This window comes from Anastrepha obliqua, chromosome 3 (genome assembly GCF_027943255.1).
Source record: "Anastrepha obliqua isolate idAnaObli1 chromosome 3, idAnaObli1_1.0, whole genome shotgun sequence".
In the NCBI taxonomy this organism is placed as follows: domain Eukaryota; kingdom Metazoa; phylum Arthropoda; class Insecta; order Diptera; family Tephritidae; genus Anastrepha; species Anastrepha obliqua.
In genome coordinates, this window is record NC_072894.1 from 78871454 (window position 1) to 78931741 (window position 60288).

A 60288-nucleotide genomic window follows, 5' to 3' on the forward strand; every position below is an offset into this window, starting at 1 on the left:
AGACTAACTTAGTTGTGTTTTGCAACACTGTTCAGTTTTGTCTTACATTCACGACTAACTTCGAAGCCTCTTCATCGCAGCAAAGGTGGCTAGGAGATGTGGAAGCTGATCTTAGGAAAATGCGTGCAATGTTGGAGGGAAGTGGCTGTAAATCGAGATCGATGGCAAGACGCTGTGAAGGAAGCAGTGGTTCACCAAGGACTGTGACAAAGAAGAAGAATTACCGGTTTTTTTTTGTTTTGCTTAGATTTCATAAATACTTATTTGTGTATTTATTCACAATACCTTATACTTTTACTTCCATTTTTTTTTACATTTGTTCGCCTTTTCATTCTAATTCTTGCCGTATCTACGTAAAGACTTAATAAAAGTCGCTCAAACTTGGTACACGTCTTGGTCCCTCTCTCATTTAGATCGCACTATAATATTGAAACCGGATAAAAACGTTGGGCATTTATTATACTTATATGTTAAGACCAAATTCGCATCCGTCCGTCTGATGTGAGAAGCTATAACACTCATTGTTAATGAGTTTGTGTGATTCCAAACATAAACAGCCAGCCAACAGCCTAAAATGTGCACAGGTATATAAAGTACGGTACGTACCGAATATTGCACTGATTTATTATACAATATTTTTCTCGGTGCAACCCATTGCTTGCTTTGTTTCTTATACTAAACAACTTCTAAATATCTTCTGACTTCTTAACCACCAATAGGCGCTGTTGCTTATATTCCTTGACATTTTGGGTGTTTTGTTTCATTTTTGTTGAATATCGAAACCGGTTTACCGCACCGCAAATCGCGCTCACTCTTTCTCAGCATCACTCAGTTTGTTTACTAACTCTAGCGCAAGTATAATAGAACATTTTGCAAGTATAACAGAAGTAAGCAACTTTTAGCAATTGTTCGTTCAATGCTACTCATTTAGACTATCACGAAAGACAAAAAAAAGCGAACGGGTTGACTTACAAATGTTTTCAAAAGAGTTTTTAATTAAAAGTTGCGTATACGCCATGATGACAGTTTTGCAGTTGTTACCTCCCCTCATCCCATTTTATTTTTAAGGCAAGTATTTTACCTGCTGGAGTAGAAAATTTGTTCCTTATTAAATGCTGAGTATAGTGTGGAGAAAGGGCAAAACTCAAATTTTTGTTTATATCTATCTGATACCTCCGAAATTGTGACTTGCAATAAGAAATTACTAATGGCAAATATGCGTGCACTATACAAAACAAGCGGCAGGCTAATCACCAACCCTGTCAGAAATCAAATAGATTAACGAAACCAACGCAAGGCTCCCGAGAGGAGTGAACAAGGAAACAAAAAAAATACTAAACAAAATCTAAAAAAATAATTAAATGAAGTTGACAGGAGTGTTCATTAAAACACTTTAATGCCTTCGTAAGTGAACCACTTCTTAAAGAATCTGTCGAAGGTTGTGTGAAAATTCCATAACACAGTTTGCTTCAGTTTAGGTGTAAACGATCTGGTAAATTTAAGAGGCAAAAAATGCAATCTTTCCTAATTTAAATCATTAATATTGCAGCTGATAAACGAAATTTGCTCAAATTCATATGTTGTAGGTGCATTCACAGCACGCGTAAACATGTAAATATGTACAATAAGCGAGCCGTAAAATTAACTGCTTAGGCGAATATCTCTATTGTATTTTGCATTGAAAGCAGCATTGTTTTACTGTATAACAACAACAACAACAAAACAATTACCTTTAATTTCCTACTATCAATACTTAACTTCAATTTTTTTCTATTAGAAATTCCACCGTACTCATTACTACGAGTACATACATACATACATACATACGAGTATATGGTATTTCCATGGCGCCGTCAAAGCAAAGTACATTTATGCATTTTTATTTCGTTTTTTTTTTCTTTTCTGGTTTTGTTGCTAGTGTACTCGTTACTGCCAAGTTGTTTTTATTTTTTTCCTTTCAATTGACACGAGCGCCAAATCTACGTTTTATTTTATTTTCTTGCACCCGAATGATGGTGAGTTTGTTGAAAATCTATACCTAGGCAAAATAAAAATAAAAACCTACATGTGCGATTTTCCTAATAGTAAGAGCACATTTAATACTCTCATTTTAGTACTCACTTCACAACGGCATTCTCTGATGTTCGAGTTCTAAAATATTCAAGTGGATTCGAGAGTAAATCATATGGTTAGAAAGTTACCTACAAACTTCAAAAGGCAGTGGTGCAATTTTAAAAGATAAAATAAAATAAAATAATAAAAAAATATTATAAAAAATAAAAATAAATAAAACAAGAAAAAAAAGTTAAAATAATTTAAAATTAAAATTACATTTAATTAAATTTGTGTAAATCAAATATTTACATTCAATTAATTATGAAAAACAAAATGAAAAAAACTTTAAAAAGTAAAAATGTATGTAAAACGAAAAAAAAAAATTAAATTAAATCAAATAATCTAAAATTCAATTTAAATTGAATTAAATTTAAGTAAAACAAATAAATTAAAATGAAAAACGAAAGAGAAGGAGATAAAACTCAAAATTTAATTTAAGTAACAAATATTTAAATTATTTATTATAAAAAATATTTAATTATAATAATGAGATAAATAATTAAATATTTATAACTCAATAAAATAAAAATAAATTAAATTAAATAAAAGAACAGAAAATGAAGCCAAATGAAATAAAATAAGTCAAAGTGAATCAATAAAATAAAAAGAAAAAGACAGAAAGAGAGGAAAAAAGTAAATTATAACTATAATAACAAAAAAAATGTATAAAATTCAAAAGTGAATTGAAATAAAATACATTAGAATAAAAAAAAATAAATAAAATCGAAGTAAATTCAACTTTAAATGAAATTAGAAAATGTATTGAATTAAAATGTTATACATTTAAATTAATGAAAATAAATAGAAAAAATAAATTAATTTGAAGTAAAATAAAATACAATAAAATAAGTAAAAGTAAAATACATGAAGTCGACGTAAATTAAAATAAAAAAGAAAAGTAACTTATAACAATAATAAAAAAAGGAACAAAATGAAATTAAAATTTCATATTCAACCATTTTTTTTTTTTTTTTTTTTTTTTTTTTTTTTTATTTTTATTATGACAATGTTGAAGAATATGAGCAATGTCTGTTGAGTTTCACAAATATGAAGCGTTTCCACTTGAATGGAATTTGAGTTTACACTCATCTGCTTTTTTAACATGTGTTGTCTGCATTTTTATGTAAAGACGTTCATTATTATTATAATTTAATTTATTACATTACTTATATATTTACTTTTTTATATTTTCGTTTGTTTAAATCTCTTTTAGTTTTACAGTAGTTGTACCTCTGCCTTAGAATACGGCAATACGACTATTACTGTTAACATAACATTTTGTGTTAAATCAGCGGCGTACAATTGATTTCGCTCTGTAATAGATTTAACGAGCTTTAATATAACATTTGCTTGGAAATTCTGGCATTCAAAGGCACAACATTTTATATTTTCCTTTTTGTTTTTGCGTTTATGTACTTATGCATTCTTTTTAACGAAGAGCACAAGGTAGTTTCCCCATAAAGGACATCTGAAGGCAACGCTATTTCCCCTGTAACCAAATCCTAAAATACATAAATAATATTAAACCTATAAACGACAGATATTAGAAGGTATAAACATAGAATTCGTACCCACTCTCCTAAATTATCTGTCGGCCAATTGTTATGATTTGAATCACAACGTGTGTATCCATTCAGCATACGAGTATGTAGCTCCTAACCTTGCTTAGGTAAATATGTACTGGAAGTGAAAACAGTTAAAATTACACCATCTCTTCGCTTTGATTGAATATTTTCGTGATATTTCAAAACCTTTGGCCGTTTCGATATAAACTCTTAAATACAACATTTTTTTAAATGGAGCCGGCTACCCGGCATTTGGTTTTTTTGCCACCTGTCAATGGGGGGTTTTTGTTTTATATAAAATACTTGTATAACGTTACGTGCTTATTTTCAAATTTTTAATTAACTAAAGCTACAACAAAAATCGCAAACAAATTTTAACGTCATGAAACCAGTTAATAAGCTAAAACAAAAGTTAGTTATAATTAAATGCTAAAATTAATAGACTTTCGTCACTTAAACAATAATAATGCACGGGTCGAAAAAAATGGTAACACTCGTTCGGTTTTGTACGCTGATTGATGTTCATTTTGTTATTCCACATCGTAACACTTGTTCGTTAACATGTAAATACTTCATGGCATACAATCACTTCTACATATTTATTTGTGCACAGTGCTCCACAAAAGTGAAGGCACAAAAGCTACAATTCGGAACTTGTTATGGCTTTTGCATTAATTTGGCGACATTTCATATTTTTACGAAAATATTTTTCTTTAATACTGCGGAAATTAGTTCGGGCAGATGACCACTAAAAAAAATATATATATGATATATAATTAAAACTAAACTCATACTAATAAAAATGGTTGTTGGGAATTAATCAAAATTTCATCGATGCATTTTCGATTGAACAAAATTATATCAAAATGCCATTGAATCAATGAGTCATATAAAATACAAAATCTGATAGAATTATAATAAGCAAACAGAAGGAGGCGATCACAGTTTAATCAAAAATCTTGTGGATAAATATGAAGTCCACACAGTAGTAATGCTCTCATAAGTGTTTTGAAACTGAAGTATTCGAGTTTTCACATGGAAACATTTGTGAGTATTTTTTAAGTCATGCACAAGATTTTAATACCTAATAAATAAAATATACAATTTTCTTAAACATCTAGGACAACGGTAATATGATTAAATCAATTGCACCAAAAATACCATGAAATATGTAAGTATTTCAATGTTGAGATAATAATACAGATCACCTTGACTACTTGGGCTCCTGCTGGGTTACGTAAGGTTATATCAATAGGCCAAGAGTAGTCTCACGAAATTCGAATGTGCCCAAAAGCAATATAATTTCATTTATCGAAAGCTGTATCCGATAAAATTGCGAATGCTTTGGCGATGGACGCCTCCAAGCCTTGTAGCTTATTTTTACCTAATTCAAGTCACGCCTATCGCTTGTGATTCTCAATTTGAGTGCTTGTTAGTAGACCTACTATTCTGTGATTTACATATGGCCCATGCAACTCCAGAGCATTAGCCCTTTTTTCCTCGCCTTGTATTTTATGGGTATGTAGGCAGTTCATGTTATCGGTTAATTACCTGTCAAAGGGCAGACATTTCCATAATTATGACGTCCAAGAAAGCACTTCCTTTGGTTATCTCGTTAAACCTTTCGTTACCTTCTTTGCTATTGTGTACCGTAACTCAATTTAGAAATACAATACGAAACATAACACATTTTTCTACGGTGCCTTTGTATTCTACTTCAAAAATTTACAGTTACAGTTTTGAGTCATCTTATATTAGTTGGTATGTTAGAAATTTTGTTAATATATCTATATTATATGCTAATATTTCAATGGAAATTCTGAACATACCTAGAACCTGATGTTTTTAGTTAAAACCGGTTTTTCTAACTCCTCATCTGCATATCAACATAAATTTTAATTGTGTTTTATTGGAAAAAAGAGAGATCTAAATGAATGAATATTAACTCTGGTCATAAAAAATGCTGCATATTTCTTTTGTAGAATTTTGTTTTAAAAAATTGTAGGAAAGAAAGAATAATTATCACTCGGATTAAAAACATATCTGAAATTATTCTTAGGTTAGATTACTTTATGTTACAATGGCAGAGAAATAGTCAAAGCCTACGTAGGAACTAGGTTCCGCTTTGAAGAGCTTTATTTGAAAATTATCGAAATTAGATTCGAGTGCTCTCCAACGAGTATAGTAGAATAGCAGACTCATAACAACCCTCATCGGGGGCCTTGTGTACTATATTACAGATTTATACGCAGGGCTTGCCTGATTTTTGTATCCAATGAGCAAGCATTTGAAGAATCCATATTCTCCTTCAAATCATCAAAATGAAATTCGTAAGTTTTGATACCTCTTAGATGCCGGTTTTTAGCACACCTTCCCCATCTGTCTAGGGGATTATGGAGGAACTTGTTCAGTACAGTAAACACTATCCCATAAGCCATCAGTTTGCTTAAATCGTCGGTAAAACTTAATGGATATAATTAATTGCAAAGCTTCTCATCAGGCGTTTTTCTCAAACTGACTCATAATAAATCCCTCTTACCAATAAAATAAATTATTGTGCCTTTAGTTTTTTGGAGTACTTAAAGAATTTTTATTTATACCCACATACATACAAATACAATATATAAAAGTGTACCTACCTGTTCTCTAATTTGTACGAAACTACTTCCTTGGCTAGCAACACTGACATGAAAATAGATTAGTTCAAACCGTTTAAGACACTGTTGATTTGCCTCAATTTACAATTTCATTTCATTTATTTTTTTACGTTATTTACAATGCTTATTGTTTTGTTTTTTACCTGAACTTCTATATATTTGTGTTGTTTGTATTTTTTTTCCTCGTGTGTTTCGTTTCAATTACTCCCAACTGTTTGCATCTATTTATGTCATCCATCCCCCACCCCCTCAGTCTTCTTACCCGACTGCCCACTAGCCAATCTTTTTAGTACTCGTTTTCTCTCGTATACGCTCATGAGCACGGTAAAAATATTTGCTCTCATTCGCATATTCTCATTTCGTTCGCTCCATTGTCTCTTGTATGTCTGAGCACTCGTTATTGGCGGTATTCCTGCTCAATCATATGCTTATGTATATGCCGCCAAATACTCAGGCGCCGTATTTAGTTAGTCAGCAAACGTGAAACCTCCAAGTATGATTTTTTAAAGCAAACGACACCAACAAAAAACAAAAAAGGGAAGAAAACGAATCGAGCGAAAGTAATAGTTGTTTTTTATTGTGATTAAACTAGAAAGAAACAAACACATAAAATTACTACAAGATTATTAATCATGCAAGTTTGAAAAGAAGAATGTGGCTGAAAAAACCAGTTTAGCAGTGGCATTAGCACTTGTGTGAGCTTGTGTTAATCAGCTGATTTTTTCGCTACTCGCAATGGTTAGTAGAACTCTATGCAGTGTAAAATTTGTTTGTGGTTTTTGCTCGATTTGGCCATCAACTCATTTCACGCGTGGCTAAAAATTGATTTCTCATTGAATTCAAGTTATTTTACTACTTTGTGCTGCCTGCGTGAAATTATCCAAAATCATAAAATAATTAAACACATACATACGCGTTCATATATCTATGCTATGTGCCTTCGAATGCAATATATTGTTCGCAAACTTTGCAAGTGGGATTTTTTCTACAATCGTGGCTACCATATTGCGTTTCGGTTACAAAAGAAAATAAGTATAAAATAAAACAAAACAAATAAAAACAAGAAAAAGTGTGGAATTACTAGAAACAGCAACTAGAGTGAGCAAGCAAAGGCAGTGATTAGCAAAATAAAACTAATTTTTTTTAATAATTTTCAGCAAATATTGCAGTTGTGATAAATACCGACAAGAAAATAATAAACAAGTGTATGAGTATAATATACATAACAGTACATGTATGTATGTAGCAGTGTTTGTAGAAGGAATATGAAAAATTGGAGTGGTCTTTTCAAGCCGCTTTACAAGTTTGGCATATTGTTTTAAAAAACATATTTATCAATAAAAATTGTGTGCAAAATGTAATTATAACAGTAAATGCATATATACTTAACCTACTGCGCTATTGATTTTTAAAGGTACGATTTTTTTCGACTGTTTTAAGTGAAATAAAAATATGTGTGCGTTAGCAGTTACATACATATACACATACATACATATGTGCGTGTGAATGATTGAGTTTTTATTGGTTGATATCAATATGGTATACTGCATACTTGTACATATGTGTGTACTTCATCTGATGTATCGGTTTAATAAGTGCGGACATACAAATTTTGTATTGAAATACAAGCGCGCCCTTAATGTTTTTTTAATATCTAACAATGCTAAAACGTCATTCAAGGTTTACATTTTTACGTTTGAAAATCACTAAAAATTACTAGTTGAACTGTAAGTCGGTAGTTCCGAATGTGCTTACTCCAATTTTCGGATGTAATAATCGGCCCACTCTATTGGCTGCGTGTGTTACAGGGTATAACTTCGTATAAATATATTCACTATTGAATGCTCCTGAACCAATGAGATAACACATCGGTCGATGTACCGAAAATATGACAACATCAGTTCAAAATTTCCCCAATCATGGCACAATTTGTCGAATTTTGTGTAACCTTTTTGTACCTTAATCTCGTGCAAAGTGTTGTATCTTATATTATAGATTTTCGAGTTATAGAATAATTGGAGGCATGAAGATCTGTTATGACCTCTACTCAACACAATGTCTAATTTAAACCCAGTTCCCCCAGTAAACCTATGATAGAGCTGTGTTGGGCTGAGCGTATGTGCCGTATCAAGGCGAAATATCTACTTTTTTCGATGTATTGGATCTTTGCTTGCCAAGACGTATTGGATCTTTGATTGCAAAACCCCGTTTTGGACCTTATCCCTAGCCCTAGCTGCGCCGTTCTCCGTTTGTCTTTAGGGAGGTTTATGAGTTGCCTAAATCTTGTTGTTGTTGTTGCAGCAGTAACTTTGCCCTATCAGTGTAGTGTAAATCACCGGTCGCCTTCGTCTAGCTCATCTAACGGTAGGCCCAGGAAACTTGCTGTTTCGACAGGTTGGGTCCAGAGGAAGAGGGGTCTTTGATGAGTGGGTTTGATGGGGCATGTGAAATGGTGGTTAGTGTCGTGCGGGATGCCTTCACATGCCGGCCATATGTTTAGTATGTTGGGCTCCATTCTGGATAGGTAGGAGTTTAACCTGCTACAGTATCCAGAACGTAATTGTGCCAAGGTTATGCGGGACTCACGGGGAAGTTGGAACTCTTCATCTGCCCTGTCTAGTGTACCGTACCTAGATACCTAAATCTCTTTTGTATTGTATCCTCCCTAAGAGGACGTAGTAGCCTTACTTAGGCATATAGTTTGGTGCCAGCTTATATTTCTTAGTCTTAGCTCTTCGCTTCTAATCTCTACTTTAATAATATGTAGTCAAAGAATTCTCGGCTTCTCTTAGTACCAAGCCCATGCATCAGCCGCATATTCGCATATCCGGAACGTAATTGTGCCTCTTAACCCTGTTTAAAAGGGTATCCTCTTAAAAAGTTATGTTACGACCCAGTTGAAACCGGCTTATACTTCCATGCAGATGCATGCAGTGGCATCAGGCAAATATGAGGTGTGGTTGGCAGTTGAAAATTGATTTTAAGTACCAGAATAGATAGAATTTGTTGTGTGTCGGTTGTTGAATTATCGTATTTATTAGCCACAAACTCTAATTTATTCTGCATGATATTTTCATTAAAGACGACGACCATCCAGATTTTGTAGCAGGTTAGATTCATATCCACTCAGAATCGATCGGTATGTGTTGTTGCCCTGTAAAACGCTAACAACCTATTCACGTTCTTCCATAGACCTACCCATTTGACACCCTTTTCGCTTTGGAGATAGGGTGACAGCATGCCTCCTGGGTCTAACGTTAAAGCTTTGTAAACCATTACAACAACCACAACTACCAAACTTCAAAATGCCGATATAGAATTGTATATTAATCATTTTAGCCCGGCGATATGCGTGCTTCAGAGTGTCATTGCATCAAGAGTCATTGCTTCAAGAGTGTCATAATTTTAGACATGACGAAAAGCACTTTTGAATGGTGCGTCGGTATCAATTAATATTAATTATCTTATTAGATAAAAACACGTATTTATTTTTTCTTAGGGTGGCATAGTCAATTCAAAACTTTGAAGCTGTTTTTCTCGATATTTTGGTTTTTGGGGAATATGTTACTTTTACAGGAAATTATTGATATGGGCAATATCTTTGGTTCCGTAAAATCAAGTCGCCATTGTCTTCACTTTTAGCTGTCGTCAACTTTAAACGGCTAAAATATATTTAGTGATTCTCAAAGTACCGTACAAGTCATATTATGAAGTAAAAAAAGATTTTCTGACCGCCTTTATGATGTTCTACATTTGCTGAATTGTGATTAATTGTTGCCCTGGATAATTTCTGACTGATCTTTTATACGGGAAGGACGGGTTTAGTGGAATCTGCCTATGGAAACATTTTCGTAAAGTTATCTCATAATTAGGCGACATTTTTTTCGAGAAAAGAAAGTCCTCCAGCATTTTAGAAGAAGAAAGAGAAGGAATTGACTTTCTGCATGTGAGCCTGAATCCGGAGCTGCGTGGCTAGCAGAGCAGAGTCATTTCTTCTTCGGGGTTTAGAGATTATGCTTAATCCTGCCATAAGTTCTGTTACAAGTTAAGTCCGTTCTAGATATGAAATTAAATTACTTTTTTAATGAATTTAATTTCATTTAATCATTTAAATATAAAAGAAAATTTTAATTTTCATTCGAAATGGTCACCATTTGCTTTTAAACAAGCCTTTAAGCGATTAGGCCATTCAGCTATTGCAGCACAGCACGCACGGTTTCTAGGGATTTTGTTGTCGCTGCTCGAACTAAAGATTGTTTGAGACTCTTCAGATTTCCGTGAGGTGTTCAACAGGTCATGATTTCCAATTCTGACCACAAATTGTAATCCAATGGACCAAGATCTGGACGGCCAGTCTTTTACGGCTGTGAACCCAGGAATATTGTCTTTTAGCCACTGATGGATGGTTTTTTGTCCTATAAATTATTCTTACGCACTAGGTATTGATGCTATCGTGATGAAAATAAAGTGTTTTGGAAAATTTATATAATTTTTTGTGTGCCTTTCTTTATTTTCTACTTCCATACATCCAATTTTACTGCCATAATCTTTATTTTTTAACTGGAATTGCTTTAATCGTAATTTAACCACCTCTCTCTCTCTCTACTCTCTGCATACAGGTCAATGGGCATCTTATTGCCACCCGTCTCACAGGTTACCAACACTCGTATCAATTTAACACAACATCACCGCAATCGCAGTCTGGACAGCGCCTTGCAGCGTATACCGGAGGTAAGTTGAAAAAAGAAAAAATATAAGCTTAAAATGTCAAACACAATTACTTCGCCGGTTGAGTGAACATAAACCTGTCTCACAGGAAACAGTTTGAGCTCTGTGTAGGCGCTAGTGTCATGCAACCATCTACGCTTTAGTTCTAGGAGATACTCGTATTTCAAATTGCAACGACAGTAGTAAAAATAAAAAAAATAAGAATCTGTATAACAACTCCCACGCACTCGTAAAAGAACGCTAAGAAGTACAATGGCAATCTGGCGTTTTTGAGAAGAGTAAAATGATCTTCATTAATTAAATATTTTTTAAAAAGCATTTAATAAAAAATATAAAGTTTCACCATTTGATGTCGCAAAAATCAGCAAAGCGTCATATATTTTCTATAGCTAAAAGCGAATGGTTCTTCAGAGTAGCTTTTTCATTATAGAATTCATCTGCTGGCAAGCCAATGCCTGCCTCAAATAGAGGGCTATTCGAAATAAAATCATGATGATTTTGTATTTAACGTCTGCAAAGTCTGAGTGAACTGAGTGAACAGCATTCTTATCAACAACTAAGCAAAAGCTGAACCTTATATGGCTAGTTAACGATGTAGAGAATAAAAGGTGGCGCCGTCGCTACTTCGCTCTTGTCGAATTTGGCAGAATCAACTGTTTAATTGATATCAGCACAGAAAATAAACCAACCATTTTATGATTGTATGAATCAGTCAGGATATATTTTAATTTATAAATTAAGCTAATTTATAAAAATTATATGCTGCGTGCTAAATTATGAAAGCGCGAATGATATTTTTCCTCTTCTTTTCGTTTGCTTTGTTTCTGTGCCGACGTAACGGCCTTAGTATTGGCGCAATCTTGTATTGCACTACTCTAAATTTCAAATTGTTTTGATTTTTAGTGGCGAAGAACTCGCTGATCTGCATTAAATTATCAGGTTACCAAAACAAGGTAAAATTTTTTTATTAACCCATTGCACTCGAGCGCCAGGCCGATTTGAACTAGTGCAGCGCTGCAAGTGGTTTGGAGTCTTAAATCAAGCGACGCTGCTTAGTTCAGTTCAGTTAATCTCAGTTAGTTACTTTAAATTTTTTTTGAAGTACCTGTAAAATGTTTATCTAATTTGGTCGAAATCGTCTCGAGTTGCTGGCTCGCACAAGCGAAAAAAGCCTCGAGTGCAAAGGGTTAATTAGTTACCTGATTAGTATTTTGTTGAGTATCCATTATTTTGAAAAACTGTTTCACAGCTGCAAGGTAAACTTCCTATTAACTTTTGATATTTTTCCTGTACTCCTTTTGCTTTAGTTCATTGACATTTAGATAATTTTGTTTTTGCACCACCTTAGCCTTAATATCGTTCTACAGATTTTCAGTGGGATTAAGGTAGAGTTTCGGAGATTCCTGAACTGCAATTTCCCCTTTGGAAAGCCAATTTTTCACCACTTTTGTTGTACGCTGCTTGGGGTCGTTATTCTGTATAAATAACTAGTTTAGTGGTGAGAACTCGAAGGAATTTGGCTCCATCGCCTTTTGAGAATATCAAAATACGCAAACTTATCCAAGTTGCCAATTATTCTCACTATTGAGCCAACTTCATTTGAAGAAAATGATCCTCGAACTTTCAAGTTATCCCTACCATGATTTACGGTCTTTGTTGTGTACCGGGCATTGAACTCTTGGCTTTTTTCATGATGAACTAAAGTTTTCCCATCAAGACCAAGTTTCCTTCGTAAAAAATATTTTTGCGGAAGACAAACTTGCCTTGATATTTTTTCCCCACAATGACTGATTTTGTTTTTGCTGGCACGCCCACACAATTTATTTTCATTAGGCATAGTCGCTCAAGTCTGCTTGATATATTCAAGCAATCTTCCTCATTTATCTCCAGCGCTATCGCTCGAGAGAACTTAAAGGGTCACCCTTGCTTTTCTTGATGACCTTGTCCTGCTGAATTGTAGTCTTTCGTCCAAACGCCTTTCGAACTTTCTTTCTTTTAAGCATATTTTTGTTTGTACTAATACACTTGGTGGCATTGCATACCAGTTTACGTGAACCACTTTGCCTGATCAAATCGACGATGTAACTCGTGGCCGCGGCGGACACATGCCGGATGGATATCATATTCAAAAAATAAATGTCATGAAATTATCCAATAGATTATAATTTAAAAAAAAAAACCATTCCAACAATATTTGTGTTTTGTATCAAATGTTTAAGTTCTTAAAAAATACCCGAACGCCAAAATGCTCAGAATGATCAGAGGAGTCGATTTAGCCATGTCTCTCCGTCCATCTGTCCGTCCGAGCGCACAATAACTCGGGCGAAAATTGATATATTTCAATGAAACTTGGCAACAATTTTATTTACTCTTTGCCCAAGGTAAGTTTCTAACGAAAAAAAGCAAAACCGTGATGTATATTTTAAATTTAAATGTATATTTTAAATAATGAATCCAAAAATAAAGAAATTACGACGAAAGAAAATTTTTGAAAAATTTGTGGTGCAAATTAGAAATGCATTTGGAGCGCTGCTTCTCAACTGCAGCAGCCGCTAAACATAAACAAAATAAAATACATAATTCACAATTACTTAACTTATTATTGTCCAGAACTTTTTTTCGAGTTTCAATGCTAAAAATTTAACAAATGGGCTTTGAGAGTGTGGATACTTTGTTCAAGAGTTTTTGAAAAAAAAAAATGGCAAGGGACAAAACATAAGTTTTCTCAGTTATCGTCTTCTTTTTTCCATAATTTTCCATTCACTTCACTCTCAAAGCGTAAAGAAGAGCGGCAACTCAACTGGCAACTTAAGTCGTCAATGGGTATTTATGAGTTAAGAGCAGAATAATTGCCTTGTAATATCCAAATGATTCCTAATATATGCGATCAAAAAATACTATAAAATAAACACAATCCGTCGTTATTTGTTCCTTTTTCAAATGACAGAGTTGTCATGAATCTGCCAAAACAAATTAGGACTGGAATTAATACATTTTTTCCTCATGTGAACCTCGTTTTCAGGTGTTGCAGAAATAATTTTCTCAGTCTCTGACTGTTTTATTTGGTATTTATTTGTTTTAATTCAGCATAAGTTTGAGCACCAAACACAAATCCAAATCAATCAAATCAATTCAATCCATAATTGTTCGAACACGCACTGAAGATATTCCATAAGGAATGAATTTTCATCACGAACTGTGCTACTCATTTTCGCCTCATATTCCATACATAACCATAACTGACAAAATTTGGGTTAGAACCTAAAAAATTTTAATTTTTAATTTATGTTTTTGAAAGCTCGCTTAAATCTAAGAACAATTAAGCAGTCCCTCGTCCAAGTTCCATGTGGCAGGGTCTTTCAAACACAGAAGAAAAACCTCTATGGGTATTGTCTGTAAAACTGTATGATAATAGAAATACTGCAAGAATTTCTTTTTGTTTTCGAAATAAAGATTAAATCCGCAGTCTTCTTATTATTACTAAGCGATGGAAATTTTCGATTTATAAAAGAATTAAAAACACCCACAAAGCTGAAGAGAGCAGCTTCCTTACTCTGGTGCACTCGAATATCTAAAGGGTTTTCCAATAACAGGTGCTATGAATGGATGGATTGCGCTATCTAGAGATGATTAACTTTTATGCCTGGAATTGGATGGTATTGATCTGGAAAACGTTTATTTTCAACAAGACGGCGCTAGGACCACACAAGCAACGATCTTTACTGGAAAAGTTTCCGGACCGTGTTATCTCTCGAAGAGGTGATCACAATTGGCTACCGAGATCTTGTGATTTAACACCAGAGTCGATTCAAGACCTCAAATATGGAATTCGTGAGGCATCCACTTTAGGGCAGCCACTTTGCAATTCAGTTATGCAAAGTTTCATTAAAAGGATATTGTCCTGTAAGCGGAGTCGTGGTGGTCATTTGCCTGATGTTATTTTCCACTATTAACGGCATACCTTCCTCTTTATAATGAAATAAACATCCATAAATGAAATAAGCATCCTCTTATTCAAAAATCCTTTACTTCTGACGGTCGGAACTCCTCCAACATAATTAAAAATAAAGTGATTAAGACTCTTACTGCTACAGCAATCTTATTTAATTTGTTATAAAGTAAACAAGTGCAAAGTTCAATGCAATTTTCAATTCGAAGTAAAAGAGATTAATTATTGGTATTGAAATGCAGCTACATGCATACCATTTGTGTGGTTGCGCGTTCTTTTTATTTTTTCCTTTATTTTTACATATTTTTTCTTCGTAGAATTTGTATGGCTTCAGGTTGTGTTTATTTATTATTTTTATTTGTATTTTTTTATATTTTTTTGTTTCTGTTTATACACAGCCATTCGTTGAGTGACACAAGTATGAGCTTGATTATGTGGCAATGCAAAAATATGCATATATCGACTTAATTAAGGTGCCCGGTGTATAAAAAAATAATTTTCATTCAAACAGAATATAGTTTTTGTTATAAATTAGCGAAAAAATTACCAATGTAAAGTGTAAATTAGTTGGTATTTACTGAAGAAGTCTCAACAATTAAATTTGTTTATTATAATATATCGCAATATCTTTCAGTAACTGGTCGTGGAAATTCTATTAGCAACCGAATTGTTTACTCCAACGTCATGTGCACATATGTACATACATAAACCTACGTCATACACAGTCTGGCCAAATCTAACCAAAGAAATTTACTGCTTTCACAGCATTTTAGTTTTATACTTTATTAATACTACTTTAATGTGTCACTAAAATTGATTGCCATTAATTTTATCTATCGTTTCCCTCCTACCAATCGCCTCTTTGCAGGTTGAAGTCTCCTCGCCTAATTCAGAGAGCGAAAATACGTTCTGCACACCATCCATTCTGGGCACGACTATGTGCTCGAAAATCGTCACGACTGCAGCCAATGTAACAGCCGCCCTTACCACAACAACAACACCGGCGTTGACGTCATCATTAACACATTCACCGCCATCCTCTTCATTAGCCACCCCATCTAGAGTATCAACCATAACAGGTGGTTTAATGGACTCAACGACGGCTGACCCAATTGCAGCTATGACCACAGAACCCACGGCAAGCAACAGCAGCAATAACATTAACATTAACAACATCAACAGCAGTAGTTATGGTGGTGCCAATGTGATTGGTAAGTTGAGTTAACTTACGTACTTAGTGCCATTCTCATTAGTGTGCTTATTTTTCAATTATATACATCCTGTTACTTTTTCTGCAGTTGAGTCCTGCCCAACATTGCGTGTACGTCCCAAATCGAGTGAGACAACCACACGTTGTGGAGCGGCGATTGCAGGTGCAGCATCGAGCAACATCAACAACAATAACAACACCAGCAGCAATAATAGCAACGGCAGCAGTAGTAGTAAGAAACGTGAGGATCTCACCAGTCTCGGCTCTGATGATTCAGGTGAGTAGATAGGCAATTTCCGCTTTTTTAATAAATGCGCTTACGTGATTAGTATATCAACGGAGATTTGTATACCCACATGCACCTCTGCACTATGATTTTATATAAGTAACTTTGTACACATAGCAGTTACATGTAACGAAATAATGGAATCGAGTTAGATATAAATATACAGGGTCCGCCATATAAATTTACGGAATTAAAAATGCTATAAAAAAGAAACTACTCAATATTTTTCCAAACTGTTTTTTTATTTTGAAGTACAATCCTTCCGGTTAATGATGGAACACAACTTCATTCATATGGACTTTGTACGGCGTCATACCAAGATCTTTACGCAAAATTCGTCTCAATGATGTCTCTGAAATGTCCAATTGTTGAAAACGACGGTGAACTGATGTTCCTGGTGATTCACGAACACTCTCGGCCACAGCAGCAATATTTTCGGGTGTACGCACGGTTTTTGGCCGGTCACGCGTTGGTTTGTCAATAAGTAACCCAGTTTCTCTTACTTTTTTTCGCAAAGTAACGCACATACGCTTCATTCGGTGCTTTTCTTCTTCCCATTGCCGTACGTAATTTTCGTACACATTCTACAACATTACCATGATTTTCAGAGTAATGTCACAATATTTCCCAGCGTTCTTTGAGCGTATACACAACCATTTTCGTTCAGCGGAAGAATAAAACTAATTTTCTGTAAAATCAGATGACAGCTAAGTGTTACCACTCTTCAAATAATACCTAGTTCAAATCCGTAACGATAGATGGCGGGCCCTATATATGCACCTGCGCTACCCACTTTCAATTCGTACGCCTATGATTTCTTCTCATATACACCCCGTTGTAAATTATAAGCTAACCGCTATTTGTTTATAAAAATAAAGTTCATACCACAATAAAACCGCATTACCCGTAGTTCCAAATTTTGTACAAAATTTTCCAAAAATTTATCAAAACTTTCAACTTTTTAATCAGAGTTTTTAAAATTTTGCTGGTTACGCAGTCTTATAGCCCTTTGAATTTTAGTAGAACAAAATGCAAGTTTCAAGTGACTACGCGATACCGTTGATTTTTGTAAATTTTTTTTTTTTTGTCGACGGAGCTAAACCTTTCCTTCTATATCAAAGAATTCGAGTCTGTACTTTGTTTTGTATGAGAAAAAAACGTGGCACCACACCGAAAAGAAATACGATAAGGCAAAAGTTTTCCAAAGTGGGTTGTGCCACACCGCGATAGCGACTTAATAAAACTCGTCTCATTTAGATCCGACACAAATGTTACTGAGATCGGTAGAAAACCGACGTTGAGACTAATTTATATGTTAAGAGTAAATTTCTGCCCGTCCGCCCCAAATTAAGTTTTACTAAAATGTGTGCGGCGGGGCGAATTTAAAAAATGACTTCGAAATGACTAATGACATACAATTTCTCCAACTATCTAAAGGTTATTATAATAACTTTCTAATGAGATGGTAATTTTAAGACCTTTTTTTTTAATAAATATGAGTTTGATGAAAAAAATTGCAAAAGCCGTCTGTAAAAATAATTATTTAAAATCAACGACACTTTTTAGCCGCTTTAAACTCGCACTTATTTTTAAAAAATTTCATGAGCCGTGCATGAGAAAAAAATTCAGATTAAAATATTTAGAATTTAGATAGAAATATATTGAAATTTTCTAAATGTTGTATAAAGTCTGAAAGTTTGACTTATATTATTTTGATTAAAGAAAAAAAAATAACTCGAAAAATATTGTAAATATAAAAAAACACCATTCACTCGCCAGTGTGTGTGAAATTTAACATTTCATTTGAACATAATCATTCTGCCGTTGGCAACTGAAGCTTTTCAAAAATATATAATATAATAAAATATATAAATGGGAAACCTGCCAGCAACGGCAATCAATGTTCAGATCTGTTTCAATGCATACCCAAAGCAAAACACCTCTAGAGGTGGATGAGCCCTCAACTCACACTATGCTGCATGGGCGGCCGCCGTATCCGAAGGGGACGATATGTGACTACTGTCTTGTAGAGCCCAGGTTCACAACCCACTATGGGCATGAAACACCAAATGATGGAAAAGATAATGACGGTAGTCCCTCGTTAGACAATGACAAACCTCCGAAACCATTTGCCATTCGGAGCCGGCATAAAATTGTGCTTCTTTCAGCCAAGCAACTAACGAAGGATGTATGCTCCAACTATATATGTATGTATATGCACGTATATAACCAATTCAACGATATGGCGCCGATCACACGACGTCATGTGATTGTGTTAAAGACTGCTGCAGCACACATCACCCACTTCATGCCAATCTCCTCTTAAGATCCACAGATCCATGAATATCTTAGATTTGAGAATTCGAACTTCTCTAAAATAGGTGAAGATCTGACACAAGCCTGGAAGACCTTAAATTCTGAATGCTAGGCTTATCGTAGGAGGTCCAGGTAATATAAGATATTCTCCTACCAGATTCTGGGCTTTGACTCCTATTTCCACATCGATCAAAAAAATTTCAAACTTTTTACTCAGAACTGAAAAGTTGTAAAGTTGGAAGTATCAGACCAGTCGGAGTCTAGCAGTCAATCATAAGCATCTCTATAAGTATTTTGATTTTGCCACTAACCAGCCCTTCGCGGCCTTTCTTACAAGGTCTCGGTCAATAGATATTAAGGATACAATATTCACAAAAGCAATAGTGATCAATTTGATTTTTTAGTTCGGCAGAAGAGCACTTTTGAAGTTAAAGATATATTTTTAGTAAATTTTAAATTTATTGTAGTGAAAGATAATATTTTCAATAGAGACTTCGTCTGTTGAGGAGGAAACGGTATATTTAAAAATGAGAATTACCCCATCTCAACTCAATTTGTTTTTTATTATTGTTGATATTGTACTTATTTATTAATTTTTTATTTTATTTTATAATATTCTGATCTTTTGGGTCCGTAGTAAATTGAAATTTAATTGAAACCCTTCTTTTAAAAAATAGTCACTTGATTGAATTTTTTATTTTATTTTAATAACATACATTTGCCTGTCAGACTGTCTGCCATAACAAAAGTTTAAGCGAAAACGACACTGATTAATTAACTTCATTTCCCCGCACTACAAACAGGCATAATTTGCGGTTCTGACTCGGATCAAATATCTCTCAACCGCATACGTCACTCTCACGAATCGCTGGACTCGGGTGAAATGGATGCTGAAGAAGAATGCATTGATATGCTCGAGACGACCTCTATGGATGAGGAGTATGGTATGCTTCAATCGGATTTGATTTTCTATCAATCGGCTGATACAGACTGTCGTACGCTACGCCCATCTCGCAAGCAAAAACAAATGCAAAAGCAACATAACCAAAGTAAACAGACACCGAGGGCGATTGCCGATGCAGATATAATCGGTGGCTATGGTGATGGTAGTGACACAGATATCGATGCTAAGGCAGCAGAACAGCTGTCTGAACGTATGCGTTATCGAGAATTGAATATGTCGCAGGCTGCATTAAATTTGGAACGTTCCAGTAGTGGCACACCTACGGCTTTAGATGTCGATTTGTCCACACCGACTGCAGATACAGTTGACTCATCAACACCAACGGCCACACAACCAAACACACCATCGACATCAACACCGTCGACTTCAATGCCATCGACAGCAGCCACAACACCACAGCCAACGCAGACGGGTAAGGCACAGAAAAACTCGGAGGCGGGAAGTGCAAACGAAACCGCAAAGAATGATGTACTCTTTAAAAGTTTCTTTGGTGCCACCAAGAATGCCATTTTCCGTACCGCACAAAGTATCATAGAAAATCACGAGAAGAAGAATGCCGCAAAGAATAAGAATGATGAAAACGCTGGCAGCAATGGTGGTAGTGGTACCGCACCGGACCAAGTAAAATCGCCCACAGATATTTCCAAGAAAAAGGAATTTTTTAGTCTAATCACGTCAAATTCGAGTAAGAAGGCGGCCGCTGCTGCTGCAGCAGCTGCCGCAGCCGCCGCATCTGCACAACAATCTGCTTCCAATACACCGGTTGCCACACCTTCGGCCGAATCAACGCAGGTTGAGCTAAAATTTCCGACAACAGCTTCATCCAATACTGAAGTTTCCGAGAAGAAAGCCAGTTCTGCCACGGATGGCATAGAGAAAACACTTAATCTTCCACTACCCGGTCTCGGAGCTTCCTCCTTCTCAACTTCGATTGCAAAATCTTCTTCCATCTCTTCGCTAAATAAATTAAAAGTGCCAGGTGTGGTAAAGTGCTTCATTAAGGAGCGTCCGGCCAACAACGACAACTTGCAAAAGACTGAAAAAGGTCCCAGTGGACTGCTGAGATTTTTCGAATCTCCCGTCTTCAATATACATTTTGCTATCCACTATCTATTTTATTCGAAAGAACCAGGTGTGCTCAGTTTTATCGGCAATAAGATTTTCAGTTTTCCCGATCAAGAAGTGGATCTCTATATACCACAACTAATCGTTATGTATATTCAAATGGATGAATTGGCAGAAGTTCTCGATCCATATTTGACAATCCGCTGTCGCAAGTCGGTTGACTTTTCATTGAAATGCCTTTGGCTGCTAGAGGCTTATAATTACCAATTCGATTCGTTGGGCAACGGATCTCGTAAATCACAGCTAGCACTTATGAAGGAGATCTTTTCAAAAAAGGAGCGTAAAATATTGAGTAAATCCGACGGTAAAGATATTCCACCGGCTGGTCGCGGAGCTGTGGCTGTCGCAGCTGTTTCAGCATTAACAAAAAAAACACATCATCGTTCACAATCTGACGCCACACTTTTGTTAAGCGATTCACGCCGCCACCCTTCATCAATCGCACTAAGCATATCAAATCGTCACTACCAACAGCCGCCATATACAACGCAAACATTACCATTAACGCCAGCTAAATTGTGTCTGGGTGATCTGACGTCTGGAAGGGCATTCGATAATGGGTGCACCTGCTTCGACAGTGTACGTGGACAGGTAAGTGAAATTTGACATGAAATCTAATTTACTTTTAAAATACCATTTCCATAATTTCTCAGGTTAATGGTCTTCTTGGTCAGAAAACCGTGTGCTCATGCAATGCACCGAAAACTGCGCCCGAGAAGGAGTTCATGAAAGCACTCATCAACGTTGGCAAAAATATCACATCCCTGCCGTCTAAGGCGGAAAAAACCTCAGCGCTACGAATGTTTTTGAACCTGATCAATAAGAATCTGCCGGCACGAGTTTGGCTGCCGGTATATTCAGATATTCCACACCATGTAGTGCGCATAACAGAGGAAAAGACTGCGGTGCTCAACTCAAAGGACAAAACGCCGTACATTATTTACGTCGAGGTGCTTGAGGTGCCCGATATATACTCATCGCCGCTTATTCCGAAAATGATGCCATCACTGCGGCACACGAAGAGTGAAGAACACCTGGAAGGCACTTGTAGCCATCACCATCAATTGCATCAGCACACTCACAACCACGTGAGCTGTAGTCGCACGTCCAGTTGCAGTTCACATGGTGGCGCTGCCATCGCCACTGGCCCCAATTGCCGTCTTAAAAAGGAGAAACTTTTGTCAGAGTCATCGTCCGTGGCGTCCGATGCTCAAACGTCTGCTACTGCTGGCGGTGATGGCGGCCATGTATGCAATTCGCATACAATGGGACTCTCATTTGGGGGCCTACATTTAACCGAAGATGATGTTTGGTCGCAAGAAGACGATGAGATCACAGCACAATATTTGCATTTGCGGAAATTGAGTGAACGAGATGCCATATCGCAAATGTCGCTAGACTCATGTGACTCAAGGGATCAAGGTATGTGAAAGAGAAAAAAGAGGGAGAGATAAAAAATATTATTCGCATGTATGTATATTAGTTTACCAAGCAGTTTTATCCACTCTTTTAAACTTTTATTCTTTTTTAGTTAGCATCAAAATGACTTTTACCCCATGTGGCTTTGAATAACATCTATTTAAATTTTTATATCCTTTCCAGGCATACCTGTGCTATTCAATATCGGCGATGTACGCACTCGTCACTGTAATAACTTAACCTGCGAAAACACGAAATCCTTCAACAATGATCCAGAAGATCCATCAGCGGCAGCTTTGAAGGTAAATACACAGTTTATTATAAATTTATTCATCCGATATTGAATAAAACCCTTCAAATTTAAATTCACAGGAGCCTTGGCATGAAAAGGAGCAACAGATACGTGAATCATCGCCTTATGGGCACCTTTCAAACTGGCGTTTGTTGTCAGTTATTGTGAAATGTGGCGACGATTTACGCCAAGAACTTATGGCCACACAACTGCTACAGGTTGGTTATTCACTGATTCATATTGCTATGGAAAAATGTGCTTGAGTCATTTTTAAATTGATCAAATCTACTTTTAGATGTTCAAAATCATTTGGCAAGAGGAACATGTAGATCTCTGGGTGCGACCGTACAAAATTGTTTGCTTATCGAATGACAGTGGTCTGATCGAGCCAATCCTTAATACTGTATCATTGCATCAAATCAAAAAGAATTCTAATAAGTCGTTACGCGATTACTTTATCGATGAATATGGCTCATTAGAGGGTGAACGATTCTGTGCCGCACAGAAGAATTTTGTGCAAAGTTGTGCAGCCTACTGTCTGATTTCATATTTATTGCAAGTGAAAGATCGGTAAGTGATTGTGAAAGGCGCATTTGTACCAAGCGAAGAGTTTTAAATTTTACTTACGACTGCCCACAGGCATAATGGCAATATTTTACTGCATTCAGATGGACACATTATACATATTGACTTTGGTTTTATACTCAGCATATCGCCGAAGAATTTAGGTAAGTATATCGGAAGCCTCACATTCTGGAAAAAAATTTTAAAATTTGACAACGTTTGAATCAAAAGTTTGAAAATGTGTAAAAAGCATAGAGATTGCGACGAGTATCTATCGGGTGTTTTTTTAAGAGCTTGAGAAGTTAAAATGATAATACGAAACTTAAATATTGTTGGAATGAATTATTTTAATTTATTATAATCTGGTAGATAATTCAATTGCATTTATTTTTTCAATATAATAACCGGCGTATTTCCGCCGCGGCTATGTTCCATTCGATCAGTCCAATTTTTGACTACTCTTTTTAATAAATCTGGCCGTATGGCGTCAATAGTGGCTTGAATAATACAATAATGCAAATCGATTGTTAAGTGCGCTGTAAGGCAAGGTGCGCCATTTTGTTGGAGTCAAATGTCGATGTTTAGTTGATTATTGACTTTGGAAACGAAAATTCGCTCAGATGACTCTAAATCAATCGCCGGCAGCTCCTTCCTCAATTCAAATGAAATAAGGACCGATGCCACCAAAGCTCCGTGAGCTTCGCGAGCAGATTTACTTATTTTTTTTAAGTACATTTCCCCAATTTAATAATTTTCTTGAATTTTTTGACATGCTGGGCATGTTTTTTGCAGTTCTGAATCAAGACTGTCAAAAATGAGTTTGGAGGTATTCACTTTTAAAGAATCCCGGTCCTGAATGCAAACTGCGAATGACAAACTGTATTGATATTTCTGTTAAGTAAGGTTTGACAAGTTATCATGAATCGTTTAATGCCAGAAGAACGCTCCCAATTGTGGAAATTTACTTTGAATTCAAATAAGAAAAGTAAATAAATAAAAATAAGTATAAATAAATAAATAAATCTGTACGCGAAGTGCAAATCAGCGAAGTGTGAAAGAAGACGCCGAAATGTCGATTCGTCATCGTTCTCAAGTTGTTGAGCTTTGCCCCACGACTACGTGAAACATTTTACGTAAAGATCTTCGCTTGTGTGTCTATAAAATACAGCTCGTGCAAGAATTTAATCCAAATGACCATCGCTTGCGTCGCATTTTTGCTTATTGGGCTCATTTAGATTTATTGAAAAAAGAGGTCAAAAACTATATTGATCGAATAGACCATGTAACTCGTAGTCGCGGTGGACATATGCCGGATGTCATAATCAAAAAATAAACGCCATGAAATTATCTGCCAGATTATAATTAACAACTAAATTTATTCCAACAATATTTATGTTTTGTATTATTATTTTACGTTCTCCCTTGAGAATTTTGTGAGCAAAAATTTACAAATGATTTTTCTCAAGTTTCAAATTTTGCCTTTCTACGTTAAAATTGATTATTTTGTAATGGCAGCCCGTAGTCGAATGGCTTTGCGCGTGATTGCCATTTGGAAGTGCATAGGTTCGAATATCCTGAAACATGAAATGATAGAAAAAGTGTTTTCTAATAGCGGCCGCTCCTCGGCAGGCAATGGCACACCCCCGCGTACATTCTGCCATGAAAAAGCTTTTCAAGCTGACGTTCGGAGTCGGCTTGAAACCACCTATTTGTGTAACAAACCGTGGAATATGTGTTCATACGCCGGTTCAACTCGAGGCTCTCCATGATTTTGTCAACATTCTCGAGGATCGGATTAGCATAATGAAATCGTTCGAATCACAGCTTTGCTGTCGCATTTGATACTGTATTGGGTGCACAGACCCACCTAATATTTGATTTTAATTTTTTTCTATTTGTATAACTAAAAACAAAAAAAAATCTGACATTTTATATTATTTTTCATTTTTAGGTTTCGAGCAGTCACCTTTCAAACTGACACCCGAATTCGTTGATGTAATGGGTGGCACTAGTTCGGAGCTTTGGAAAGAATTCAATCGTCTACTGCTTGTCGGCATGATGTCTGCACGCAAGCATATGGATCGAATTATAAATTTTGTGGAAATAATGCGTAGTAGTAAGTAGAATAAAAAATATTTTCCTATGTTAAATAATTCACTCATTGCAACTCTTTTCTCTTCCTTCATTTATTTCAGATGCGCAATTGCCTTGCTTCAAGAATGGTTGCTCTGGCACCGTACAGAATCTCCGAAAGCGATTCCATATGAATTTGACCGAACAGGAAATGGAACGCAAAGTCGAACAACTTGTACAGGATTCGCTAAAGAGCCTCTCAACAAAGTTATACGATGGCTATCAGTACTACACGAATGGTATATTGTGAGAAAGGTTTTTTATGAAAATTTAAAGCAAGACGACTGTGTAAACAAAATTGCTGCACACCAACAGTACGACAATGGAAGCAAGCGAAAAGTATAAACCTACATTCATAAATACCACACAAAAACCACATAAATGTATGCCAACTATGCGAATTGTATGTGTGTGTGTGGCAGTCGACGATGACGAGGATGGCGGCGACACCAATATCTAAGCCGGTGCTGCTGTACCTGTTGAAGTGTTTGTTGTTGTCTAATTTCGTCTGTGTATTATGCGTAATTTGTGTTGATAGTTATTTGTAATTGAAAAACAAAAGAAAATATAGTACGAACTTGGTAATCGCAACTAATAGAATAGACATAGAGGCATTGCATTTATTGAGGTTGTTACAACTAACGAAAAAAGAGTCGACCAAAAAATGTATCGATGAAAACTCTGCTATTAAACAAAAATTTTACTTTTATATTAGAAAATTAATTTTTCGTGTGCAATTTATTGCAGCCTCCTCAGAATTAGAATACAAAGTTCATAAAGATTTGTATTTAAGAGTTGCAAGAATCAAGAAAAGGCTTATTTTAAAAGTTGCTATTACCGAGTACTTACTGTATGTGTATGTAGATCCTTTTGACTGACAAATTAACTGACTGATTGACTGACTGTAGTTTTTTTTAGTAATATGTGAATACAGAAAGATTATAAGTGCTATTGCATACGCCCACGATGGACAAATGCGAAGCGACTGTGCGAATTTTCAGCACTTACAGTTGTTTCTTTACTACTGAACACAACTGCGCTGTTTTCTTTTTGATTTTTCTCAGATTCACATATACATATAGGAAATATTTAAAGCTATATAAATAATACAATTAGTTTTTAGTGTACTATCATGTTTATATTGAATGTATTGTTGTGTATTGCCTAAATGGGAGTGAGTATTGTGATTAGTTTTTACCGCGCATAACAGAGCACAGTTTGGATATTTGCAGAACATAGATGTAGAATGTTTGTGTACTCGTAAGTCACTAAGTGGGCTATGTGGGGGAAAAATTAATAACTAAAAAAATGTAATACATTTCCAGCAGCGCTTAATGTGAAGTGAATAAATTTGTAATTTTACTCTAGTTAGGATTTCTTCTTTTCTAGTAAGTACATATGTAAATATGTATGTACAAATGTTACAACATACGATAATAAATAATAAATACTATTTTGCAATTATTTTTCTTTTGTATGCACAGTTTTCCGCATAAGCGGAGTAACGAAGAAAGGCGTACGAAGTGTATGAAAGAACAAATTTTATATGTTTTGTGGAGTGAAGAATGTATGATTAAACACTCAGTATATTTGCATATACATATACCGATTTAAAATACGCTGAAATACTTTAAAATTCCTAAATGCTAAAATTTTAGTATGAAATAATTTAAAGTTTTTATTTTGCAGAATAATTATTTCTACTTTCTTAAAAATATATTCAAAATGAATAGAAAATAAGGTTACTAAATTTAATTTGCGCCAAGGAAAAGCGTAAAGGAGTTATGATTGTTTGAAAGTTTTAAAACCTATTGAATACAAAGAAATGCGTAACTGAATTCCACTTGGAATTCCGCTGGAACAATTCTGTTTTATATCCAGTCAAGGACAGTGACCTTCAGCAAATGCGACCAATTTATCATTTAACATTTTTTCGGCCTAAAAGTTCTTCAAAGTTGCCCTGCGCTCGTATGACATGTTAAAAGTGGCTTATATTATTTTAATGCAGTCTTGTAATGCAATACTTAAAATTCAACAAATGTACAATATTTCAGTCTAATATTATTATTAATGAATGGTGAGATGCAGATACAATTTGATATACACCGGGCTTTGTTAATTAAGCCTGAATGCTTTTTCTTAATATTTTTGGCGAAGAAAGTTTTTTCTAAATAATTTTCGAAGAAAGCAAAAAAAAACAAACGATATGCTCTAAAGTCAAAATTCCAACATTTACAAGCGCTTTATTTGAGCGGCCGCCGTAGCCGAATGGGTTAGTGCGTGATTACCATTCGGAATTTACAGAGAGAACGTCGGTTCGAATCTCGGTGAAACACTAAAATTAAGAAAAATATTTTTCTAATAGCGGTCGCCCCACGGCAGGCAATGGCAAACCTACGAGTGTATTTCTGCCATGAAAATGCTCCTTATAAAAAAATATCTGCCATTCGGAGTCGGCTTGAAACTGTAGGTCCCCCCATTTGTGGAACAACATCAAGACGTACACCACAAATAGGAGGAGGAGCTATTTTAATAGATTTCTCATTAATTTAAATTTGTACTCTTCTTTTTTTTACTTTTTGACTCGAAAATTTTCCTAAAATTAAACTATTGAATACCGACTAACAGCGAATATGTGGTTTTTTTAAATATAAAAATTTTCCAAAAATTAAACTACGAGGGCGGATCAATAAGTCCGTGACTTTTTGTATTTCTGACCTCTTTACTGAAAAAGAAATACTGCTCCTGTCAACAGGCATCTGTCAGTTGACTCCTGTCAAAATTTGAACGTGCTGCGTCAGTTAGTTTGTGTTTTACAGCTACCTATATCAGACTACCCAGTAATTTGAGGAGAAAATGGAAAAAACTGAATTTCGTGTGCTTATTAAGCCGATTCACTCTTAGAAACCCACTGTTTCGACTGTTGTTTGGTCTCCGGTGTGTGGTGATGGATCCATGTTTCGTCCACGGTTACAAAACGGCGCAAAAACTCCTCCATATTGCGATTAAACAACTCCAAACCTTCCTGTGAAGTTGTTACACGATTGCGTTTGTGGTCGACTGTGAATATATATGTGGGGAAATGCTGCTGAAGTGACAGACCTTGGCCGGATATAAATCCGGGTCGTTCCGGTAACGTAGAACCGATTGTCGTGGTAACGGGGTCACATCCTTTGGTCGGATACGAACCGTATTGTTTCCTTAGCTCAGTACCGACTGTCATACGAACATCGCTTGTTACGTATTTTCAATACGATTAACTTGAAATATACATAACCTTGTATTTTAAGATCTTTAGTTTAAGTAGTTAAGCGTAATTTGTGTACAATAATTTAATTAGTAAAAGACATAATACGAGAAAACTATTTCTTCCACATGTCCCATTAATTGACTTTAAATAAATATCTATCGGCGTTAAATGTGTATATTTCAATATTTGCATTCACACGCACATGAACAGAAAATGTATGCGCATTAATATTTAATTTAAACATTTTTATAAAAATGCTTAGCAGTGTTAAAACGTATAACGAATATGTGAAAGATTTTATACAAAACTTGTTAATATCAAAAAAAAAAACAACGTTAAATTAAAGAAGTAATGGGGCTATGAACTCCTCAAACAAATAAACTTTTGTCAGAAAAAAATTTGCACGCTATTAAATGTAAAGTAATTTCATTGTTGTACAGGTTTTTCACATACATCTATTCCATTAACTTTCACTATCGTGTCTATTTACAGCTCTAGCGGCTGCTTTTTTATATAGAGAAAAACATAAAAATAAAAATTTCATAACATAAATTAGGAATATGCGGATAAGTAAACATAAACAAAATTAATAAATAGTTAATATACATATGTACATATATACATATATACAGAAAAACGTGTTTCACAGTTTGAAATTTGAATGCCCCTTCTTTTTATAGTATTAAAAACCTCGAACCTGTAAGCGCATTTAAAGTGCCACCAGAAAAACAAAAACCAATACAGAGGAGATAAAACTACGGAACAAAATATGTATAAAGAAGATATTGCAAATGGAATTTAGCAATGAGCGTCTGAACTAAAAAGATAATACCGTGAAAAATAAATAACACGAAATGTTTGTAATTAATAAGAATGACTTCTTTTTCCTATTGCATAAAAATTATATACATACATATGCATATATGTAATATATAATATGATATAATATATTTGTAAGTATACCATATGTGTATATACCCGCATACATACATGCATATATCTGCCACGAATTAGTATACATAGGCAGTCTTACACATTCGACTCTTATTATTAAATATTGATGTATAAATAAAATCTTTGTAATATTCAAACAAACGAGAAATATGTGAAATATGCGAGAAAAAAGCTCCATTCAAAAATCACTTCCTCAACGTTAATAACAATCAAAAAGCTAAAATCGTTCGTAATATCCACAAATGTCTATTGTAATATAATGCATATTTACTACATACACATGCATACATTCATACATAAGTATATATTTAAAAAAAATCAGCATTTGTAAAAAGTACACCATTTCTTTCCTTTTTTTGTTTTTTGTAATTTCTTGTTCTAGCGTTTAGTGAAATCATATATATTAATGTATGTGTGTATATTTTATATTTAAAAGTGATTGCAAGACGTAAAAACATAAATATGTATTTGATATTTGCTAAGCCTTTTATATACGCATGTACCTATGTACAAGAGTATATTATATACATAACATACCTAAATTTTGCCTACATACATATATAAAATATGAAATATATGAAATGCCAATAATACATACTACATACATACATAAATACATAAAAATTTATCTACGATCGTACGAATTGAATATTTGAACATAAAAAGCTGCTTATAAAATAAAACGAAACGTTTTTTGTGTTATTTTAATTCAGCGAAATGCGAAATAAAATTAATCCTTAAAAACAAAAAAACAGAACACTATTATTTTTATTTGTTTTATTTCTCTTCATTTAAGAAATTTTTGCAAGTAAAAGTATCAACTTGAACTAGAATATCTTACAAAATTATTTGTCGTAAATTCCAACCACGTTCAGAACTTCCTTTTGATTTGCGCATTTCAATGATATCGTTAAATATTTAAGTTTGCCACAAATCCAAAAAAAATCAGAATTTTTATTTACACCATGATTTTTCTTTAATAAATTTTCCCGATTCAAAACTCCGCTTAGAAAGTGCCCTGGAATGCCAAGGAACTAGTAGTAGAAGTAGTAAAAAAACCATGCAAAGCATACGCTGCTCAACACTTCCATCTGGCACCTATGTATGTACATGCATGATGCTCGCAATATCGGTCGTCTTCCTCTGCAGAGAAAATGTAAAAATGTACCTCAACACTTGCATCTAACACCCACGCCCATGTTGCGCAACATTGTTGCTGTCATCTGCTGGCTACTTTTGTGCGCCTGGTAAAATCGGGCAGGCTGGCTGTTTGTAATTTTCGTGCCGCCGCACAGGGTGTCGCAGAATTTAAAATGGAAAATTATTACTGCTTGCCTGCTTTTAGGCGCACAATGTGATAAATGCCTTGATATTTGGTGCACCTGTGGCTGCAATAAAGCTATCGGTGAGTTAATTGAGTCGTTTTCTTTGAAAGTGGTGTAAGTGTATTTTATTTTATAGAGAGGCATTTAAGGTTCTGTATTTGAATAAGTCAGCGAAAAGTAAAAATCTTGTACTTACAAAATTTTAACTATGGGATCTGAACTGAAACAAACCCATTTTTTTATGAAATTGTTTTAAAAAAAAGAAAAAAACAATATAAAAAGGCTTTATTTCAACATTTACTATTCAACCACAATTATTCATATTCTTTCTATTAATATATTTTAACTTTTTGAAAATAGTCATGAGGTATTGGAGGGATATATGGTAATAAAGCAATCATATCTGTTAGTTTTTCGAATGTGATGGGTCTGGAATGATGAAATAAGCATGCTATACTATATTTCCAAAGTTTTGTGGACTTCCGCGTAAAAGCAATAAGTTAGGGATTTAAAATCCCCATTCTCACGAAATGGAGTTCTATAGAACATTGTATATGGTTTGGTTTTTTAAACCCTAATCCAACATATCTTCAACCAATTAACTTCTTCACCATTGAAATTTTTCGCCTTCTTAGCATCGCACCTCCTAAGGGTTTTGTGGAAATAAAGAAACAAGCTGATTTCATTTCAAGTAAAATAAATTTTTTATATTTTCGGCATTGTTTCATGATTTTATAATAGTATTTAAGGACATGCAATAAATCTTTTTTCCTCATAATACTTTCGATAATTAGTTCCAAAATCGGCATCATTTGGCAGATAAGAGTGTCCAGAATATAAGAATATATGCTGTAAAATTTCTACGCCGTTCTTGCGGGACTGATCAACTTTAAGTCACATTAAAGCCAATTTCAAATTCATATTTTTTCAGAGCACAAATCGCTGTAGGTTATTCCATGTTGTAGCGAGGTTACATTTTCTAACTACTTCAAGCAACAACAATCAATTTCTTGGGCGCCCCCGGATGCCTTTATATTCTATAATAAACGAGGAAAACCCGAAATTCCGAGAAGCTATACAAGTTTTTATGTCATTTACAATGACACAATTTACACATAAAAAATGAGCTGAAATATCTTTGAGGAAAGCGGACTCACACCATTTTCAAAGTAATTATATTTGTAACTTCATTAACTACGAAAATTTGAAATGATAAAAGCAATGAACATTTTAACACATTTTTTTGGAAAAGTTTATAAATACAGCGCACGCGCGATAACGTGAACTAATTCAAACTAAGACAGTTCACGTTCACAAAAGTGTTCACGTTTTGTAATGCTCAAAAAGACTAAGTAAATATATTTTTTCACATTAAAACTCACAGTTTATTCTTGTTTTCGTTACATATTAATTGAAAATTAAGTCATACGATGGCTTTATTTAAAAAAATCAGTCATGGTTTTTTGTATCTTCTGTTTTTCTAAAATTTGAAACAGCTTTCTCCCTTAACCGCCTTAGCATACTCATACTCATATCATTTTGATCGATGTCTTCATGACCAGCCCATATTAACGCCTTGTCGAAAATTTCAACAGCTTCAGTCGGCTTAATTTTCTCCAATTGCTCTGATACGTTGTCATCATCGGATTCGTCCTCTTGCTGATGATCGTCATCTGCATTGCCCTCCTCGATATCTTCGTTCCATTCATGAATAGCTGGTAACGTGAATTCAATCTGAAATTTTTAATGAAAAAAAAGGTTTTTTCAATAACCCACATAAATATTTTTGAGCATATCTGCGAACACGAACGAACCTCAGGCTTTAAACTAGTGATATACAGAAAAACCCAACACAACCTATGCACATGTTGCTTCGGTGCCATCTAAACAACGACTGATCGGACGAATGAAATTATCATGCAGAATTCGACTGCCAAATCTTCCAAGTAACGTGGCAGTCGAAGTTCCCCTAACAGTTTTCTTTTTCACCGAACATTGTATATCTATCACGCTTGAATATATGTACGACGGTGTTGCTCATCAAGGTGCGAAGTTCAGCTTCCCATTTTTCTTTTAAAACCGCCAACGGAACATTATCTTCGGGATCATCATTTTTTACCGCAAAGTTTAAAATACTGTTCCAGCACTTAGTTAATGTTACTTCACCAACACGAAACCAAGCCGCATCCAAAAGATTTATAGCTGTCTTTAAGTAAATTTTTTTCAACGACTCGAGCAAATCAGACTTTGTCGCTGCTATTGAAGCTAGAAGGCTATTTCTGTAATGCAGCTTAGTGATTTTTATTGCATTCTGATCCATTGGATGAATGAGGGGAGTAACGTTTGGTGGCATAAACATTGCCGAAATTTGCCCATTCTCCGTTGTCAGTTCAGCTTCATTTGGGTGAGAAGGAGCGTTGTCGATTAGGAGGAGAGCTTTAATTGGTAAGACTTTCTCCTTTAAAAACGATGTAACCTTAAAAAAGAACCAGTTAACCTTAAAAATGGGACACAACTTAAAAGGAATATTCACCTGTGGAACAAATGACTTATGAAGCCATTGCTTGAAAATAGCCGACGTCATCCAGGCGGATTTCGAGCTCTTATAGTCGGTGGGACACTGAAAGTTTTTAAAGCAGCGTGGATTCTTCGCCTTTCCAGAGCTTTAACTTGTGAGATCCAGTGGCATTTGAGCAGCATAAAAACGTGATTCGCTGCTTCTCGGACTATACCCTTGGGGCTCTCTTCTCCAAACTTGACGCGTACGTTTTCTTTGGCAAAAGTCTTCAGAATAATCCCGACTCATCAGCATTATATGTATAACTGATCATTGTACAACTCCAATTCGGCCATTTTAGCTTTAAGTTTTTCTTTAAACGGATCCACTAGCTGAGGTTGCAAAGACAGTTTTTCGCCTGATATTTTAAGAAGACGAATACCGTACCTCTTCTTGAATCCTTGGAGCCATCCATCACTAGCGAAGAAGTTTGCTTCATTTTCTTTAAATTTTGCATGCAGTGTTTTTGCCTTTTCTTTCATCATTAGAGTACTTACTGGCCAGTTTTTATCTCGCATTCGGATAAGCCAACGATAAAGACCTCTCTCTTCATTTTGGGCAACTCTGAAGAACGCAGTGTTTTCTATTTCCAGGTACACAATACGTGTTGTTTACGCATTTACGCAAATCACTTGCTTTTTCGCTTTAATGTTACAAATTGTTGATTTAGCAACATTATTTTCTTTGCTAAAATCGTCACAGATGAGCCCTTTTTTAAAAAGCCGAGAATTTTAGCCTTTTGTTTTAAATTCAAGCACACGGGTTTTTTACAACTCATTTTCACCAGAAAACATAAGACGAAACACTCTTTGCAAAACCAAAACGGCGACTGAAATATTTTACTCCTTAGTTGCAATTACGAATAAAATGCCTATTTTATAATTAGGGGATTCCCCAATTTCAGAATTACTTGAGATCGATGTAAACTACATTCCAATAATTGTAACGTTTATTGTGCATATTATAGAGCTTTTTTGGGTTTGTTCACGTTTTAGAGTAGTCAATGCACTAAAATGTCTGTTCACATTGCGTGCGCTGTATAAAATTTATAGTAAATTGTATTCATTTTTATCGTTAGCTAATTTTTGTGAAAATGGACATACACCACTTCAAAGAAAACGGCTCAATTATAGAATAACACGAGTGAACTCAACTGTTTTTATTAATGCGAAATATTTATGAACAGCATACAATGATTTAGGATATGAATATAAATTTTTATTAATCCTACAAGCAATCTGTAACGGTTAAATTTTTCACATACATCAGCATAATTTACTTTACCCAATATATTCAATGAGTATTTCAATTCAAACTCACCTTAAAACCTGGAGCAATTTGATGATAAGGCAGCAATGTTATGCTTTTAAATAAAAACGAATAAAAATGTGATGGTTTTTAAACTTTAGTATATTGAACAAAAACCATAAAATTCCATAATAGCTTAAAACCTCGAGTGGTTGTGCTCGTGTTGAAAATACTTTTGAAATTTTAATCAGGTGTCCGCCGAAAGAAACTGTTTGTATAAATATTGCTTTATTTTGATAAATCTTTATTACCCACTTCAAATTAATTGCTTGAAAAGTATCATAAATAATACATGGTTTAATGATGCAAAGAGTGCTAGACATCAACTAGACATGAAATGATTTTTTAAGAGCTATAGGAAAGTTTTTCAAAAAACCACACGTAGGTAAAATTCAGAAAAATGCATGAATTTTTTTTTAAATCGATAGTACAGTCCATATAAATTAATGGTTGAAGATTATTTCATGCAAATGTTGACCGCGACTGCGCTTCAAATGGTCCATCCGTTTAGTCCAATTTGGGCATACTCTTTCCAATGTTTCGGCCGCTATCTCACATATAAATGCTTTAATGTTGTCTTCCAATCCGTCAATTGAAGCAGGCTTGTCTGAATAGACATGAGCTTTAACATAGCCCCACAAAAAATAATCGAAAGGCGTTTTATCGCACGATCTGGGTGGCCAATTGACAGGTCCCGAACGTGAAATAAAATGTTCACCGAACTCGCCTCTCAACAAGTCCATTGTTACGCGTGCTGTGTGGCATGTGGTACCGTCTTGCTGAAACCACATGTCATGCAAGTCAAGCTCTTACATTTGGGCAAAAAAAAGTTGGATATCATTTCACGGTAGCGCTCACCATTCACGGTTACGTTACGATTCGCAGCATCTTTGAAGAAGTACGGTCCAATGATACCTCCAGCCCATAATCCGCACCAAACTGTGACCTTTTCTGGATACATTGGTAACTCTTGCAATTCTTCTGGCTGATCTTCACTCCAAAATCGACAATTCTGCTTATTTACGTACCCATTGATCCAAAAATGAGCTTCGTCGCTGAACACAATTTTTCGATAAAAAGTGGATCTTAAACTTTCTTAACAGAACACACATTTTTATAATAAAATTCAATGATTTGCAAGCATTGTTCGTTTGTAAGACGATTCTTGGTTAAATTATAGACCAAACTGAAGATGTTTGACAGTGAAAACAAAACACGAAACGTGCATCAGCTGTTTAAACCAACTGTTTAAAAAGATAATAGCTAAAAAATCACCCATTAGTTCGATGTATGCACATTTGAAGTTTGCTTATTTTCAGTTTGTCTAGAGAATGTTTTGCCGTGCTAAAATGTTCAAGTTATTTGCACTTCTTTAACTAAAGCCAAAGCTTCATATCGAATTTGGAGAGCTTTTCAAAATTATTTCATTAACTGATCACTACCAAACCATACCAATATTTCGTAACGGTAAACTTTTTAAATCCACCAAAGCAAGAAAAAGCAAATATACAAAAACAAAATGAATGTTTCTCTCAGCTGTCAAGAAAGAGTTTTTACATACATATCTATCATATTTTCGGCATTATTTGCTAAGAAAATTTGGTATACCGATATCTCACTGAGTTGTTACAAACGCGTTGGCCATCAATCAGTCATAAATTTATAGTAAGCGTGATGTGTTGATTAGAATATCAAATCGTACGTAAATTATAAAGGAAGCAAAAATGTCTGGAAAAAATATATCGTTTGAGGTGACTCAGTCGATCTGTTATAATTATACGAGTACAATAGGAAAAAGTGTGCGACAGTTATCAGCAATGTTTTATTCAACCCGGCAAGCTATTTATGGTATAACAATATGAATCGTGCAAAAAATGAAAAAAGGTTGCAAGTGCTAGACCCCGAAAATATCTGACAGCGCCGAACGTATTTTGGTGAGAAAAGTAGCCGCAAGCACTCAGATTTTAACGAGAAATCTTGCTAGTGAGCTTAGAGATGAATGTGGGGTAGAAGAGTTTCTCATGAAACAGTCCGCCAAGTTTTGCAAAAGCACAATTACACTTCACTAGCTGCTCAATAGAAGCCTTTGCTCTCTGCACAGTATACTGCAAAGCGGTTAAATTTTGCTAGAATGTACCTAACTCAAACAAGTAGCTTCTGGGATGATGTGATATTCTGCGATGAGACTAAAACCGTTGTAGAACGATGGACACAATAGCGCGTGGAAAGGCGAAATATTATGCCCACAGTAAATTACGACAAACTTTCAGTCATGGTGTGGAGATGCAAATCCAAAAAGAGAATGAATGGCTTGGTGCTTATATGTGTTTAGAAGGTAAGATCGATGCACGACAATATGTGAATATTCTGCAATGCCATTTGACTAATAGTGCAACAAAAATTTGGCTTCATTGTTGACAACAAACCTCAGTTTAAATTCTACCAGAACAGCGATCCAAAACATAAAGCTCAGATGGTCAGAATGTGACCTATTTTTAATTGCAAGTATAGCGAACACCAGCGCAAAACGCGAATATTAATTCAGTAGAATATTTTGGGCATATTTAATGAATAAAAGATGCAAAAACAAAATACTCAAGAGATCAGTCAGAGCTCAAAAACGTTATTTTCGAGGAATGGCATAAGTACCCGAGGACTATTCTCTCTTTGACAATTCTATAATTCGGGTTATCTTGCTAATAACGCGACGAATAGTGACTTTCGAGGCGTCAATTGGAACTGATTTATCAGCATAAACTTTAAGTCCCACCACAAAAACGACATCGGCTTCATTGGAAAAATCTAAGTAAGGCGGCCGCCATAGCCGAATGGGTTGGTGATTGACTACCATTCGGAATTCACAGAGAGAACGTAGGTTCGAGTCTCGGTGAAAAACCAAAATTGAGAAAAACATTCTTATAATAGTGGTCGCCCCTCGGCAAGCAATGGCAAACCTCCGAGTGTATTTCTGCCATGAAAAAGCTCCTCATAAAAAATATCTGCCGCTCGGAGTCGACTTGGAACTGTAGGTCCCTCCATTTGTGGAACAACTTCAAGATGCACGCTATAAATAGGATCAGGAGCTCGGCTAAACACCCAAAAAGGTTATACGCGCCAATTATATATATGTACCTATATAGATATATAATCACCCCTACCCGCTCCTTATTTCCAATCGATTCTAATTTTTTTAATTATTTTAAAATTACTAAATGAAAATTGTATTTCTCATCTAGTCATTTAGAGTTCCTTTTGATTTTTTAATTTTTAATTGAATTTATTTGAACACCACTGCAGTATGCAGCCCGAAGTAAATTGAAAGATACAAATTATGGCATTTGAAAGTGTTGCGCACTTAATAAAAGCAAAAGTAAATCAAATACTAAATCGAAAAATTTGTGGTTGTGTAAATACAAAGTGTTGGCGCCTGCCTACTGTTGCTCGGCAGCGCGGGTTAAATATGAAATATACTTATACATATGCGTATATTTATGTCCAAAAGTGTGTTGATAGCTGTAAACGTGTGTATGTAATGAAATTAATAAATAATTGTTACTGCAAGTGGTGCATGGAGTGGGGTTGGCATTTTCGATGAAACAAATGCAATACTAGTTAAAAAATAAAATGAAAATTAAAAAAGTGGAAATTTTGCACTTGAAGGGAATTAAATTACATAAATGAATAAATGTTTTAAGTACTTGAGGTTGATTAATAAGCACAAAATATAAAAAGAAGAAACAACAATAAAATAATAACGCTGTCCAACTGCATTCGGGAACATACTATAAGTATTTATAATTTCGACTAGACCACAGACTATATGTGGCAAAAAAAGGAACCGCGATTATTCATGAAGTATAAAAGATATAAGTATACTAGCAAACCCGGCCCGCTTCGCTGGGCACACTAAAATAGAATAGATATGGTTTGGAACAGAAAAGGTATGGTTTTCATATTATTTATTTCTTTATTCTCATATTATTTATTTCTTTATTCAATACCACGTTTTGGTCTCTATCTCGGGACCCTAGTCACGGAGCGGCATGAAAAATACTCTGCACTAAAGCATTCACCAACAGCTTCCATTTGATACCCATATTGTACATACACATCCGAAGGTTACCCGGGTCCACGTTTTGACCTATATCTAGAGACCCTAGTCACGGAGCGGCATGAAAAATACTCTGTACTAAAGCATTCACCAACAGCTTCCAATTGATATCCGTATTGTACAAACACATTCTAGGGTCCACGTGTTGGTCTCTATCTCGAGGCCCTAGTCACGGAGCGGCATGAAAAATACTCTGTACTAAAGCATTCACCAACAGCCATATTGTACATACACATCCGAAGGTTACCTGGGTCCACGTTTTGACCTATATCTCGAGACCCCAGTCACGGAGCGGCATGAAAAATACTCTGAACTAAAGCATTCACCAACAGCTTCGATTTGATATCCATATTGTACAAACACATTCTATGCTCCACGTTTTGGTCTCAATCTCGAGACTCTAGTCACGGAGCGGCATGAAAAATACTCTGCACTAAAGCATTCACCAACAGCTTCCATTTGATACCCATATTGTACATACACATCCGAAGGTTACCCGGGTCCACGTTTTGACCTATATCTCGAGACCCTAGTCACGGAGCGGCATGAAAAATACTCTGTACTAAAGCATTCACCAACAGCTTCCAATTGATATCCATATTGTACAAACACATTCTAGGGTCCACGTGTTGGTCTCTATCTCGAAGCCCTAGTCACGGAGCGGCATGAAAAATACTCTGTACTAAAGCATTCACCAACAGCTTCCATTTGATACCCATATTGTACATACACATCCGAAGGTTACCCGGGTCCACGTTTTGACCTATATCTCGAGCCCTATCCACCAATAGGCATCCAAACTATACGTAAACCATCTTCAATACCTACTTAACAATGTGTGTAAGTTTGGTTTAATTCGGTGCAAAGACATGGCCGGTTAGCGAACACACACAAAAAGTTGACTTTATTTTATATCGTCCCCTTAGTATTAAAATAGCCTATAAATTTTTTGATGTTTTGAGAAAATGAATTTCAAACTTTTTGTCGAAAGTAGCTCTCACTCAAATCTCGTTATGTCTGTAACTATTTATTATTTTTTGACTGACGTTTTGACCCACTTAGTGGAACTAGAATTTGACAAAATTTTGACCACATATAAAATCGACGATGGAGAATCCCAAAATTCAATAAAAAAATAATAGCCTATGAGCACATAGGCTATTGTTATACTAAGGGGACGATATATAAGATTTAAATTTTTTCTTACATGAAAGTATGTACAAAACTACGAGTCGCAATTACTCAATAAGCCGTGTAGTCGCCATCCTTCTCGAGTATGGCCTGGTATCTTCTTTATGATTTGATCCAGCTTACGCTTTCTGCGTAACTTGTCGACAAACAGGGCTAGATTTTGCGAACTTGACGCACGAGTTGCTTTAAATCATGGACTGGCCTTCCGGCAAGATGCTTTTTCATAGTTCCCCACACATTTTCAATGCGGTTAGCGTCTGGGGACTGGGAAGGCCAGCCCATTGCCGTGACGCCATTTTCTTGTTTGGTTGCTTCCCAATGTGTTTTTCTGAGAGCAGTGGCTTTGACAATGTGGGACGGTAGGATATGTTCGCCTCCTTCAGTGGACGTTCAATAGTGTTGGTACTCACATACATATATTCCCTTTTTAACAAGAATTGTGCGTGCTTGGCGTAGTCGCAAAGAAACGCTTAAAAAGTCGAACAATTACTTTATCCTGCTTTTTTGTCATCATTCGCTTCAAACCGCGCTCGGAAAAGTCATCAACATTTTTGTACAATTTATACCGCTGATTTCACATCACAACAAACGTTTTTGCAGCTGCGGCGTAAGATAATTTCGACCCTTTCGAATGCGTGCATAGTAATATCGCCTCAAAACGCTGCGCGTACTTTTCACTCATTTTTGTTTGGTTGCGTTTACGGGAAAGTTTCAAACGACACTAACCTGAGTTAGCACTGGCGTCGTAGCCCTTGAGTGGGCCCATTACGCAGCAAAAAGCAGAACGAAATATATCTTGAAGGTGCATGAAAAACACCGGTTCTTTTCTTCTGGCATAGACTGTAACTCTGAAAGCGATGATACAATTTTGAGAGTACAGCAATTCATGTGGACCATTTTTGTGAAACAAAATTAAAGCACGTCTTAGTGTGTTTATTTCAGTTTTACCAGTGTGTGAAAATTTCTAAATTTTCATTATAGTATTTTTTTTATTACGTGTCATAAGTATATTTCTAATACAAGTGGCGCAAAATTAACCATCCAGTTTTATTTTCGAATAACTTTTTTATTAAGTAAAAAAAAAGATTTTTGTAGACAAGAATCTTGTTTTGACCTTTACGCGCCCCATTGCTTGTCTGTTTGTCTACTGCAGCTGCCTAGTTCACAGTTATCAAATATGACTGACGCACGACGCCATTTGTAAACATTATAAATCTCCGATAAGGTGATTAATTTTGCGCCACCTTGTGCTTTCAAGAATATATGGTGGCTCTTTTGTACCAATAATTAAATTTTACTAAATGGTCCGGACCGAATTCAGGTTTTCCCTATTTACTATAATTTATTTTTTTGTCCTGCTAATTTTTAATAATTTTTGCCCCATTTAAAGCGAGTGCGCAACATGGGTAATTACATTTGCATTTGCATTTGCCCTATAGGGCAGCTACTTACTTATACCTGTACACATACTTTTATGGCAGTTAAAAAAATTACTTGATTGAAAAAAGTAAAAAATTTCAACACTTATTTGTTTTACGGTATTTCTTAATTGATTAGTCAATTCATCATTTATGCTGGTTTCCTGCTTCTACTTGGCGGAACAAAAAAAGTTCAATCGTCAAATATTCACGTTATCAAGATAAGTAAATGGATTTTCCAAGTGCCAAAATTTACCTACGATTACGGAACGACAATTATAAAAATTATATGACCATAATTCAAATACATACATACATACATACAATAGAAACAATTTTTATCATACTCAAAAACCATACGCATGCATTGATTAATCGATCTAGAAAAATTTCAACCAAAATTACATACCTACATACATACATATACGAGTACATACTATGATAATACCCTTTGAGAATTACGCATTTTATAAATAAATATCAAAATATTTGCTTACTTCCTTCGTATCTACTCGTCAAACTAAATCATTACATCACCTCCTCCTATCACTCATCCATATGACTAACTAGCAACTACATACATACATACATACAAACGTACCATAAATGATTTAAACATTAACTATTCATCATCAACTAAAATAACAACAATGGGGAACAAAGAAAATAACATCAAAATCGATATGGTTAAATAAAAAAACCAAGATTTTTTGACATTTTATACGATTTATAGTAATTAAAAGCGAAGAGCATCTTTTTTTGTCCTAGAATAGTCTAAATAATTTAAAAATGTATGCATATTAACTATGGCAATTCGTTTTGATTTATATAATATAATAATAATTAAATAGCGTAAATTTATTCAACTGAGTGCACATACATATGCACATTCATATGTATGTATATATGAATGCCTGAAATGAACATCAGGACGCTTCACACGGATTAGTTTATAGTTGTTAGTGGCGATTTTCTTACAAAGGCAAACCGACTTTTTTTCATAGATAGTGAAGCATCCTAATGTAGGCATTGCATAAATACACATACAAACGTACATAAATCCATACATGCATCTAAGGTCCAGTTTTTCAGTGCGCGCTCAACTGTGAAGAATTTTTAAACTGACTCTAACACTGCAAAGAATGACGGTTTTAGTTAGGAGCCATTTTCTCGACGACGCGTTGGCAAACAGCTATAAAGCTTTGTTGTAAACATCTTTTCCTGAGATTCGTGAACAATTTGCCCTATTAATTGAACCTTTCCACAGGATATTGCAGCTGCACACACATCAAATGTGGTCAAAACTTAGCTTGCATCCCAAAAAACGTTGAAACTTTAGCATGACCACCGTATTTCCCAGTTCTGAACAATTTTGAAAATCTATGGAAATGGTTTGCTCGTAAGGTTTATGAGAAGCAAAAAAAAGCTTTAATTCGAATCATTAAAACGGCCTGGTCTGTAATTTTATTAGGCTATCTGGAGAATTCGTACAAATCCAATCATCAACGTACTCTCGAAGTAAATTGTAAACAATTAAGCTTCAAATAGCAAATGCAAAAAAAAAAATTTCCTCTTATTTGGTTATTGCCAATAAAAACAAGAGTATTATCCTCAAATGAAGTCTTCACATACTCGGACAAGCGGCAATAAAAGCGCTAGAATCTAAAACACACTCGTCAAAAATGTTTTAAACTTCTAAATGGCGTATCTAAAAGTGCACCTTATCTGGGTGCCAGACCACAGGAATATAGCAGGGAACTGAAAGGCAGATGAACTTGCTCGAACCGGTACAACGCTCGATCTCCAACCGGATAAGACGCTGATAGCTATGCTTATAGCCACTTGTAAATTATTTATAGATAGGTAAACCATCAAAAAGGTAAATACAAGTTGGCAAAATCTCACAACATGCGAACTAAGCAGATATACATGGCCGAAACGGAACAGCGGTCGATCGAAAATCTTGTTAAGATTTAACAGAGAAGCTGTAAGAAAAATGATAGGGGTATTAACTGGTCATTGTTTAATAGGCAGTCACGCTAGAGGTTAGGACTCCCGTACTTCGATTTCGCTAGAAGCTGTCTCAATACAGAAGAAGAGGAAACAGTCAGACACCTTTTATGTAAGTGTGAAAGCTTAGCTATGAGGAGGCCGCGCACTCTTGATACAGCATTTTTAACTGATGTAGCGGACATAGCGCATCTAAAACTAACGAAGCTTTGCTTGTTTATTAAATCTACCGGATGGTTTGAAAATGAGCCCATAGGGTAAGGATAACCTCTAGTGGTATTACAATGGACCTGCGAAAGGTCTAAGTGTGTCGTTGCAACAGCCACCCAACTTACCTACCTACCTTGGCCATTACCTCTATTGCAGTGAACTAATAAATCACGTACAGTATTACAAATGCTGAAAATTTACTGTTGCGAAACCGTTAGATGGAATAATATTTTGATGAATGTTTATTTTGAAGCAAAGTACAGTCTTCCCTTCAATTATCAGAAACCATAGTGTTACTAGATCAAACAGTAAGTGTACAAAGTACAATGCAAAAAAAGTTGTCCACGGTCTGCACCATTTTTCCTTGAAATGTTGATGGATCCGTAAAAAGTAAAATAAAGTTGTAGTTATCGTAGTTGTCGAGCCAGATTTTTGAATTTCGAAAAGTTTTGCGATTTACGGCATTTAAAAAAAAAAGTATACGTTTTACGTCATAAATGTCACACTTTAATTATGTTAATAAAAATATCAAAAATCCGTCTCGATAGATTATAGAGAAAACACTTTCGAATATTTAAAAAACGGCATCAAAAAATATTAAAAACTGTATGAGTTATCATGCAGACCGGGCCGGAAAAAGTAGTTTCGAGAAAAACGAGTTTAAAGTTTGTGGTACAGGAGCGGGCGGACCGCTCTCTACCTAGTTAATGGACTGTAGAAGCTATAATATTGGGAACTTCTGCATGAAAATTTCACAGTATATTCTTAAGATTCTATACTTTTGAAATATTGAGAAAAAATCGATTTTTTTTTAATTCTGGACGCATGTAACCCCTTAGCCGTCAAACACTTTCCGGGTTACGTTCTTTTTGCGGTTAGAGCTCGATTTGTCACTTTGACCGCTAATTCCCAGGGTTAAATTAAAAGCGTTGAAAGTATAATGAATTACCTTGGAAAATAAATGTGCTTTAAATATTCATGCGCTTGTGAAAAGGTCTATTATGAGGAAAAATTATTTTCAATCATCTCTTTGTGTTGCTCCAACACATTTAGAAGTACCAGCCACCTCTTCTTTGGCCGTAAGGATTCATTTTCGTTATTAATGATGTTGTCAATATATACCACAATATGTGCTGAATAAATATTTAACCGATTGTTGAGAAAATGAAATCGAATTTAGCTGTCTGTTTCATGCTACTCACATCAACGGGCGGTCGCGAAAATGGCCCGAAACTTACATTAGCTGACAATCAGAGAGAAAATTGTGCCGTGAAGAACTGACCTTAAATAATTTACTAAATTGGTGCAATATTTTATGGAACTTGAAATGAATAAAAATGCTATATGTGAATTGAATGTGGTGGAGTGACACTCTAAGGGTTAATTGCAATTTGTAAATATTTGCAATAGTTATATAAGATCTCATTATTAACTAATTACATAAATAAATAGTATATATATAAATAAAAATTATTAAATAAATTGAAATGATATTAATGGTACAACTAAATGGCTATTGAGTTTTATTTATGAAGACATTAATGGTTGTAATACAGGGTCTAACAAATTCGAGTTTACTTTAATAGTCGCACGCACTTTTGCCCAAGGGTATTATAATTTTGCTCACTTAATAGTTTTATGTAACAGCATAAAGGAATCGACATAGATATAGGATATATAGCCTCATATTACCTAGTTAGTAACCACGCTTACCTCCCATATAACGGTAATTCTCATAAAAGGAAAATCCCGTATATCCCTCTTATAACGGGGTTAGGGGTAGTCAGAGGCCCGAAAAAATTACCATTTTCAATTATTTTTGCTTGCTAGTCAATTGTTTTATTTTGCAAAAATAAAAACTTAGCTTTAGTTTCGACTTGACTTTAGCAAAATATCAAAAAAAAAATTAATAATTGTAAAAGTTATCGCTGTTTGTGTGGAGCCCGTTTCTCCAGAACTCCCTTGCGGTGATCATCACAAGTCCTTGGAGATTCATCTGAAATCAATCGAACAAGAAAAATTAGTTTTATTAATAGGTAATCTTGTGCCTGACCGAAGCGTTTTTTCAAAATTAACAATATGGCGGCCTCACGAAATATTTTTCAGATTTTCGAGAAAAAAACCGACAGTTAATTTAAAAAAAAAATGGAAATTTTTGAAAAAAAATCCTTCGACCAGCACGATTTTTTATGTTTTTCCAAAACAGTATAAATTTTATTGAAATCTACCAAATGGTTTTTAAGTTACAGTGATCACCAGTTCAAAAAACATATATTAGTTTTGAAAACAACGCATTTCAAATTTTCACACAATATTTTTTATTTATGCTTAAGAAAATGCAAAAAAACTCAATTTCTTTGAAATTCTGACTACCCCTAACCCCATTAACGAAGCAAAAATACTGAAATTTTATATAATAAATAGATATATGCCGGCCGCCACAGCCCAATGGGTTGGTGAGTGACTACCATTCGAAATTCAGAGAGCACGTAGGTTCGGCAATGGGAAACCTCCGAGTGTATTTCTGCCATGAAAAAGCTCCTGACAAAAAATATCTGCCGTTCGAAGTCGGCTTGAAACTGTAGGTCTCTCCATTTGTGGAACAACTTTAAGACGCACGCTACAAATATATAGGAGGAGGAGCTCGGCCAAATACCCAGAAAGGGTGTACGCGCCAATTATTATATATGTATATTAGGCCGGGTCGGTTTGTGGGGAGGCAAAAAAGTCGCCCATTGCTTTGTGAAAATCATATTCTAGGGATCAAAATACGAAACTTTGCCGAAGGAACCATACCTCTAAAACGAATTCTGATGTCCCCCAATTTGGGTCAAACTTTTTAGTTTCTTTTCTCATGTAAAGGCCATGGTGATATTTTGAAATGATTGTATGGGGAACCCCCCATGGGAGTTCCAGGGGGTGTGCCACTGGCATGGGTGGATCGGCCGTCCAAAGTTAGTGGGGGTCGGTCATACATTTGGACTCGATTGGAGCACTCTAAATGGGTCAAAGTGGGATTTTTCGTTCGACCCAAATTGGGGGACATCAGAATTCGTTTTAGAGGTATGGTTCCTTCGGCAAAGTTTCGTATTTTGATCCCTAGAATACGATTTTCACAGAGCAATGAGCGATTTTTAAATCGACCCGCCCTAATGTATATGCATATAATGACCCAAAATACTTTTTAATATTAACACGTCAGTCACCCGTCCTAAACTCCGTGGAAAACTTTTGGGGGATTTGAAGAAGCGAATCGAGAAGAAAACATTCAAAAATAAGAAGGATTTATGGCAAAAAATAAAGAACTATGGTATTCCACTCGCACAGAAATCTACCGTAATATTATCATTTCTATGCCAAGTTGAATACAAAAAGTCATTGACAATCATGGTGGGCACAGTGGTTATTAATTAAACTTCGATAGTTTAAACAGCACCTAAAATTACTAAATTCTTTTTGTATCGCATCTATTTCTATTTCAGACCTATTTGAATGACTGAATGACCACATGAATATTTGTTTTTGATTCATATTGTCACTAGTTTAGGTTTTAAAAAATTCTTATTATTGGTATTTAAATTTCTTATACTAATCTATGAAATAAAACCCACATACAACTAAATATCCGTTAAAATTAATTTTAAAAACTTAAATTTTCTTTATAAATGTGGGAGTACCTATTTTCATGACCATATGTATATGTGTAAACTCCTTCCGCTCACTAATAAATATAAACACTTTGCGAAGCCACAAAACTACTTATAATAATACGTTATCAGTTAAATTAAGCTATTCAAGGCATTATTCCAAGCAACGAGTACATATTTTTGAGAATGAAGGTGCATATGGCCACCATTAACCACCGCGATAGCTTGAGGCCGAGTTTCTCTACCAATTTATGGCATACCATTTAACTTTTTCTACAAATGGTAGCCTTTGGCATTGAGATGCCTTTATAGGAATAGCTTTTAATTCCGGAAATATATTCAAATGTTTAGCATTCAATGTCGGAAAATGCCAGCGATTAGCAAAAAACCAAAAGCGCACTGATATGCTTCGGACTAACGGTCGATACGCCACGCACAACCCCATCCCACTACATTGACCACCTTATGAATTGTGTTCATCTAATATTTGCGGTCTGTATTTGTGATCGTCACTAGAAATATTGCACTCGAATTGTCACGTAACGCTTATCAGAATTCCTTATTAACAATAGTTAATATAATTGATCGCAAGCTCACGAGTAAGTATTGATGAAGCATGCAAACGTAATAATTTTGTTTTCCCAAGTTAATACTCGTACATTTGCGCTCGCGTGTTCTTTAGCTGCTTTAAATTCAATCAAAGTAGTGGGAACTGATTAAGACTTCTTTGATTTGATATAATTTAGTTCAGATAATGGGTTTTGCTAACAGTTTAACGCCATCGAGATCGATGTAGATATATGTAGTATTGTAGTATTGTGCATAACTTAGGCAACTTTGTTATAAAGTTAAAGAAGTATGTACTATATATATAATTATATATATATAATTGACACTTAAACTCTTTTTGTGTGTTAGCAGCTTTTTTATGGCAGAAATGCACTCGGAGGTCTGCCATTGGCTGCCGAGGGGTACCCGCTATTCGGACGCACTACGCACTTCCAAATGGTAATCACGCACCAAACTATTCTGCTACGTCGGAGCTGTTTTATAAGTATAAGCTCTCTAATTTTATGCCACAAGAAGAGCACTCTTCTGAGCGACAGTGTCTATTAAGTAATTCCAGTTTATGATCAGGCGATTTGGAATCATGCAGTGAGTGCATTGTTTTTCAGTGAAATTAGTTCACAGCAACCTCTGGGGGAGCATAACAAGCTTTCTTTTCCTTTAAGTTATTTTATGTACCTAAATACTATAATACGAGTAATTTGTATTATAATCAAGCGAGTAAGCAAGAATTGGTTCTAGATACGAGCTTATTCTTATATGTGCTTTTTTCCATTTGGGTTCATTAACACGGGAGATATAATTCCTTTGGAATTGGGACAAAATTAAAAGGAATTCTTAAACAAAAGGTCCATGGTCAATACCAGCTAAAAAAAGGAGATATATGCAGGCATCATAGGTCGATGTACGCACTGTATGTAGGTCAATGAAAATTGAAAAATACATATTATTTTTATTTGCTCAATGTGCAAAGAGCCTTTGTGTTTTGAAAGTTTTGACAAATAACCCAATGGGACATATTGGCATGCCTTTCTTTTGAATGTTACTAAAAAGTAACAAAGTAAAATAAAATTTTTTTTTGTGCTTTTGAATTGATTATCTGCCCGAAAAAATTACCTAAACCTTTGTAAACCAACTGCTTATAGTACGGTAGTGAAAGGGTTAATCAAAGTAGAGAGCTCCGGCGGGGTTCAAAATTATCAAGCGTTTTCACCTCTAAAAAGTTAACTCAAAAAAGCGATTTTTGTGTACATTCTTGGTTTGCCGACAACTGCCTGGTGTTTTCTGTGAAGGGGGTTATAATGGCTAGTTTCAGGATTATGGCTTCTGTTTTTACTATTTGTTATTTTCAAATAATGGATACTTTTATTTCGTTTATTTAAGAAAATGTATATTTATGTTAAAAATAAAGAAACATTGCACAAAACTCAGTTAATGTTGCCTCCTCAGTTTGTATAGCTCCGGCTATATCAATGCTTGAAAGTAAAGGGTTTTTCAATAAGGGCGGGCATTCATGCAGAATGTAAATCGTGGCGTTTGCTGTGTGGCACGTAGCGCCGTCCTGCTGGAACCACATGTCATCTAGGTCCATATGGTTCAATATGGGCCATAAGAAATTGGTTATCATCGTTGTGTAGCGCTCGCTGTTGACGGTGACCGTCTCACCAACGTCGTTTTCAAAAAAGTACGGACCAATGACGCCGCCAGCCCAAAATCCACACCAAACGGTAACTTTTTGAGAAGCATTATCACCTGGTGAACCTCGTGTGGATTGGTTCCGTCCCATATACGGCAATTTTGTTTGTTAACACAGCCATTCATCCAAAAATGCGCCTCGCCACTAAAGATGATTTTTCGCCCAAAACTGGGGTTCTCTTCCAAACCATTCGAAGCCCAGTCAGCGAACAAACGGCGTTGTCTATGGTCATCAACTTTGAGCTCCTGGGTCAGTTGGATCTTGTACGGATGTAGGCCCAAGTCCCAACGCAAAATTCGCCAAGTTGAAGTCTGCGAAAGGCCAAGATCTTGTGCACGGCGAGGAATAAACAGCCTCGGGTTCTGCTGTACACTTTCACGGATCGCGGCAATGTTCTTGGCTGATCTTGCGTTCCTTGAACATACGGGGGTTGGCTGATTGTTTACTGACCCGGTCGTCTCAAATTTGGCCACCAAACGTTGAAGAGTCGACTTTGAAAGGCCACCACGTCTACCGAAAAATGGGGACAATGCGCGCAACGTTTGCGTTAATGAACACTCATTTTGATAATAAAGTTGTATCATTTGAACGTGCTGTTCAATCGTGTAACTTGCCATGATGATTTGGCATAAACAACTGAATAATAAACAAAAGATTTGACAGATGTCACCAAAACAAAATGGCTGCCACAGGGCGCCAAAATCGACCCGCGCCAATTGAAAAACCCTTTATAATATGTTGTAAAAAAATGGTTTATACGAAAAATGTTTTGATATTAAGATGTATGTACATATGTATAAGCATATGTATGTGTCAATAAACTTTTTTTCTATTACTTAAAAACTTTTCTTACCGCTTGTATTTTTCAGTTGATAATTTATTTCAATAAATATTGAGTTAATATTTCTTGAAGAGTGATATCAAATGTTTTTACGGATTATAGCAATTGTCGATGTTGTTGTTTTTTTACTTGCTTTAAACAACAAGGCTCTTCCCGCAAGTGTCGAACGCGACCTACCACAAATTTTGACTTAACGAAGGAAAATCAAAAATTCCTAAAGCAGAATTTGCAACTTTGTCCGCCTTTTTTCGGCAGCATTGGTGCCTAGTCGAAAAATCAGACCTAAAATATTTTGCAACAATACGTAGACAGACGGTGGCGTTAATTAGCGTTAACAGTCGTAGTGCGCATTGGCGTGTGTATCACCCCCTTACTAATTTTAGGAAATCTTTGTGCAAACGAAGTGAATTTATCAATCACGATTTTCAGACTCCGTCAATAATTTGCATATTTTTCCAATATTTTTATTGCTTATTTTACCTATATACCTACATATATTTTAACAATTCTTTTTCAATATTGCGCCTAATTTGGCAATTAAAATCAAAGAGCTTAAAACACTGCAGTACAGTAGTAACGAATGAAAACAAATCTACTGTTCAACGACTATAATATAGGCTCGTCTTCTTGTGTCTCTGTCTGGGGGCTTCGCTTTGTTGCACTGCTTCGTGATCTATCTTTTTTTTCATAGGACGTCCTCGATGTTGCTTTTTACAACGTTTCAGCTGTCCCCGCGTTCAAGCATTTTGCTGACTATGTTGCTCGGCGCGATGTTGCCAATCTGCTTCCTCAGTGCATCTATTTCCGCAATCCATCTGTCATAACTAAAAAACATCGCTCGGCACGTCGCAGTATAAGCACTTGGGACCGCTGACCATGCCCATACGATATAGATATCTTCGGAAGTATCCGTGGCCTGAGAGGAACTGAGTTAAGAAGTAATTCACTTCCCCGAAGCTCCATTGAACTCGGTTACCTATTGATGGAATGAGTTTCACTCGGTTCAGTGTCTCCTCGGCTTTGCCACCCCGCAAAGACTGCAGCACCAGAGATATTGCGGTATGCCGAGGCAACTCTGAGTGCAGCTGTTCGTTGCACAGCCTCCAGTGCTTTGCGCTCATCTCCACATATTTCGTTGCTGTACAGGAGAATTGAGTTTGTAGCCGCCATGATTAGCCATCTTTTGCTCTGTGTTGGCCTACCGATGTTTGCAATTAATCTGCTTAGCATTCCCATAATTTTTGCTGCTTTGGTAGCCGCATACCGTATCTGAACCCAGAAAGTAAGTCAGCAGTCAAGTTGAACACCTAAGTGTTTCACTACCTCTTGGGTCACTAGGGTCGTGTCGCCTATTTGCATACTGAACTTGAGTGGTACGTGACCTCGTGTCATCAGGATAATTTCGGCCTTATGGTTGGCGAATTCTAGGCCATATTTGCGTCCGCAACATAACTTAGAGTTCAGCTCCCCCCTAGCGGCTTCAGTGCCCCGGACTATATCGTCCGCGGAAGAAAAATAAGTTACACGACCAACACACGAATACATTGCATATGTGTGACGTCACAAAATGAAGACTTGTATCAAATGCGATAATAATTGGCAGAACCACTAGGAGTTACGCAAAAAACCATTTCAAAGTGTCTGAAAGCCATGGTAATGGAGCATACCCATTGCACGAGTTGAAGTCGAGAGATAATGAAATAAATCAAAATTCCGAAATTCTGTCATAAACTGTAGAAATTATTTTTTCAAAGTAATGTGAAAGAAAATGGCTGCTCTACAGCTTTTTTCAACGAAGCCTCAAGCGACTGGACAAAGTACACCTGCAATTACTTCCATGCACTACGTAATTGTGAATATATGGACATACAGTTAAATTGAGTTAATCGGTAAAGATTTGTTGAAGTTAGGAGTTCGGGCGTTTTGAAAAACGCGTTTAAAGTTTTCCCCACTCTTGCGGTACACATCGAACTGAGAGGGATTATGCTAAACTTCAAAATAGTAAAATGGAAGTATTTAAATATTTTTCCCACCTTCATTTTTTTTTATATAATATTTATGGCATTACATCATCGATTCCACGATTTTAATTTGTTGTTTAATTTTTTTAAATTGCCTAAGTTATGCACAATACTACAATACTACATATATCTACATCGATCTCGATGGCGTTAAACTGTTAGCAAAACCCATTATCTGAACAAAATTATATCAAATCAAAGAAGTCTTAATCAGTTCCCATTACTTTGATTGAATCTACAGTAGCAAAAGAACACGCGAGCGCAAATGTACGAGTATTAACTTGGAAAAACAAAATTATTACGTTTGCATGCTTCATCAATACTTACTCGTGAGCTTGCGATCAATTATATTAACTATTGTTAATAAGGAATTCTGATAAGCGTTACGTGACAATTCGAGTGCAATATTTCTAGTGACGACCACAAATACAGACCGCAAATATTAGATTAATACAATTCATAAGGTGGTCAGTGTAGTGGGATGGGATTGTGGGTGGCGTATCGACCGTTAGTCCGAAGCACGTCAGTGCGCTTTTGGTTTTTTGCTAATTGCTGGCATTTTCCGACAGGGAATGCTAAACATTTGAATATATTTCCGGAATTAAAAGCTATTCCTATAAAGCCATCTCAATGCCAAAGGCTACCATTTGTAGAAAAAGTTAAATGGTATGCCATAAATTGGCAGAGAAACTCGGCCTCAAGCTATCGCGGTGGTTGGTGGTGGCCATATGCACTTTAATTCTCAAAAATATGTAGTCGTTGTTTGGAATAATGTCTTTTATTGCTCAGTTTAACTGATCGTAATTTATAAATAGTTTTGTGGCTTCGCAAAGTGTTAATGTTTGTTAGTGAGCAAAAGAGGTTTTCACATATTTCAATATAATATTAAAAAAACAGTGCAAAAAAGTTTTCACGGACAACAATAAAATATAAAACGAACTAGAAACAATTGATGCATACAATTTATCTTATGCCACTTAGTTTACAGATCTTTCTTCTGTCATTACTTGAGTATACAACGAAAAAAGTGTAAAAATTCCAAACCATAAAAAATTAGCAAATCCTATAAAGCTAAGATTTTAACTTTGTGTCGCGAAAACTACAATTTCGTGAAATTAGTGTTCAAGGTAGACTTTGTAAAGTTACAGTTTTCCCTCAAACTAATTGCAGCTTCCAAACAACAAAAGAGTTACCTTAAAAATAGTCTAATTGAAGGCTGTTAAAAGCTTTAAAAATTCGTTTAGCAAACGATTAGTAAACAAATTCCACCAACCGTTGGATATATTTATTTAATTTCTATATTAAAACATCTTAGGCATATACAAATACATATACAAGGTGGCGCAAAATTAGTTACCCTATCGTAAGACTTATAATTTTTGCAACTGACGTCGTGTGTCAATCATAATTAACACTTTTGAACAGGTTGCGGTAATGAAAAGTTGCGTGGAGAATCCTGTATGCGGCTGTAAATCCGTTGCGGGGAGAGTCCTGTATCCTTAATGGCCACTAATGAAACTCGTTGCTTCAAAATTCCAATTTTTCTCACAATTTATTTTACAAAATATTCCCTATATATACACATATCTTTTCAAACAAAGCCTACTTATTTTCACAGAAAATTATAACAAATAACAAGAGTTGAAAAACATTAAAGTGTTTATAATGAAAACATATTTCTTAAAAGCAGTAAGTTCTATGCATGTATGTAGGAGAAGAAAGGAACTTATTTTAATCGAATACTAAGTTGGACTCAACTACAGCTATGGTATATAAACAGACAAGTAATAGAGTGGGTAAAGGTCAAAATAAAATTGGATTAATTAATTTCGACATACATAGATTTGAAGTGTGTAAAAATTCAAATAAAATTGTGTGGAATTTTGACTGTCCGAAATTCAGTATACACTACTGTATATTTGTATTTAAACAGTTAGCTCTTTTTTCAAATGTTGTGTATAAAGACACGTTTCATAACGGCTGAATCAGAGTACAGAGAACTTTGAAAATGAATATTGAACTTTGAATATTTATTCACATTTACAGCAACCTCAACCAAGTGGATTTGGGTATTAACTATTACTATTAGGGGGATTTTTATAAAATATTCAGGCCTATCATGCAATGCATCGTAGGCGGTTTTTCGTAGAAACTAAGAAATTGTAATCATACAATTCGAATAGCTCCGAACGTACATTCGAAATTCGTAGAGTAGCATTCACCGAATACACCCGTAACGTCAAATTAGAACGCGTAATAAAAAGAGGATTTAAAGGGAAACAAATAAAAAAGCTGTAAAATGTAAGTTCTATATTAACTGAACTATAAATGAAAAGAAATTTTTGAAGTACATATGTATATGCACTTTTATGTGACTTCCACAGGTGTAAAGTTGTAACAAAAGGGCAGCACAGTATGCCACTTTGTTGGAGTTAATAAAGGAGAAATCAATCATGGCATTGATACTGTAGTAGCCCTTCCGGTTGTAGTAGAGGAATTTTTCTTTAGTGGGGCAAATACTTTTTTATGTGCGTCCCATTCACACACAAAATGATGCCAGGAAATCTATATTTTTGATAGAATTCCATCTTGCTTTGTCGTTTTTCATTGGCACTCATGTCGAGATTTACCCACTGAGAAATCAATCGTGTTTGTAGTGACACCAATATGTCTTTAGTAGATAGCTAAAATGTCGACTGCCCCATTGGCATGTCGAAATCTTTGCCAACTCCATGCTGATAGCCTCCCTCCGCAAGAAACCGTAAAACAGAGGATAGAAGAAGAAGGAGTTATGGACGTCGACCTCGTTGAGCTTGCACTGTCTTCAATAAAACTCAAAATGTATGTAAATGCTGCTTTATTTAACCGGTAATTTTTGATAAACCTGTTTTAAACCGTATTTAAGGGGTTACAGGGGTTTTGTTGGTTCAAAAAATCGATTTATTTTTTTTGGCTTATTAATTTCTACAACATCTCAGGAATATTATCCTAAATTTTCAAGTCGATCCGAATAATAAATTCGAAGATACAGCTGTTGGAATGTGTGCGCTCCAAGCCACTTTTATTGTTACTGAAAACTTTAAACGCGTCTTCCTCGGAACCGTGTTTTCAAAGTCGGTTGTCAAATGTTCTCGAAAACTACTCAACCAATCTTGATGAAATTTTACAGAGGTGTTCGAAATACAATTTACTCGTGCTTGAACGAAGGACTTTGTTTTTTTTTTTTCAATTACAACTATTTAAAAAAAAAACAAAATGTCAAGCAAATTTGACCGAAATTTTCTTTTTTTTTGGAAAAATGTCTACCAAAATTCCAATTTTTACTTTTTTTTCTTTCCTTCGTTCAAGCACGAGTTTAACATATGGTCTTAACTAAAACACTTATTTTTGTTTTTTCATTTTTGATGAGCCTGTCAGGAGTTATGCTGACAACGCGGACGCACCTTTTTTTCGAGGGGTCATCGGAAATAACGTCACAATGGAGGAGTTTTAATTTTGGTTTTTGAAAATTTCAGAAATTTTTCTTTAAATATGTATCTATAAGACAGAAAAAAGTTTGAATTAAATAAATACTTTTTTACATAGAAAAACAAAATATTGAAAATAGGCCTTGTTTTACCCCACGAAACCCTTGTAACCTCTTAAGTAAACTGTTTATTTAATAAAAAGGCAAGCACTTACATTGGTTCGTCCATATCGAGAGGGTTGCTAGCATCTCTCAATATTTTTCGCTCAATTCTGAGACTCCATTTGCTTCTCTCACTTTCCTTTTCCATTTAACACAGCCGCACATGTCAACGAATACATTTTAATTTGAAATTTCAGCTAACTTGATAAAAAACTTAAAGATTATTTGCTAGATTGTCTTGTTTACATTGAAGTGAGCTGTTGTCGAATTCTCAAAATTTGACATTTGAGTTTGGCAGCACTTTTTTCGTGTTCACATGGAACCCACGTTACAATTTTTTCGTATTCGTAATAGAAATTCGTATTCGAAGGTTGTCTACGACGGATTCTTTGATAGGGCTGATTATTTTACTTTAAAAATCTCACGTTTGTGTACGTTACACAATTTTTGCTAAGAAAAGTGTACATTATGAACGAGTTAAGATTAGAGTTAACCATTTGACGCTAGGGTTTTTTTCACAAAAATGTGACAAAAAACATCACCTTTTTTTATTTTGTATTTAAGAAGTTAATATTATTTAAAAATAACGAATGACAAGTAGCGATTGGCAAGCACGATTAGAACATGAGTCGTATATATGTAATATATAGTAAATACTTATGTCGAAACCCGCGAGCAGTACTCAGGTTGGTGCGTTAGAGTATGCCCAACACACACGAGTGCTGTTCGTTCAAAATCGTCAAGCGGTTAATAGCTGGGGCGCATTACTGCTAGAACTCCACACGAAATCTTCCGACTTGGACTTCCGAGTTCTAATTTACGGGGTATTATAATTTATAATCTTATCAACCAAAAAACAGCAACCTGATAGTTATCTGAAGCAATTCTTACCTGCAGGTCAGATTTCAATATGAATTCGTATGAGGAATTGCTTAGAATTAACTCAAACATAACCTAATGTCGGAAATATGTAAAGGACTCATTTTTCATAGCAAAAGTTTATAGTTATAAAAATAGGGTATTTAATGCGAAAAATAAATACGTGCAAAAGTATAATGAGCTAAATAGATGTAGCTTGACAAATATAAAACAGGTGTATAAAAATTACGTCTATTTTACTAACTACCAGTAAAATATTTTTTTATGTGTAGTATAAAAATAGTGCATAACGTCCAGTCTAGACGCAGCACTTAATATTAAATTAATTAAATAAAATCGTACCATTCAAATCCTTACCTTTATTTAAAATAAGACTAGTATATTTGTACATCAACGTTGAAAATCGTATAGAAACGCGTGAGCACACTTGTACCTATATACATTAGGAATACTCAAAAAAATTGTATTCCTTGATACTACCCGCTAAATTTGTGTTATGGCCAAAAGAGAATAGTCAACTTCATTTTGTTATGTTTTTTATTTAGTATTTCTTCATGTTGCCAACGCTTTGAAAATTAGCATTGAAGTTGCATTTGATATTTTCTCTAAATTTCTCTTTTAATTTACCTTCACAAATGCCCAAAAAATTAATTAAAAATAAAAAAAGAGATTAATATTTTTGTTTTTCCAATATTTCAAATTTTTAGGGGGTTTTCAGGGTCGCCATAAAAATTAGTTAATGTTTTTTTAATAAAGCTAGGGTAACATTGTTATTTTTGCTTGAGAAGAAAGAGAGAGAAAAGAGGAGATAAATAATATCGATCTGTAAACATTTTACGCCAAACTTAGGGAAAATTTCCTATGCAACTAGAATGGTAATTTTCAAAGTGTTAGGGGCACGGCAAATAACAAATAAAAAAAATTAAAAATATAGGAGACTTATACTTATATGTACATATATTTAGCCATAAAAAAATTTAGTGGGTAGCATCAAGAAAAAACTTTTTTGTGCCATCCTAATATACATACATATGTACATACATACGAGTACATTCATACTTCTATACAAGTTTTAGATAATGAAGCTGATACGCATACGTAACATTTATTTATGCAGTCAGATATCAATGCAACTCATGTAGGTATGTATGCATGATCGGGTGTTCTTTTACATTTTTTCTTTATTAACCACGGCCGCCATAGCCGAATGGGTTGGTGTGTGATTACCATTCGGAATTCACAGAGAGAACGTAGGTTCGAATCTCGGTGAAACACCAACATCAAGAAAAAGTTTTTTTCTAATAGCGGTCGCCCCTCGGGAGGCAATAGTAAAACTCCGAGTGTATTTCTATCATGAAAGAGCCCCTTATAAAAAAATATCTGCCGCTCGGAGTCGGCTTAAAACTGTAGGTTCCTCCATTTGTGGAGCAACATCAAGACGCACACCAATAGGAGAAGGAGCTCGGCCAAACATCCAGAAGGGTGTACGCGCCAATTATATATTTATTTATTTCAGTCTACAGAGAGATGTCTTACAGAGGGTTAATATTTTGTCTTCATTTGCTTCCTAATTTTGTGGTACATATTAAATTTTTTTTGAACAAATTGCTACCTCGAAAAGATTCGTTCATAATTCGGTCGGTCCAAGTTAATACAGATCGCTAATATGATTGCTAACTTAGAAATCAACATTTCAGCGCATATTGGACCAATGTATTAAAAATATTATATATGCACCTATATGAAGTTATTGGATTATACTCATAAACCAGCTGCGATTGACGGTCTAGATTGGATAAGTCCGATATGTTCTTGGATGAATATCCCGTATCTCAGATTTACCATTAGAAAAGGGTTTTTAAAAGACTCACTTTGCATGGCTTAGTTGACCAATCGCCGTGCTCAGCAGCATAAAACATTCTTCATAACTTTTTGGTAAATGGTGCTGAAGTGACTTATGCTGGCCGGATACAAATCAAGGTTGTTCCGATTAAGAAATTGTTTCTCCCGCTGTCTGGCATGTTGAACCGTCTTGTTGTAACCGTTTTAGTTTAGATTGCTACTGAGGTGAGGAACCACACAGTTGGTGATCATTTACACTTGCAGGTAGAACTTAAAATTCACGGTAACGTTGATTCCGGCTCAGAAATTGTAACAATAAGTATGGTTGAGAGAATAAATAAAGTTGCGCACAACGCGATAGCGTTAATTGATTCTCAGTAAATTTGTTTATGTTTACAAACAAATATTTTCGTTCCTATCTCTTTCAGTATTGACAATAACCTAAACTAACTTTTATTTTGTATTTAAAAAAGTTTGCTATTTCGACACTTTACTCTCAGAGCTCCTCTACAATTACACACTTATACATACTTATGTATATAAAATTGACGCTTACATTCTTTACTGAATGTTTGGCCGAGTTCCTCCTCCTATTTGTGGTGTGCGTCTTGATGTTGTTCCACAATTAAGATACGTCCAAATTACACTCAAAATTCCATTTCAACCTGCATAATCTTGTATACCATCATTCTTGAGCAAGCAGTAATTTGATTGGACACAACTTTGTTTATTCATATTCACGCAGGCATTGACCAACATTTGAACAGTTTTTATTGAAAATTAATGTCAAAAATAAATTGTTCATAATTCGGGTGTACTGCACAGAAATGTCACAAACATTATGTTAACTTGGCTGGCCAGTTAACAGATTTTTACAATTGGCGGGTATACACTTTCTGGGTGTTTTGGCCGAGCTCCTCCTCCTATTTGTGGCGTGCGTTTTGATGTTGTTTCACAAATTTAGGGGCCTACGACTCCTAACGGCAGATATTCTTTGTGAGGAGCTTCTTCATGGCAGAAATACACTCGGAGGTTTGCCATTGCCTGCCGAGGGGCGACCGCTATTAGAAAAAACTTTTTCTTCTTTTTGGTCTTTCACCGAGATTCGAAACTACGTTCTCTCTGAACTCCAAATGGTAGTCAATCATCAACCCATCGGCTACGGTGGCCGTCAGTTGACAGATAAGAGCATTTTAAGTAAAAGCTTTGCACTAAAAAAAAACACCCGTTGTATCACACACAATAATATAAAATATAAAGATAAAATATGAAATATAAAGATAAAATATTAAATAAACAAAAACAGCAATGTACTAGGAAGAAATTAAGAAGCAATAACTTTCCGGAGGAAGAAACGACTGTTGCAACCATTCAACGTTCGTTTAAAAAAGTGTAACATTTTATTACAGCACCGCAGTGAATTACATTCTGCTCTTGTATGCGCGTGTAAGTAATTCTTAATTGCAGATAACAGAGGGAACTGACTAAATTCAAGTACATATCATATATA

General features: G+C 35.2%; 2 protein-coding genes across 4 annotated transcripts; one reads left to right on the top strand and one right to left on the bottom strand.

Moving 5' to 3' along the window:
• Nucleotides 1–6817: 6817 nt before the first annotated feature.
• LOC129242817 (phosphatidylinositol 4-kinase beta) lies at nucleotides 6818–29506 on the top strand. Of its 3 annotated transcripts, XM_054879673.1 has the most exons (13): nucleotides 6824–7032; nucleotides 7495–7751; nucleotides 10957–11068; nucleotides 15883–16225; nucleotides 16313–16501; nucleotides 19630–21506; nucleotides 21569–22337; nucleotides 22518–22636; nucleotides 22707–22844; nucleotides 22922–23196; nucleotides 23266–23354; nucleotides 25142–25306; nucleotides 25386–29506. In XM_054879673.1, exons 3-13 carry the CDS (start codon nucleotides 10961–10963, stop codon nucleotides 25571–25573), a joined length of 4260 nt encoding a protein of 1419 aa, XP_054735648.1. In that variant the 5' UTR covers nucleotides 6824–7032; nucleotides 7495–7751; nucleotides 10957–10960; the 3' UTR covers nucleotides 25574–29506. The 3 variants fall into 3 exon arrangements, with proteins under 3 accessions (XP_054735650.1, XP_054735648.1, XP_054735649.1); XM_054879675.1 differs by lacking the exon at nucleotides 7495–7751 and having other exon boundaries at nucleotides 6818–6897; XM_054879674.1 differs by lacking the exon at nucleotides 7495–7751.
• A 2499-nt stretch (nucleotides 29507–32005) lies between these two features.
• Nucleotides 32006–33480, bottom strand: LOC129242085 (jerky protein homolog-like). The gene is made up of 4 exons (XM_054878645.1): nucleotides 33386–33480; nucleotides 32933–33328; nucleotides 32376–32586; nucleotides 32006–32046 (listed from the first exon to the last, which is right to left on the bottom strand). Exons 1-4 carry the CDS (start codon nucleotides 33434–33436, stop codon nucleotides 32006–32008), a joined length of 699 nt encoding a protein of 232 aa, XP_054734620.1. The 5' UTR covers nucleotides 33437–33480.
• Between the last annotated feature and the right edge of the window lie 26808 nt (nucleotides 33481–60288).

Coding starts and splice junctions, on each gene's coding strand:
- LOC129242817 (XM_054879675.1), top strand. CDS start 10,961: ATGGGCATCTTATTGCCACCCGTCTCACAGGTTACCAACACTCGTATC. Junction 16,226..16,312: donor TGGTGGTGCCAATGTGATTG/GTAAGTTGAGTT, acceptor CTTTTTCTGCAG/TTGAGTCCTGCCCAACATTG. Junction 22,338..22,517: donor ATGTGACTCAAGGGATCAAG/GTATGTGAAAGA, acceptor TATCCTTTCCAG/GCATACCTGTGCTATTCAAT.
- LOC129242085 (XM_054878645.1), bottom strand. CDS start 33,436: ATGACGTCGGCTATTTTCAAGCAATGGCTTCATAAGTCATTTGTTCCA. Junction 33,329..33,385: donor ATAAGTCATTTGTTCCACAG/GTGAATATTCCT, acceptor TTCTTTTTTAAG/GTTACATCGTTTTTAAAGGA. Junction 32,587..32,932: donor AAGATAATGTTCCGTTGGCG/GTTTTAAAAGAA, acceptor TAAAAATTTCAG/ATTGAATTCACGTTACCAGC.